Raw genomic sequence first — 72,089 nt, forward strand, 5'->3', positions numbered from 1 at the left:
ATCTGTTATGAATAAAAATCTATCCAACTTTGAGCATATAGGGTTCTTTTGGAGATTGGACCAAGTAAATAGACCATGTAGTAGAGGAACCTTTTTCAACTCAAAACTGTTTTTGAAGCTATTAAACCTTCTCATGCTAGTACTACCGCCTCTCCTCACCATATTAGTCTCCTTTGTGAATCTAATGGCATTGAGATCTCCTCCTAAACACCAAGGGCCTTCCCAAAGTTCTCTAATGTCTCCTAATTCCTCTAAAAGTTCACTTCTTTCTCTATAATCAGTTGGACCATACATATTAGTTAATACCCACTCAAATCCATCTACCTTGTGTCTTAACTTGATACAAACAATAATCTTCTCAATCAACTTCTCCACTCCATCAAAAACCTCTTCTTTCTACATTGTCACTAAACCTCCTAACCTTCCCCACGAAGGACAAAAAGCCCAATTGATGCCCCTTAATTTCCACACCGATCTAGCCCATCTCCTATCAAACTCCATAAGCTTAGACTCATGAATCAATAGCAAATATGGATCCTCTCTTCTTATGCTTCTTTTATTAAAGGCCTTTTCCTAGCCCCCCTAATCCCCAAACATTCTAACTGAGAGTCTTCATCACCACTTTCTAATAAAACCCTTACTTGTCCTCTTTTTAATTATCTCTGTTCTTCTGGCCTTTCTCTCATTGAACTCCTTGTCTTCTTCTACATCTTGCCATAGCCTTTTTGACTTACTCAACTTCCTATTTCTTGGTTTTCTCTCTACCTTTCCTTTTTTGAAAAATACCTTCAACTCATTTGGATCCTTTATTTTATAGCCCATTTGCTCAACAAATTGTGCAACCAAGTCCTCCTTATCAGTTTCATTTGGTCCTCCTCCCTCATCTTTTCCACTACTCACCTCTTTCTCTACCTCCCCTATCTACACGTTTCCAATTGCTATCTCATCCTCTAGAATCCTACCCCAACTTCTTGTTTCAACTTCTTTCATTTCCATTTCTTCCAAAAAAGTTTCTATCAACTTCCAAATTTTCTCTCCCACCTCCTCTTCTTCCTTTGAAGCTATTTTCCCTCCATTATTCACCCCTTTAATAGGATGCAACTGTGGCAATATAGCTAGCTCGGAGTTTAGGATAGAGACAAAAGACAAGGAGTTAGTACCAAAATGCAAAGTCACAACCATACCTTGGGTGGAAGCTAGGACTATTCATCCCCTCATATCATGAGTCATGACTAATAACCAAAATAGGAAGAGCTAGAGAAAAACACTTTATTGCATTGTGATTATTGCTCTCCCAATTGTGAAGTAAAAAAAAAAAAAGTATAAAGAAAACTATAACAAGCTTACCTAAATCCATTGTCATCTTGTTGACCACCAAGAAAAGCTTGTTATTGTTTTCTTTTCATTTTTTTTTGGAAAAAGTAAAAGCTTGTTACTGTTGCAAATTATCTAATGTTTTCCAGAGTACATTTGTTGGTTTATTGCTTGCATCCAACTAATACAAAATCTAGAAGACTAGAAGTCTAGAAGGTGAACATATTGTTGTTTTTTGCACCACGATTATCCATTGTATTTGGGCCACTAGCAGTTGCCAACACTGAGCACTCACTATGATCACTTGGCCACTTTTTTTTTTGTGAAAACTAGGAGGAGCTATACAAGACAAGGGGTAACTCTTCTCCACCCACACATCATCCCCACAAATAATAGCTAAAGCAAGGAGGAGGTTAAAGTTACAAATCAACAACTCTCAAACCTTCCAACATTCCTCCAAAATAGTCTTGAGTCTCCATGGTGTGGCGGTCTTCCTCTTGAGGCACGAAATGACAAGGAGAGAGTCCCCTTTTATAGTGATTAGATGAACCCTATAATTTAAAGCAATGTTATGGTCTTTCCACACAACCCAAGCCTTAGCCAAGTTTATCGAGGTAATTATAATAAAATAAGCTTTAACCTCTAACACTTTGTTATATGCATCTGTAGCTACACAAACAATTGTGCAAGCTCTCCTTAAATTCATCTTTAGCACAAAAAGATCAATATTGATACTTTTTAAATGATTGCAATCCCAAAAGATTATTGGCTTGGGGTTCTAGTTTTTTTTTTTTTTTTTTTTTTTTGACATGTCAAACAATTTTGATTTATCCAAAACCTTTGGCACCAAAGATTTATAATTTTTTGTTCAATTACTTCTATGGTTTTACCTTATTTGGATACTCTAATAAATTTGCAGCCTTAGATTTTGAATCTTTCAATAAGTTGGAGTCTACAACAACAAAATGACCATAAAAGCCCTACGAACAATCCCATTCTTTCTAAAAAAGGCTATATTGCATGCAAGTACATGGTAAGCAGAAAAACACACTACAAATTTTCCAATTTTGGACCCATTTCGTCTTTCTTGTTGAGTAATGGACCAACTAGTGATTTTGGCTAGTTGGTGAAGAGATTAGAATCTTGATTAGGTTCCACTTGAGATCTCCAACAGAGATACAAGTAGAGGCTTTTGAAGTGAGAAACCCACAAATTAATCATATTAAGGATACATATTTCCAAGTCTTCATAGGAATTGGCTTTGTTATCAAATATTCTTCAGTTTGTTCATAAGTAATTGTCTTCTAAAAGATTGCATTATACTTGACTATGATTCTAAAAAACAAGGAGAAACAAAATTGTAACCCACTTCACAATACCTTCTATTTCATTTTCTTTCTTTATTTTGGATTTTTTAGAAGGTAAATGGAATTGTATCGTTGATATTAGAAAGTATTATACATAAAAGATGTACAATAGTACACAAGGAAGTATTTATATAGCCCAATAACAAAAAACTACTAAAGATGTTGACCTTTTTTTTTTTGTACAAGAATGCCCTACCCACATGGTCACACCCAATCTAGCTAGGCTGACTACTATCGTTCAATGCAGGAAAACATACTTAAAAGAACATTTTTACATACTTTAACATTGAACTTGAAGAAAATTTTAATTTGATCATATGATAATCGGGTGGGACGGGTTTAACGGGTTTGGGACAAGACGAGGTTAGGAAATTGGGAGGAGAATTTAAACGGGTTTAACAAGTTTGGAATCATGGGTACCTAGGTGGGTTTGGGAATGGATAGGGCAATTTGCATGGGAACCTTACCCAATGCCATTCCTAGGGTCATGGCTATGGTTTTTTGCCCCTATTTGGGACCACTTATTTTAAGTACTTGTGGGGACCTGTGCATGCACGAATTTTGTTAAGCAAAAATGAACCATGATGCTCAACTCTAACAAGTAATCAACAAGAAGTAGATAAGGTTTATTTAGTGTTAAGAATTTCAATTTATGAGAATTGGACGGGACATAAAACCATTGTAAAGCTATTTTCCATCAAAATAAGTTTTAAATAATAAATAGGGAAATTTGCATATTAGTATCCTATACTTTGGCCCAAGTCTAACTTTGGTCCCTGAGCTTCAGAATGCCATTCCAATCTAGTACTTAAACTTTCAAAATGTGCCAACTTAGTACCTACTGTTAACTAACTGTTAGTTATGTGTATCATGTGACATCATGTGTGACTTAAAACTTTTGAAAATGTCAAAATTACACTTCAAAAGAAAACATCGTTCATCATCTTCTTTAGGAAGAAGATGAAACAGAAGTGTAAGTTTTGGGTATTGAGTTTTGCAAGGGAATGGTAATACTCGCATTCTACAACATTGCAGCCCCTACATATCTTGTAGTAGCCATTCTCTCCCCTTAGGAATTCTTTATGATCTAGTACGGCTTGTCTTTCATGCAGAGGGGACAATAACCTTCAAAACCATATCCCACTAGAAGTACTCCATGTATAATTGCAAGAAAATTGCATTGATACCCACTACAAGAGGACCGCTTTTCACTAAATTTGCAGCAATTTAATCATGTCGGTCCAAAAATAGACCCATGCTAGTCAAAGAACTCAATTCAAAGGCCTTCATGGTTGTCGGTGATGGTAATGACCATGTCGAGCTCGGCATGAAATGTAGTAGAGAAGTTGCCATTGCCATTCATGGTGCCATTATCCTTGCAGAGTTGTCGGTGATTCCAGTCAGGAAGAGTTACTGGGGGAACAAGATTGGGAAGCCTCACACTATGATGTGCAACGTTACTGGTAAGTGTTGTTCTATTACAATGCAGATGGTGCCAACTCCTCGTGGTGCTAGAATCATTGCTGCTAGGGTTCCAAAGAAAGTTCTACAGTTTGCTGGAATTGAAGATGTCTTTGCATCATTTCACGAATCCATGAAAACACTAGGCAATTTCATTAAGGCAACATTTGAATGTCTCCTAAAGTCCTATGAGTTCCTAACACCTGATTTCTAGAGGAAGAGACTCGCTTCACAAAATCCCCATTCCAGGAGTACATAGATCTATAGGACAATCCTACAAAGATCCTCATTGTTGAGGTCACTAGTAGGTTAGGTTAGTTAAAATTTTAGCAAGAGGAGTTAGGTATTTTTTTAGTCTTGGTAGGTATTCTAGACATGAAATATCTATTTTGAAAGAACAAACAAATAGGTTTTAAGAGTGTAAACACCCAATTTTTGCTCGATCCCTTTACCATACTTTTTCGTACCCTCCTTTTAGACCCCAAAACTTGGAATCACAACTAGATCAAATTAAGACTTTACAAAGCCAAAAAACTCCCTCTTTTGACAATCCATAGGACAAATGAAAACCTCAAAACCAACACCGACGTCTAATCAAATATGGCCTACAAATTTAAGAAACTATAAATTAGTCACACATCTACCATTCATCAAGCCAACTTCCTTTCTAATGGCTCTGATCCAATACATACATTGCCTCAAGATCATTAGGATACAATCAACTAATGAATCCCACTATAAGTATACAATGATCAACCTCAAAAGTGTCCAAATTCCATTCTAACGATCATGCACAACTAAATTTAGAAAACCTAGAATAACCTTTTCTTTCTCAGATTAAAACCATCCACTTGACTTCTCACCATAACCTGTGCATATCCACCAAATTTTAGCTCAAAATTTTCCTATTTGACCCACTATCAAACCTATATCCTATTTCAGTAAATCTTATTAATTAGAACTTATCATCCATCTTTCCAACTTCATTTGACCAATCACACATAATCATTGTGTTTGGAAACCCAAAAAGCCCTAGCACATCAAATTTCATAACCAAATTCATCCATTTGATTGTTAAAAAAGTAAGATTCCATTTTAGACTGTCATGTTAATTGATAAACCATTGACCCAAACCAAATCTATCAATCCACACCTCTGATCAAAGATTCATCACCTTCATCAGATTTAGGATGTTCAAAAATGCCTATCCACCAATTTTCATCCCAAAATTCCCACATTTGACCCTTCACCAAGCAAAGATTCGATTTCAACAAATCACGTTGATCCAAAAACCCTAGCACATAAAATTTCATGACTTGATCTGCCCGTTTGACCAATATACTATGAAAGTGTCATTTCGACGCACAAGATTGAATTGCCACCTCATCTGTCCTAATATGAAACCTCAAAAGTGTGATGGCTAGTGTTAAATCCATTCTTGACCTATTCAAACAATTGGACCTGTGAAGTTGAGCCTAATAGACCCAAAAATCCCCAAAACCTAAAGATACCCCCATTTAAAACTAAGAAAAGATAAAAACCACTTTTAAAAGTTCATTGAATTTACATTTTCTTGCCATTGTCAGGCTCAAATACGGGACTGCAACATTCAACATGCCCCAAGCTCCCATTGGATGCACAAAACTCGTGAAAACCACCCCCAAAATGAAGAAAACCTTTCACCAAAAAAGAAAGCTTGACTGGACACCATTTCCTTTAAAAAATCTTTACCCATTTTATGAAAATGTTGTCTTTAAGTCCAAGCTTTATGATTGGGTGAATTTCAAAACTCTTCCCCTCTTCTTCTCTATAAATACAAACCTAACTTGAACTAGAGAAAAAAAACTAAGGGGGAATTTCAAAAGAACTTTGGGTGGGGATCTGAAGAGGAGAGATTTTAGAAGCACTCACAACCTTCATAAAACTTCTATTCACGAGAAACCCCAGATATCTGAATTGTAAACTTCAAAATTGTAGAGAACACTGATGTTGGCCCCATTGTAGTGATCCCCACTGTGTTCATAGGACAACATGTGTAGTTATTTGTTCCAGTTATAATAGTGTCAGTTTGAGTCAATTTGTTAATTCAGTTGTTATTTATTTCAGCTTTTATTTATTTTATTTATTATGTAAGTACTAAGGGCAGATGTGTCCTTTCTATTATGTACTAAACATAACCTATAAATAATAAGAAAGTTGAGGCGGCAAATCAGTAAGAATCTGTCCTTCCTTTCAACCACTTGTGTTCTCCTGTTTCTCTTCTATTCTCTCTCCTTTTCTCTCATTTTCTTCTGTTTTGTAAACCTAAAACCTATTAGGATTCAAGACTGATTACAGTCTTGATCTTCTACTTGGTATCAGAGTCTATCTAGGGCATCTCATGTGTGTCTAGTCTAGTCGACCACATGAGGACTAGCTAGGGCTGGAAGCTTTGAAAAAGTATTCGGTGGATGAATCTTGGAGATTACTAGGAGAGGTTCGCAACAGTTGAAGACTTGCCGCAGCTTGCAGAAAGTTGGTAGTCAGGAAGAAGCAGCGAAGGTAGCCCTAGAAGACAATAAACCGAGGTACATAAATAAGTTTTTTTATTGAGTTTCAGAGACTGCAATTAGTCGAGATAGGTTGGACCTATCTAGAAGTAGGGGTCGAACTGTGTTCAAGTTTGTTTCTAGGGTTTGACTTGGCAAACTGTGTTTAAGTCTGTTTCTAGGGTTTGACTGTTGGGCCGAACCCCTTCCCTCTCAAAGGTGATTAGTTTTTAGGGTTTCATATTGCCCTATGACAAGTCCCACTTGTGCGGACTGCTTGGAGAGTGCAGCTGAGCACTTATTTCAGACCCACAGTTGAAACCCTAATTTTGCTCTCGCAGTAGTGGGCCCCATAGTAGTGATTTTAGAAAATAACATATCAGATTGACAGGCTGCCTGGTACTGTGCATGCTGATTGATTTCAGATCAGATTTGAGTTGATTCCTTGCCTATATTGTGATAGGCGATTGATTTTTGATTAGATTTGGGTTGGTTTCAGATCAGATTTGGGATCAGATCAGATTTTAGATTAGATCATATTTGTGTTGGTTTCGGATCAGTTTTCAGACCTGCTTGTTTGACTCTGTTTTTTGGTATAATGACTCTAACAATTTGTAGCCACTGAATCTTGATCAAAGATGGAGTTTAAGGGTTAGGGAGAAAGTAGTTTTGGAAACCACAGTTATGGTAGTGTATCTGAAACCGGGTTTCAGATTACAACTATGAGATTTGATGGGTCAAATTATTTGGAGTGGGCTCAATCAGCCATGATGGTTATTGCAGGAAGGGGAAAACTAGGTTACCTCTTGGGAGATGTGAAAGAACCTTCCAAGGAAGATCCAACATACACCAAGTTGGTTCAAGAGAACTATTTGGTTATGGCGTGGCTGTGTAATTCTATGCAGCCACATATCAACCGAAATTACTTGTGGACAAAGACAGCCAAAGAGATATGGGATTTTGTGAAAGAAACCTATTCTCGACCCCTTAATGTTGCCAGAGCCTATGAACTGAAATGTGAGGTGAACAACCTTAAACAAGGAGAGAAGCTAGTCTTTGTCTACTTCTCTACCTTGAAATTCTTGTGGCATGAGATTGACCATCTAGAGATCCTTGAGTGGGAGAGTCCCAAAGATGCACAAACTCACATAAAGCAAGTTGAGACGAATAGGGTATTTGAGTTTCTGGTTGGTTTGAATCCAGAATATGACATTGTGCGACAACAGATATTGACAAGAGATAATGTGACCCTTTCTCAAGCATACTCCCTAATACATAGTGAAGAGACCAGGAGGAAAGTCATGATGCAGCCTTAGCCCTCTTTCCCAACCTTGACAGCTATTAAACCTAAGCCAGAGGGTGACTCAGAAAGGGATCAAAAGAATGAAGATAAACGGGATCTGGTATGTGAACATTGCAAGAAACCCAAGCACACAAAAGATACTTGTTGGAAGCTACATCCTCACTTGGTCCTAGCAAAACTAAGAAATAAGAAGGGTAATGCTCATGTGGCCATGAACACTGATTCAACATCTTCATCAGGCACATCCCTGACCGATGTGTTTTTTCAGGATTTGGAGACGAGGAAGGTGATTGGGACTGGCTGTGAGATGAATGGGATCTATCTGCTTGGAGAGAGTTCTCGTTGGAAGGAGTCAATGGATAAGAAGCCTTTTGTTTCCCAGTCTGTGAATTCGGTTATGCTTTGGCAAAACTGATTAGGTCATTTGTCTTTTAAGTCTTTGAAGAGTCAGTTTCCTGCTTTATTTGAGTCTGTTGAGTTATCAAAGTTGAGGTGTGAGAGTTGTGAGTTTGCCAAACATTGTAGAACCTCTTATTCTTTAAGTAATAAAAATAGTAATTCCTCTTTTGATATTGTGCATACTGATGTTTGGGGGCCATATCATATCTCTTCTATGGGTGGGTACATATATTTTCTACTATTTGTTGATGACCATACCCATTTTTCTTGGGTCTATTTTATGCGTTCTCGGGATGAGGTTCTTGCTCTGACCCAAAACTTTCATCAGATGGTTCTCACTCAGTTTGGGACCAAAATCAAAGTCCTTAAATCTGATAATGCAAAGGAATACTTTGCTCAACCATTAACCTCCTACCTTCTTAGCCATGGAGTTATTCACCAGAGCACTTGCCCTTATACACCACAGCAGAACGATGTTGCCGAAAGGAAGAATATGCATATCTTGGAGGTGGTTAGAAGCATTATGTTTACCTCTAATGTACCTATTCGCTTCTGAGGTGATGCTATCCTCACGGCAGTTTATCTCATTAATCGAATTCCTTCCCAGGTTCTTGATATGAGAACCCCCTTTTCCCTTCTATACCTAGACGAGGAGTTGTTCATTGTTCCCCTTAAAACCTTTGGTTGTACCTATTTCGTTCAGCTTCTCGAGCCTCATCATTTCAAGTTTGAACCTAAGGCCTCCAAATGCATTTTTCTTGGTTATGCACAAACTCAAAAGGGTTATTGTTGCTATGATATGGTTTTAGGAAAATGGTTTGTCTCCATGGATGCCACCTTCTTTGAGGAGACACCCTATTATCCTAGGGTTTCTCCTTAGGGGGAGAGTAGTGAGAGTGGGGCTGTTTTGAGTTTCTTTCCTTAGGGGGAGAGCAGTGAGAGCGGAAGTGGGGCTGTTTTGAGTGGGACTGTTCCTTTACCTATTCCACTGGATAATGAAGGTTGTAGTGGTGAGGGCGGTCAGAGGGAGCCGGAGTTGAGAGTCTATCATAGGCGATGCAGGCAGGTTGATCCTAGTCATCGGCAGTCCCGGTCAACTCCAGTTCCTTCCGCGGCTCCAGATCCAGAGCCTACTGAGATACCTCTTACTGTTGCCACTTCCCCTCTTGTGGATGACCTTGATCTCCCTATTGCCATTCGCAAAGGAAAACGACATTGCACCACCTCTACAGCTCACAACATCTCACAGTTTTTATCCTATGATCGTTTATCTCCATCTTACCGGTCCTATCTCACTTCCATTGTCGATGTCCCTATTCCGAGAACAGTGCAAGAAGCCTTATCAGTTCCAGAATGGAAAGATGCAATGCAAGTCAAAATGGATGCCCTGTTGAAGAATAATACTTGGGCACTGGTTGACCCACCAAAAGGAAAGAAAACCAGTGGGATGCAGATGGGTGTTCACTGTGAAGCATAATGCTGATGGCTCTATTGAAAGGCACAAAGCCTAGCTGGTTGCAAAGGGGTTCACTCAGAGTTATGGTATAGACTACTTGGAGACCTTTGCCCCAGTAGCCAAGATGACCACCATTCAAGTTCTGTTATCCCTTGCAGCAAATCATTCTTGGCCCCTGTTTCAGATGGATGTTAAAAATGCATTTTCTGAATGGAGACTTACAGGAAGAGGTTTACATGCAGTTGCCTCCTGGATTCTATGATACAAAGATAGGTAAGAAGGTTTGCCGACTGAACAAGGCATTGTATGGTTTGAAACAATCACCTAGAGCCTGGTTTGATAGGTTCAGATTAGCCCTTAGAAAGTTTGGTTATGTACAGGCCCAGTCATATCATACACTATTCATCAAAAAGGTAGAGTCCTCTCTGACACTACTTGCAATATATGTTGATGATTTTGTAGTGACAGGAAATGGCAGTCATGAGATTGAGTCCCTCAAACAGCTCCTTCATCAAGAGTTTGAGGTGAAAGATCTTGGTGCACTATGGTACTTTTCAGGTATTGAGGTTGCTAGATCCAAGCAGGGGATTTTTATCTCTCAGAGAAAATATGTTCTAGATCTGTTGGCGGGAACTGGAAAGTTGGGTGTTAAGCCGGCTGATACACCCATCGAACAAAATCACAAGATTAGTGCAGAGGGCGGGGAGCTTCTTGAAGACAAAGTTATGTTCCAATGGTTGGTTGGGAAGCTCCTATATCTTTACCTCACTCGGCCAGATATAATCACATGAGGGTGGAAGTTTATACAGATGCCGATTGGGCTGGGAGTGTTGATGACAGAAGGTCTACCTCCGGATATTGTGCCCTTGTGAGTGGTAACCTTGTCTCTTGTTGGAGTAAGAAGCAGAGTGTTGTTTCCTGCTCTAGTGCTGAAGCGGAATACAAGTCAATGGCTAATGGAGTGGCTGAAATCTTGTGGCTGAGGCACTATTTGAAGAGTTGGGTATTGACTATGAAAAGCCCTTAATGTTGTATTGTGATAATCAGGCAGCTATTAATATAGCCCACAACCCAGTGTAGCATGACAGAACTAAACATATCGAAGTTGATCGACATTTTGTGCGAGAAAGGGTCACATCACAAGAATGTGTCTTCCGTACATCACATCTAATATGCAGCTCGCGGATATCCTCACCAAGGCTGTACCAAGGAAGAAGTTAGAGACAGACCTATCCAAGTTGGGAATGATAGATATCTACTCCCAACTTGAGGGGGTGTAGAGAATACTGATGTGGGCCCCACTATGTTCGTAGGACAACATGTGTAATTATTTGTTCCAGTTATAGTAGTGTCAATTTGTTAATTCAGTTGTTATTTATTTCAGCTTTTATTTACTTTATTTATTATGTAAGTACTAAGGGCAGATGTGTCATTTCCATTATGTACTAAACAGAACCTATAAATAATAAGAAAGTGGTGGCGGCAGATCAATAAGAATCTGTCATTCCTTTTAACCACTTGTGTTCTCCTGTTTCTCTTCTATTCTCTCTCCTTTTCTCTCATTTTCTTCTGTTTTGTAAACCTAAAACCTATTAGGATTCAAGACTGATTACAGTCTTGATCTTTTACTAAAACCACCATCTATGTTTTAGATCTGAAATTTTCTCGAAATCTCTAATCATTCATCCATATCAAACATCTATTAAGCCCGTTCAACTACTCTTTTGATCAGTTTGATTGCTAGAATATTGTTATCAAGGTTACATACGAGAGTTAAGCCTCTCACCTTATCCATAGCTCGAGTTTGTGCTTTTTGTGTTGCTTGAAGTTCTGAAACATTGGAGAATCATTGTTCTTGACTTCTTCAAAACTGAGAATAGAGGTGGAGAGGCAGGGGTCTTAAGGAAGTCAGTACTTAAGAATTGATAACATCACCTCAAAATCAGTCTTAGGAGAAGTTAAGAGCATGTTTCTCTAAATTTCAGAAATTTCAATAACCATTTCTGTTGTATTTCACATGAAATAGAGCCTAGAAAATTCCTGTATTGGGCTGATACAACACCTTAGAGAGAGGGGTGCCTAACGCCTTCCCTCTCCCAATCCCTCCGGATTTAGAATCTCTTAGTTGTGTATCTTTTTTTGTAGAGAATGGAGTCACTATCAAAGCCATTAAATCAAATTTTTGAATCTAGAATGATGGCCCATTTCCTCTAAAAAATGGGTGGTGACTCCATTCCTTTGAGCCAACCATGAGCTTTTCGGAGCTCACAAAGAGTTTATTAAGTTGAAAAGTATTTTTTCTTTCTTCTGTTTAAAAATGTTGAATTGACATTTACCATCATGATCTACATGGTTGTATTGAAAGAGCAAACAAATAGGCGTTAAGAGTTTATTAAGTTGAGAAGTACTTTTTTCTTTTGTTTAAGAATTTTGAATCGACATTTACCATCATAATCTACATGGTTGTATTTGTTTCATATTTTCAATCAAGTGCTCAATGGACCTAGAACCTATGTTGGAGCATGTTAAAAGTAGTCAAATACATGTTAAAAGTACTACAACCTTGAACCTATTTCAAAAAAACACATCCCATAACCAACTTTTAAAGAATTAGGAGAGATGTAATAGTGCATGTATTGATCCTCAATCAAGTGATCAATGGACCTTGAAATGGAGGGCTGATGGGAAGTTTTTGGTTAAATCCTTCGCAAATGGTTTAAGAATTAGAAGAGATTCAGGTTTTCCATCTAATCAATTTAAATGTCTTGAAATGTTGATCCATTGTATTGTTGCTTGGTTAGCTTATTGGTTATCCATCCTGCCTGAGTATAGTAATTAGAACATATTAATCTTTTGTGTTTGGACATGTGTTGCATTAATTTCTGAGTCTTCATTTTACTATGTTTTGTTTTATTTAGAATCATGGAGTAGAGTCAAGGCAAGTGTTGGAATCAGTGGTGTGCTTTCTTATGCTGTAACTTATTATTATTAGCATTAGATTTGAGATATTTCTACTACTCTTTTACATGTCTATGTTTGCATGATTTTGTCCTTGAAATTTCTTCTTGAATATATTAAGTTTTGTATAAGATATATTACTTATTGGCTATGATTCTCAACAAGCTGTAATGAATTATCTACTTTTGTTCTCTAATTTTTTTTTTCTATTGAGATTTTAGGAATAAGTAGTACCTTGTACCACTACATCAACTGGAGATTTTACCATTGAACTAAGCAATGGCCCCTAAAAGCTATCCAATGAACATATTTACAAAATACTGTGTCTGAGTACTGATCATATGCAAAACAACTCAAAAGTCAAATTTTAAACATGAATTTTTCATTTGATGCAAGTTTTATGGACATGATTTCTAATATGAGGGGTCATCTAGGAAGCTTTCCTATCTGGATATGCTTTCTAACCAATAATATATTTAATGTGTTTTGTCTAAGAAAAATGTTTTTCAATCATTTTATGGGCTTGATTTTCTTGAAATAATAACAAAAAAAAAAAAACTCATATTGAAGAACACCTCCTTAATATAATCTTCTTCAACTATTATTCTAATCCTCTTGAAAAGTCATACAAATTTTTCTAGGTTTTCCACATGAGTAAAGAACAAAACCCAACCATAGTTTTGGATGAGCCACACTAAGTTTGCCACAGGACCCATACTAAGTTTCATCCAAAGGTGGTAAGCATCATGAATTAGAGGTGGCATTGAAATTGGCATCTCTCCTAATTCTTTATAAGTTGGTTATGGGATGTGTTTTTCTGAAATAGGTTCAAGGTTGTAGTACTTTAAACATGTATTTGACTATTTTTAACATGCTCCAACATAGGCCTTTGATTTCTTGTTTTGTTAAGAATTCTCATTCAACTAAAGCAAAGACTAAGAATGGCAACGAGGTGGGTTTAGGGCAGAGCACCCCCTCCCCGTCCTAGTGGCAGGATGGGTTCAGAGTGGGGAACACTCCCCCTCAAGGACAGGGAATCCCCAAATTTTCCCTACCCCAAGGCAATCACCTAATCTAATTTATAAATATTTTACAAATAAGATTATGACAATTTGAGGGTATTTTAAGAATTGGATTGTGACAATTTGGCATATTTATAAATGCACATATGAGAACCTAGGATTTTAAGAATTTAGGAAAACTAAGAAATATTTTAAAAAATCAATATTAAATCTATAGATAGTTTACTAATTTACTATTGGGTTTGGGGAATTATATGCAAACTCTGTCCCCACCTTGTCTCCAATTCGAGGCAAAAATATTTTCCCTACCCTTGCCCCATCCCCGTTTACGATTAGGGAAATACTTTTGTATAAAAAATGTGTTTGTTCTCATATTCTACATCAACACATGCAAAAGGAGGGTAGCCACTATACTCTCCTTCCATATAAATGCAATTGATATTTAAGGCATGTTCAATGTGTTTTTGAAAATCAGTCGATTAAAGAAGTGCCTTGTTATGGAATTCACAAATTTTGCAACCGGTAGAAGACACTATGGATCAATAGTGTTGTTGTGATGCTTTCCCTCGACATCCTTAGCCCCTTGGATGACAACTAAAAGTAACCTTGCTCCACTCAAGGCTTCATCTTCACAAACCATCTTAGACAAGGCTAATCTGACTAATCTAGTTGATGGTCTAGAGGATTGAAGGATATAAGAATGCAGCAATTTGGACTTGTCCAAACAACCCTTAATTTTCCAGCTTAGAGCTAGATTATCTAAACAATAGACTTGAGTAAGTATTGTGGTTCTAGAGTAATGATGACATGTAATTTCTTCATGCCTTGTACATGCATGTTCTCTTGTAGGGTGGTTTGATGGGTTGATGATGTTGATATCAAATTATGCAATTTGTTCTTGGAATGTCCTTTTAGCAAATTGACAAAAAATAGTGGTTTTCCTTTGCTAGATGGAGATATCATATAAGATTTAGTTTGGGGTTTTTTCTAGTACTAAGGACAACCAATAAGGTCTTATTTGGATGTTGTTGGAGTATATTCTATATGCTCTCTTATCATTGTTAAAATCAATCGTAAATCCAAAGTCTAATGTAGCTCAAAAATTGATGAAAATTTGTTCTATTAGCCTAAATTTTTTATATGGGTAGTCATTAATTAGCACCCAATAGACTGCTAGGCCTTCTTATGTCTCCTCAAGATCCTGACTCTAGCTGGCAGCATGCCCCATGGATTGGTTGGAACTCACTTTGGACTTAGCTCAAGTCAAGTTGACAGGCTTCCTGATCCAAATCCAATTAGAAATTTGGCTTTAGTACAAGTAAAACCTCAAATCAAAAGATGACAACCCATGTTTCAGTCACCTATGGGTTAAGCTTGGTCTATTTTTATCTTCATGAAGAAACAAGCCTCTCATATCATGTCTATAAGATAGTTCAATGTTCAAATGCTATTAGGTTAATAAAAATTTGTAAATGGATCTTTGTTTGCAAAATATACGTACTAACTGAACTATTAGTAATCATAGAGGCTAAACAACCTTGCATTCATAGAATAAATCTCCATCCATTTTGGATGCCAACTTTCTATCCTGAAACAAATTAGCTCATTTGTCAGCTAATGATTGGGATGATGTTGCCCTTTTGGTCGGATGCAGAGCTCGGATCATCTCTTCTACTACTGGTGCTTGCCAACTCATGCTCTACTTAATTAAGGAATTTGAACATTCTCTTTTGAGCTAAGAAACTCATAATTTAGTAAGATATTGTTGTATTGTTGGAAGACCTATTGTCCACCCAAAAGGAACCATATTATCATACTAATAGATTATATACTCACTTTTGCCTAGATTAGATTCCAAATGAAATGAATAATATGAATAGGAGTAAATCTGTTACCATGAGATACCAGCTTCTAACAATCAAAGGATTGATCACGGATAAGAGAAACTGGGAAAAAAATAAAATTAAATGCAAGGACTTTAAACAGATAGAAATGCCCCTATGGGAAAATTTTTAGCTTAACCTGACAATAGGTTGTTTACTAAGTCATTCGAGAAGTGATTAGATCTTTTGAAACAAATGGGTAAAAATTATATTGTTCCAGACCATCTATCATTCTGAACATAGAAAAGATGAAAAGAATGCTTACTACATGATATTGAATAAAGGAATTCGACTTAGTTATGTAATTAGATGAGCTTTAAGCTATTACTCCCCATGTAGTGTAGGAGGAAAATTCCTCTAAGCTATTCCTCTGGCAACCCCTCCAATCAAAGGAATTATTTATGTTTTTCAACAAAATAAAAGAAATTAAAATGAGTTGCCTCCTTGTCATAACTCATAAGTGTTTCATACTTCATTCAAGTGCAGTAAACTTGTTTATTATCTTCTTATATATAACTTTTACATCAGTATATGGAAGTCATGGAGGACATTCATATACTTCTTCAAGAGGCTTGGTCTATTTCTTATACACATCATTCAAAACTATCTGTACTTACCTAACAAATACAATGGGTTAACAATCGCTGGAGACTTCTCTTTCATGTTTCTTGTTCATTTATGATTTCAATGATAATATTCTTGCATTTGATTACTATTTTATGAGAACCTTATTGGTAATCTTGTCATCATTTATGCATCCATTTGATGAAATAGCTTGCAAACCAATTTCCACAAATATTTTTTTCTCTCCTTTAGAAAATGTTCTTGAAAAAGAACTTAAACAAACATTTAAAACAATTGACCATATGTATTTCAGGTTGCAGTTATGACTCCACCTATTGAGACTCCAAACAAGGCAACTAGATCAACCCAACAGCTGCATCCTCCTCTCAACGAAAGGATACTCTCATCCATGTCTAGGAGGGCAGTTACTACACACCCCTGGCATGATCTTGAGATAGGTACATGATTTAAATGCTACATGACATCATTTGATAATTGTTCAATCAATCTTTATTTGTTAAATTCTATTTTAAGCATGGTATTCAAAATCAAACATGGAATTCTTAGTGCTTAATATTTCAATTATCTGTGCCAATATAATGAGATCACAACTTATTGTATTGTATCTTTGGATTCAGGACCTGGAGCACCAAAAATTTTTAACTGTGTAAGGATACCATACTTGATTGATTGGTATTTGAAACTTGGGTTTCATGATGACATGTGATTAATATCCATGTATTGCAATTCCTATAATAAAGGCTATCTTCCCTTGTAAAAAATGTTAAACAATGCAATCTTCTTATATGTATTGATATAAAAGGTTTTAATTTTCTATTAAGTTTTCACCGAGGGGTCAAAATTTTGAGTTTTATGGTGGATGAGGTTCATTTTGCTTATTGGATTTTACTAAAGAAACTTCCAACTCTTCTAGGTGGTTAAAATAGGAAAAGGGAGTAAGGTGAAATATGAACTAGACAAAAAAACTAGCATGATCAAGGTAACCAAGGAACCCATAATCTATCATATTTATTAGTTGACATCCCCTTCATATTCATAAAGGGTTTCATTTGCAGGTCGATCGTATACTTTATTCATCAATTTTATATTCCCATAACTATGGTTTCATCCCACGTACACTCTATGAGGACAATTATCCAATGGATGTTTTGATCCTCATGCAGGTATATGCAAGTGTCTATATTGAAACCCTACTTACAATAGTATATTTGAATGATAGTAATGCAATAAGATTTGAAAGTTGAATTCTTGCACAAGTATGTAGGAAATGCTTGATATCAAGTTTTCTAAGTTTTGAAAACTCAAGAAATGTTAAAACTTCTTCTTGAGCAATAAAATTTGGATTTGTATCTCAATTCAACTCGATTAAGCATTTTCTGGATTGCATGGAGCCAGCTACATGAATCTTGTTTTTTTTTTCTTTGATAAATTATACATGAATCTTGTTTTACCATTCACCCTCAATGCCATATCCATCGAAGATTTGGATCTTGTTTTCAGGGAGCCTAACACCTAAATGTGAGAGAGGGAGGGGGAGAACCATGGTCCGGAACATGATTTAGACCCATGGTCCAAACCCATGGTTCAAAACTATGGGCCAGATCCATGGTTCAAAACTATGGTCCAGACCCATGGTTCAGACCCATGTAATGTTTAATTTTAGACAATTGATCCAATACATCCAAACAATAATCTTTCACCAATAGACCCATGGATGTCATATGATGCATTTGAAGATTTTACTAACCAGTTTTGTCCCATTAAGCACAAAACAATTTAATTTTTCTGATCGATACACAAAACAATTTAATTAGGTATATTTCTTTTGTTATGTTTTTTTTTTTCCTTTAACAAAAAAAACAATAGTTCACAAATATGGCAAAGTGGGATCCTTGGGAAAGTTGCATGCATATCAAAATTAATGTTGAAAAAGGTCCTACAAAAGAAGGAAATTCAATTTGATCAAAAGTTAATGTTGTTAAATCTTCTTCATAACACTAATGTTAATCTGAGCTAAACAATCTATCAATTAGGCTATTAATGACCAAAAATAACTAAAGAATAAAATAAGCTCATTTATAGTTTTGTGGTTAAAACATAGAATTAAATCAAGAAAATACAATCAAGTCCCTTTCTGGTTCAACACCTAATACAATTTTCAAAATATTGCTTCTGCATGCGCATAGAGTGTCTTCATATCTTAACTCTTAAGTTAGCTATTTGGAGATAAGGCAACAACCAAATGGCTACAAAAAGATAACCATGTTTTATAAAAAGACAACAAAATGCATTTAAAGGTCCTCACTTGCCATAAAATGTTGACTAGTGAAGTGCAGTCCAACAATTCACATCATGGAAATTGATACTAATAACACCTGCAACTACTGTTGGTGCTATGACCCAATCATAACCAAGAGCAGTTGCTAAATGCAACACACCTTGCCCTTCCTTATCTAATACACTAGGACAGTTTTCATCTTCAATTACGTTGTAAAGAAGGCATGCATGCAACTTCTTTTTCAGTAACTTTAACAAACTAATTTTATTGCTTATATGAGTTTTCTCACCAACATTGCTGGTGAGAATAGTTGGGTGACTGGAACATCCCATAAATCAACTTGGGTTTTAGCTTGCCCAGTTTTTAGCACTTGCTTTGTGAGATCAAAAGGAAAAAATTCCTACTGAAGTGTACTTGATGCTAAAGAAGGGGAATTAAGATCTGAAATTTTGAATTAGGGAACAAAGCACACAACTTTAAAACTAAGACAAACCTGCTAGGACACTCAAATATAGAATCTAATTCTCAATGCAACTCTAAATACCTAATAATAATCCTATTAAATCTAAACAAATTCCAAAATAATCTAAAAAAGACTTAAGTCCACTCAAACCACTCTAACATTGTAATCCAGTTTTACAATGAGAACCTATACGTAGTTACCACTTTAAGTTCTCATGGTTGTTCTCTGTACTCAACATGGGATATATATTTTACTGTACTTCTTCCTTTTATTCTAATTAATTTGTTTTCAATGTACCATTTAGGTTGAGTCTGGGAAGAGTACAAATACAAATTTGTATGGTGCAAAACCTTTTTTGTTTTATATACTCTTTAGCTGAAGCAAGTCCATCTGTCCATGCTCCCTTGCAGCCTATAAATTCTTAAATGGTTGTTCTCTAGGAGATATTTTCTTTCTTTAATTTCTATCATAGGGATAAAACTCAAAATCATGCTTCAAATTTCATGAACAAGACCCCATACTAAGACAGAGGAACATAGCAAACCCAAAAATGATGACATTTCTGGAAACCTAGTTTACGTATGTTCCAACTCAAAATGTTTTGGGTATATAATACAAGGAACTGCAATTGCCCCTTAAAATGATGACATTTACATGGTGCCATGAAATAATAAGAAATAAAGAACTCCAATTCTACATGAACTATTATTTTTGAAATCTGGAAATCACCTCAAATTTAACACTTGGAAAAAATAAAACTGTAAAAGAAGATCATTGTTAGGGTTGTGATTCAAATTCACTAAACCTATTACATCATTAAATGTGATTACTACCAATGTATGTTTTATACCTACTATTGGCTTAACTGTCATAAAAAAATTCAAATAGATTAACTAGAAAGAATCAATATAAACAAAAGTTAAGAAATCATTAACATTCAGCTAAATAAGTTTCAAAACCATCTACAATGAACATAGAAAGGGAAAGAGAGAGTCTCACATGTTAATGTCAATATCTGGTTGTCTATTTGGTGCTGATAAAGCGAAGATCGAGATCACCCTTTGGTTACCGTTCAGTTCTGAGAAAATCCAGACCAAGGTCATTCTCTGGTTGTGAGAAAGTCGAGATTGAGATCACTCTCTGGTTTCTGTTCAGTTGTGAGAAAATCCAACTGAGGTTATTCTCTGGTTGTGAGAAAGTCAAGAGAGAGAGAGAGAGCGAGACAGAGAGGATGAGACACAGAGAGCGGGAGAAAAATGAAAGAGTGAGCGAATGAGTGAGACAAAGAGAGCGATAAAAAAATGAGAGAGAGTGTGTGTGTGTGTGTGTGTGTGTGCAAGCGGGCGAGCGAGCAAGACAGAGAGGGTGAGAGATAAAGAAAGTGAGAGAAATCAATGCTTAGGGATTTATGTGGGGAAGGAGAAGAGGAAATTTGGTGCTACCTCTTAAACAGTGGCAATCGACAATGTTTTTAGGCGATAATTTTAAACGTATGCCGCTATATATTAGTATTATTAGCGGTAACTGTCCTATAGCCACTTCTTGAATTGCCGCTAAAAGTGTAATTTTTTGTAGTGTGATGAGTGTTTGTGGTTGAATATCTCTTTAGAGGATTCCAACAACCACCCTCATATCTCTTTAAGGTGGTATTTGGTGTTGCAATTTTCTATGTAAGTCTAGCATTTTTTGTATCTAGCATCTACTAAATAATATTTCCTATTTAAAGTGATAATTGTTAACAAAAAAATTAGTTATAATGATAAAATCAGTTGCTAAAGTATCAAAATAGATTAAATAACAATATAAGTTACCTTTTGGGATATGAAGTTTACATTCTCTTCATAGAGAATCTTAGAGGATTGTGACATCTATGGTGGAATCATTCCATTCAGCCAGTACATACTTGAATTTTAAATCAAAAGTGATTGTAACCATTACATTTTGAGTTGTTTTTCCCTTTATACCACGAAACTTGCCTTATTCTTCAACAAACACTTTGCATGGCATATAAGTGTCATCAATTTCACCTATGTAGTCTTACATTTAACTAAATTGTGTCACATATTTTGCCCATAGGGGGTTTGTGGAAATATAATAATTACTAAATTATCAAAACATTCCTTAAAATATAGTATAACTTTAAGGGCCCTTTCTAATCTCAATGGGTACTCATATGGTTGTACAACTAATAAAGGGTATAATTTAAGTACACCATGTAAGGCTTTGTGAAAATATTGACTTACCGTTTCTTGTGAATGCACGAAGGTAATATGTATAACATTATTTCTTTCATTATGCCCTATAGTGTGCAAAAACATTGCAATTTGTTTTTTAACAAACAAATTAATGGTTGACTAAAATCCATAATGCGATAAGCAAGTGACACAATGAATTAAAGCATAGCTTTTTCATTCAAACTTGCAAGAGATGAAATGTCTCACTATTAAATATGTTGTTACGAAAAATTTCCTTCCCCGAGATCTTAACGTCTTGTACCTTTTGACTTATAGATAATGTATAGTATCTGGCCATAACAACCATTGCAACAAAATCCATCATGGCACTAATGGCCCCATTGATTCATCTATGCTTGGCCACAATTTCGTGTAGTACCATCATGTTTGGTGGACAAAACAAAATTATGTCATGAAACAAGTTCCATTATAAGATAATACAAAAAAATTATTGGAAACATTTAACGGTTCCTTTTATCTATGTTTGACTAGGAACATCAGGTCATAGAAGCAAAGTCCCATCTAAAATAAAAGTTGAATTTCATAGTGGGACTAAGGACATTATTGTTACCTTTTTTATTCCAAAAAATATACATACTAATTCATAACAACAAAATTATATGTCTTTGATTAATTTGAACTTGTGGATTAAAGATCCAAACACATTAGACTTAGTTAAGGTACCTTGAATTAATAGGATGAGAGTGGGTCCAACTACAATAAAGAACCATTCTAGTTGGTCCCATCTATTAAAAGCAAGGAGAAGTTCTTTAAGTTGATGATACAAGGAAGAAGTTGACTAGCTTATTGAAAAAGGGGATATACTTGGTTTTGACACATTAAATCTATTTATAATATGTGCAATTTTGAAGAGTACACTGACAATGGTGTTGATGAGCCATTTAATAATAATCCTTTTTAGGGTTCACTATTGATAGAAGAACTTAATTTTGGAGGTCTTAGTGGGCATTGGACTTTCTTTTGTTATCATCCACAAGATGCTTCATGAGTAGTAAGGGACAACAGTGGGTAGTAGCCCTTCTATCCTCCTAACACTAAGTAGAAAGGGTGTTGACCCTTTCTAGCCTCTTAACACCAAGTGAGAAGGTAGTGGCCCTTTCTAGCCTTTTAAACTTTCATTAACATGGAATTTGGCCTAAATTTCTTTATTTTGCTTTTACTGGAACTTCCTAACATCATATACCCCAATTCCATAAAAACCTATCTACCTTTGGTTTCATTGAGTACTTCTTAGAGACAACTAGTATTTTATACTTTTTTTTTTTTGCTTCAAAGACCTATATTCTCTTTAGTTAAGTTTAACTTGTGCAATAATTCTTAGTTTTTTTTATGTACCTTGCACTTTATATGGAGAAATATTTTAACATCTAAAAGAAGGCACACATACTCAAATAAATATAAAAGAATTACTCCTTATTGGGTGTTATTTACCCAAAATGATTTTATCTTCATAATTTTAGTAATGGTATCTCAAACTAAATCGTCTACTTAACAAACAAAAAAGTTATTAAAATGCTATACTCTTTGTATTTATTGTTATGATGACCCTTTAGTAGTGTGGACTTTCTTCTTTTACATTTCCATTTATTTTTTTCCATTGAAGTGGGGTGAAAGACAAAAGGCAAACTGTAATTGTTAAGTTATTACTTATAAAAAATTTGCTATTTCAAGGTATGTGCAAAAGATATGTTAAGAATAAACTCCACATTTGTGATTACCCTACATAGGCAACACAATCTATAAGCTTCTGAACTTAGAAATAAACATTCCATAATTCTAACACATGTGGCAAGTATATAGCCCCTACCCCACTGAACACAACAATTCAAATTGATTGTTCACCACCGCATTTAATTAAATAAATAAATAATTAATTAAAGAAGTAAACATTTCCTCGTTTTAAAATGTTTAAATGATATCTCCTATTAGGTGTACTATGAAATGAGACATTTTGAAACAACAAACTTATAATAATAAGAAAACATAAACATAAACTATTCTAGATACTAATTAACATGGGTTTCAACAAGTTTAATAGGGATTTGTCAAAAAAAAAGTTTAATAGGGGATTCAACTTCTTTAATTGAGGATTCAACAAGTTTATAAGAGGTTTCAACTAGTTTAACAAGGGATTCCACAAGTTTAACAGGGGATTCAATGAGTTTAACAATGAATTTCAACAAGTTTAATAAGGGATTCAACTAACTTAACATTGGATTCAACAAGTTTACCATGGAATTTCAACAAACTTATATTAACCAAAGAAAATTTTATTTTACAAGAGATGCATATCTTCTTGTAATAAGAAAACATTATAGGAAATTAAGTTTTCTCTATAATAAGCAAACACGATAGTAAATTAAGTTTTCTCTGTAATAGGGAACATTATAGGAATTTCAACAAGTTTATGTTAACCAAATAAATTTTTTAAGGGGATTCCATCTATTCTCTTCCTATGAAGAATGACGAGTACCATATATTATAAGGAATTAATTAAGTATGAAATCATAAAAAAATAACAAATAAACAAAGAAATTCAGGACAAATATAGACTTACTCAAATATTGAAGACAAATGATTAAGTTGGAAGCTTATCTAACCTAAGAAAAAAAAATTATATGAATTTATCTTCACATCCGTTATTCAATCCTTAAAATGGATAGGAACAACCAATCTAGTACTCAGATTTATAAATGAACATTGTCAGTTTGGACAAACACATTCAATTTGAGTTCTAGATTGAAAAAAAGGTGACAAACAAGTTCAATCCTTAAAACACATTGAATTTGAACTCTAATGACGTTCTCATTTTTTTTAATTTGTTTTTCTCAATGTTTTAGGACTATAATCTTCTTGAGAAGAATATAAGTTTTGGTTGTTTATTGACATTTGGCCTTTTGGTGTCATTAATTGAATATAGTCTTGAACCCTATTTTACATTATCGATAGGGGTGTTCATAAAAAAACCGGAAAACTGAATTGGATCGAAAAAACCAAACCAAAAAATGCGATTAACCGAACTGATTGGTTCGATATTTCTGAAAAAAAATGAAGGACCAGTTCGATTTTCAGATAACCTAGGAAAACCAATGATTAACCGAATTAACCGGTATATATATATTTATATGTATATTATATATTGTTAATATATGTGACATTATATATATATATATGTATATATAAATATATACACATATTATATTTATTTTATAATATATGTTATAAATAAAAAAACAAAAAGTCGAAATAAAAAACCAAAACCAATCAATTGGTTATCCAGTAGTACCAATTTGACTTCGATTAAGAGAAATGCAAAAAGCGATAAGACCATTTTGGTTTCAAAAAATTGCCCATGGTAAGGGTGTCAATGAACTAGACCCCATCTAGTCTAAAATCAATTTGAACAGATTGGACGAACCAACAAGGCATATTGGATTGAACATGATTCATCTGTAAAAAAATTATATTAGACTGGGTTGGATTAAACTAATATCTAGTCCATTGATATAAAATAAATATATAGGTGTCAACGGACTGGTTTGGATTTTGGTTGAAACTAGTATAAATTAAAACAAATTTGAACAGATTGGATGGTCCACACATTGAATTAGACAGGTCCAAAATTCATTAGATTGGATTGAATCTGGTCAATTTGTAATAGACTCACATTGAACTGGATCGAATTGGACCAAATCCGGTCCAATTGACATCCTTGGGCCATGGTTCGATTAATCGAGCTGTGAGCACTGAGCACCCGTAGACTTATCGATGTAGAACTTCTAGTCTAGATCGAGACCCGACAAAATAGGCAGATTGGTCTTTGGATATGGGTTTGTCGGCGACCCGATTAGTGAAATATCGCCAGGGATGTGGTACGTGCCGATAACCCTGTAGCTGAGATGTTGACTCGGTGTACCTCTTAACATGGAAGCGAGAGATCAAACCTGCGTAACTGCAGATTCTGCATGATAAGGTCAGTAGACTTCGCGTTTATTGTGCCTTTTTAAATCTCTTTTTATTTTTTTTAATATTTATATCTTGAGGTTGAAAAATCCAGTGAGAGTGATTTGCAGTCTCTTAATCTTAACTCGAGTCTTCATCAGTTCTTCTTGCCTCCAAAGCTCCACTAATCATAAACTAATCAAATTAATTGAATCAGTTAATCAAAACTATCAAAAACAAAACCCTCCAGGATCTCTCTCTCTCTCTCTCTCTCTCTCTCTCTCCTTTGGTCCCTTGTATCACTCTCTCGCTCTGATGAACAGATGGCAACGGAGGAGTTTGCTTCAAATTTAGGGCAAGTAGACGGAAATGGAGATTAAAGGGGAGATAGCTGGGTGTCAATGGGGAAAGTTGAAGAAGAGCAAGCTCTGCATTCGACTGTAATCGTAGGAATTCCAGATGAAAATGCGGGGAATCGATGTGAGATCAGCAAATTTGTTCGATTCAGATGTGTTATCGTGCTCCTGTTTGGTGTAGCGGTGTTGTTATCGGGGATATTTTCGTTGCCGCCGTTCTTCCGATACGGGAAACAAGGGGATCTGGATCTAGACGCGCAAATTAGAGGTAAACTTCGATGCTTTTCTCGGTTTTATCTTTTGGGTGCTCAGAGGTGGTTTTTGGGACGTCTTCGTTGTGGCATTGTTTGCAATATGGGGATCTTCAGGTTATTTTGGTGGGTTGTTGCGGGTTTTGTTGATTTTAGGGTTTGTGGATTAATGGATGATTTATTATGCCGCAAATTTGAGTTTTGGTTTGATGGGATCTTAGTTCTTGCTAGATGGTTAAATTTTGTTTGGCTATAATTTGTGCATTTCTAATTTTGGGTGGTTTCTGAGGATATATTAAGGGGTCTCTTGACCTGCATTTTGAGAATGTTTGGTATATCCAAATTTGTGGTTGTTGTGGTTGAAGTTTGAAGTGTCAATAATCTTTTAGCAGCAACATTTGGGGAATAGACAATTTTCCCTACCTGCTTTTATCTTATTTTTCATGATTATTTATTTACACACATTTGGTGGATGACTGGGGGCGCCAGTTTCTTAAATTTTTCCATATCTGCCTATATTCTAGTAAAGATGTTAAACTTCAATGCATTATTTCTATCTTGAGAATTTTTAAGTATTTGTTTTGCGGCCCTAAATAATTATTGTTTCTATTTTGATGCCTTTTATTTCGACCAAATAAAGTAATTTTAGGGTATACTTTGCTGAACATGATAATTGAAAAGTGGAGTTTGAAAGCCTGTGGCATGCACCTAGTTAAAAAAGGGTTACCTTAAGATTAGTGAAATCTTTGATTTTGGCCAGTGTTATTTTCACTTTTATTGAAATGGTTTCATTTAAGATCCATTTTTTTTTTTATCAGTGAAAATGATTTTATTAAAAAAGAGAATATTAGTACAGAGAATGGGTAGCCTCGGCTACCCCACTGTCCAAAGATATTCCACCTAAAATTTGCTTTGTAGACTTACAACAGAGCCCAAAAACAATGTTCTCTGTTAGCCCCTTGCTTTGCTAGCTGGTCCGCAAACTCATTTGCTGCTCTTGGAGTCCACTGAAATAAAACCTGCATATCCTTTGTGGAGTGATTAATTTTCTTAATTTCATTTCTGAATACCCATGGAGCCTTTCCGTCCTGCTTCAGCCAGCTTATCACCACTTTGGAGTCAGTCGCCTTCTACAACTAACTCCCTTACAGCTATTTCCGAGGCCTTTTGTATACCGGAAACCAGAGCTTTTAGTTCAGCCGTAATGGGGTCTCCCCACCCAATAGGGCTGGAAAACAGCCCCACTACATTCCCCCTATCATCTCTAATGACCCCACCAATACCGGCCATGCCTGGGTTGCCAAAACTGCTCCCATCAAAGTTTAATTTGAGGAATCCCACTTCAGGAGGATTCCGGTTTCTTACTACCTTCTTTTTAGCAGATGACGGGGAAGCTACAGTCCTCCAGTTCCTGATTATATCATTCACAGTAAAGTCTGAGAATGACTCCATCGATTTTACCCATGAAGTCACTTTTAACATAATCCCCTCTATCAGTAATTCCTTACACCTTTTCTTCCCTTAAAAAATCCTCAGATTTCTTTCCTCCCATAACATCCAAAGTACTGCTGCCCGTGTGCATCTCCATAAGGTTTTCCCCCTTCTCTTTGGCCACCTGAAAGTGGAGGCTTCAAACAAACTCCCTAGGCTCACCGGGGTATCCCACCTACAACCAAAGAGAGAAAAGAACCACTCTGATATGCTGCTAGCTACAGGACAGGAAACAAAAATATGAAGAACAGTTTCACCATTAGATTCACACAAACAACACCAATTAGGTGAAGGGCACTAACCAGGCCTCCTCCTCTAAATCAGATCACAGGTGTTAATTGCACCATGGTAAACTTCCCAACAAAAGGCACCCACTTTAGGGGGAATAGGGCGACACCAGACTTCACGGAATGGAAAATGGACCCCAGGTTGAAAAGAAGTCAAAGCTTTGAAGAAGGACGCACAACTGAACTCACCAAGGGGGTTCGGAATCCAAATTCTAGTGTCTTGCTTGGTAGAATCTATACAAATCCCATCAAGCAACTGAATAATAGCAGACACCAAATCCAACTCCGAGTCATGCACATTTCTGCGGAGACCCAGGTTCCAAGCATACCCAGATTGTGAGGGAGAGGGGGACAGGAAATCAGCAACCGGTTTTCCTTTAAAGCGGGACAGAGAAAAATCCTTTCTTCCCAGGACCCTGGATTGCTGGGACCAACTTTGAGTAATGACCCTTATATTGAAGTTCTCTTTGTTCCTTTATTTCCAGTGCTGTATGTGGTGACAACTGTGTTTTCAAACCCAAAGACATGAATTGAGCTTCTATGACCTTCAGATGGATTATGGCATATACCTTGAGCTTGTGATTTAAGCATTCTATACCCAAGTACCTTTTGAAAAAAAAAAACATAATAATTACAGAATGGAACAATATATTTAACTCAGTAAAGCTGGTATTTGTTTCTTCAAGAACTAGGGTTAGTATGCTTATCATGGAATCTCAAACTGTGGAGGTGGAAGGGAATTTCAGATGGATTATGGCATATTACCTTGAGCTTGTGGTTCAAGCATTCTATACCCATGTACCTTTTGAAAAAAAAACATAATAATTACGGAGTGGAACAATATATTTAACTCAGTAAAGCTGGTATTTGTTTCTTCAAGAACTAGGATTAGTATGCTTATCATGGAATCTCAAACTGTGGAGGTGGAAGGGAATTTCCAGGTGGTGATAGGATGAATGAATAAAGGGGAAAAGACATGCTCTTGTGGAAATGCTAGATTCCTAGCTAATAGACTAAATGCCTTTCAGATGGATTTTTGTTTGGGTGAATTTCAGATGGGTAAGAAGATGATACATTAGCGGATGCTCTTGTCAGGGAAGGTGTAAATAGGGGGAATCTGTATCAGGAGCCTGCCAACTGAGGATAGTAAAGTGATGGTGTAAGTTTGTGGTGGTGACGTGGTGTGCAAAAGGTCTCTTTTGTAGTCATTAAGGGAGAGCCAGGTATCTATATATTAAAACAGAATGTGCCGAGCTGACACTTCCTGTTTTCTGGTTGATTTTGAAAGGTACTTATCTTTTTTTTCCTTTTTTTTGAAATTTTCTAATTTTAAAATTGAACAAAAAACTCAACTAGCCAATCACCTTTAAGACTTTTATCTCTCTTCATTAACTCACCATTAACTCTCTCTCTCCTCTTTCTCAATAACTCCATTAAACTCATTAACTTTATCTATATCTATATCCATTTTAATTTAACTATAATTTTAGATATTTATATTAAATTATAATAATTTATAAAAAGTAATTATATTAAAATGGAAATATTTAATGATTAATTATATTATTAGGCCAAATAATCTACTTTTGTTTAAACAATAGTTAATTTTTAAATTAATTAATCAAGTAATTTGCTTTTTAGAATAAATATTATTTACTTCACTTAACAAATAAAACCAATGTTTTAAAAGCTGGCTTAGAGGCTGAATGGTTTTTGCGTCTAGGTAACAAGTCAACGGTTCAATTGTGCGAGTTGAATGAATCAAACCGTGACATGCTATCCATCTCTCTTTCTCTCTATATACTTATATTTATATATAATGTAATATAATTATATTTTATGTGTGTGTATAACATTCTAATTACATTTTTTTTTTCAGTATAGTGGGGTTGCAAAGATTTGTATGTTGTAACCTCTGACCCAGTGGGTCAAAAGGGTCAGTGGTTCAATTGTCCAAGTCAGTGACGAGTTGAAAAGATTGAATAAAACATCATAAAAATTATAATCCATTTATGTTCCATATGAAAATTATAAAAATTAATCAACCATAGTAAAAATAATTTAGTAAATTCCTTAAATAAAATAAAAATAATTATTAATTGTTACTATTGACAAAAACATTTTTATAATATAATAAAAATAATTTAATTACTAAAAAGTAACAAGATAAATTAAAAACTAATATCCATTTAAAATTAATATAAAACTAATACAAAATTATCTAACAATTGTTAGTTTATAACTAATTTCTACCAATTTAAAACCAACATAAATTCCAAAGAAAAAGAAAAATCTTAATATAATTAATTATAGTTAGTAAGGATTGATAAAAACAAAAATTAATAAAATTTTATTAATTTTAGATATAGTTTAATCAATTTAAATTCCATTTAAATATAGGGAAATTTATAAAAAACTCCTTGGATTTTCTAACAATCTTATGAACCTCCCTATTTTTTGACCTTAACAAAAACCTCCCCTATTGTTTTTAAAAAGGTGCAAATACCTTTCATCAGTGTTCCAAATGGAAAATGCTGATGTAATGCATTATTTTTTTAAATATCAAATTTATCCTTAACCAACTTCATTCAAATGTAAATTTACTACAATACCTTGAAAAAAAAGGGTTTGCTTTTTTTACTTCACTTCTACCTTTTAACCTTACTTCATCCAAGAAGAGTAGAGAATATTACTCTTTGAAAGTTTTAGTGAAGGGTGGAGTTGAAACTTTAAATTGTGTATGATAACACCTTAACAACGATAAAGGTATTTTGCTAACTTCAACATCTTTGTTATTGAAAAGCATTGATTAAATAAAAACTTTGTTATTTAAAAGCTAACGGAAAGGAGGTATTTGCACTTTCTTTTTCAAAACTATAGGGTAGGTTTTTGTTAGGATCAGAACACAAGGGTGGTTTATAGAATTGTTATAAGAGGAGGGTTTTTTTTTTTTGAAGAAGGTGAAGTATTGTATTAGATTAAAAAGAAGAACCCATGTGCAATGAGGACCTGTACAATGGGGCGTCCTTAAAGAATCTCAATCGAAAAAAGGTCCAATACAAAAAAGAGGTCAGTTGGAAGTCCTTAAATAGATCACGTACACCCAGCCAGTAACCATGTAAACCTATAAGATTATTTTCAGCCTTCTCAATGCTTGAAACTTTAAGGTAAAAAATTTGACGATTTCTTTCCTTCCAAATTAGCCAAAAGATAGCAGCTGGGAGGGTGTTCCACAAAAGTTTACCCCTCCTGTTCGGACCTCTAGCTGCCCAGCCTTGCAAAAGTTGAATAATAGATTCTGGGGAGAAAAAAGGAATACCAAAACAGGAGAGTACCATTGTCTACAGTTACTGAGAAAAGCTGCAATGGAGGAAGAGGTGGTTTATGGATTCTGGAGCAGCATTGCAAAGGGAGCAAAGAGAGCTCGAAGGGCATTTGTCATTTCAATAACCTGTCCAAGGTTAGGCATCTTCCTTGAGCTGCTACCCAAACCAGAAAAGCCGCCTTTGAGTAGGGGTGTCCATGAAAAATCGAAAAACTGAACCGAACCGGAAAATGCGGTTAACTGAACCGATCGGTTCAGTTTGGTTTTCGGTTAACCTACAAAAAGACTGGCGGTTAACCAAACCGACTGGTATATATTTATATGTATATTTTATATATATTTTTAATATATGTCACATATTTTCTATATATTATATATAAATATATGTTCATTATATATATATATATATATAAATATACACATATATTATATTTATAATAATCTATTTATAAAATTATTATATATTTTTATAATATTTATAATATATTATTTATCATTTATTATTTATAATATAATATTATACATATATTTATATAACATATATTATAGATATAAAAAACAGAAAAACCGAACCGGTCAAAAACCGAAACTGGCGGACCAGTTAACCGGTGGTACCAATTTGGTTTTGGTTTGGAGAAATGGAAAAACTGGTGGTACCAGTTCGGTTTGCAAAAATTGCCCATGGTTTGGTTAACTGAACCGTGGACACCCCTACCTTTGAGGGGATGTGGGGAGCCCAAATTTTATCCCAAGGTATATTAGGGACCTGACTATCTTCTTGTAGTAGGGAGAGAGAGAGAGAGCCGAAGAAAAAGCTGACTAAGAATTCACCAGAAGCAAAGGACCAGATTCTTTCATCTTCCAAAAGGGGTTAAGTTTGAATTTCTCAAGATGGTTCATCAAATCAGCCAGAGGGCCCACGTCTCAAGTCATTTATATTCCTTCTAAAGGTTGGATCCCAACTAAACTCCTCATTAACTTGATCGTAGCAATCTTCCGCCACAACATCTTTATCAAGGGCAATATCAACAAGGGAAGGGATTCTTTTTCTCAGAGTGAGGTCTCCACACCAAGCATCTTTCCAAAACCGGATCTGGTTTCCTCTGCCTAACCTGTAGCTAATTCCTTTCAAATAATCAGGGAGAATTTTGAGGATGTTGCTTACTTGCTTCAGACTATGCACCCCAGGGGAGAAAGGCCAGGGGTGGAATCCCACCCAAGGGATGAAAGCCCACATTTTCCAGCTACAACTCTTTTCCATAGACTTTCTCTTTCCTTATTAAACCTCCAGCACCATTTACCAAGGAGAGATCTGTTGGCTTGCATGAGGTTTCTGATACCTAGACCACCCAAAAAGTAGTACAAAAAGAATAACAAACCAATAAAACTTAAAAATTATTAAAAAATAGCATTAAGATACAAGAATAATACAAATTTATCTAGAGCATAGGAAATTGGCCACTCTCACTAAAGCACAACTTGGATTGTGATTGGAAAATTAGATGCAAAAAATAATGCTTGAACTGGACCTAGATGGCCACTGCTTCATTAGAAATGTGATAGAGTTCCTTCCTCAATTTTTCTTCATAAAACCTGTGCATCGCATGGGTCCTGACTAGTTAAGTTTTAACAAAATTTTTTCTGATTTATTGATGTAGGACTGGGGTGACCAAGCATGTGTCTAGGAGAGTAATGATGGGTTAGGAAGAGTTTAAGGATGGTTTTAACAGAGATCTGTTATAACTGCAAGACTTATGTCTCAAGATGGTGAAAACATAGAGATCAGGAAAACAGGTGTATGATAGGAGGTTTTCAACGGAATTTTGTAGGTAAGATTTTGAATGAATAGTTGCAGAGGGCAACCAAGTTTGGTAAAGCTTGGAGTATGTCTTGCACAAAAGGATGAAAATATTGTCTTTCCCGTAAGCTATGGAACTTAAGGTTGCCTCTAGGTGAAATGCTGAGGTGAGATTAGAGGGATGAAAGGTTGTTAAGGTCTACGGGAGCAATCAGAGAAGGTTTGACATAAAAAGATGAAAATTGTTGGAAAAGGAAAATTTTGAGGTTTGATGAAAAACAGGAAGGTTACATAGATTAGTTCTAATCCTTTTAGAATGTTGAACGAGTGCCTTTTGATGAAGAATTTAATTGCTGTCACTTTCATCCAAACTCATTCACAGTTGCATGTGACCACTGACTTGTTACTAATCTCCCACTTATATCTCTCCCCTTCCCTAATCTTTATCACATGTCTCATGTAAAGCTCCCCGAAGGGCAGTTATTCTTCTCCAAACCTCCTTTAACACCTATATGTCCACTCACAGCAATCGGAATTCCTTTAATACCCTAGTCAAGAGCCATCTCATCTTCTTCTACTTTCCACAATGTTTTTTCATCTTCGTCTGCAACCCCACTTTCTTCTTCTTCTTCAGAATTTGATCTCTCACAAGTAATGAGGATGATCTCTAATAAAATCACTTCCACAAACAATTCTGCCGTCCCCCACAACTGCAAGGTCCTCTCTCCTTTGATCGTCACCTTAATTTCAGACAATTCACTGGCAAAACTTAAATCAATGAACGAGGTAACTGAAGGGCTAACAGCTTCAATAATAATTCTCACAACCTTGTTGAATTTCTATAAAATGATCATAAGCATCTCCAGTAGCATGGAATGTCTGAATACACCAAACATGTAGTTCAATCCCTGCTACATATATCTACAACAGTTTCTTTGGCATCAACTGATTACAAGAACCAAACAAAGGATTCCAATGATCCAATCTCAAATCTGGACTGCGATGATGATGGATTTCCCACTGCAATATGCTGTCAGCGTCCTCTTTACTTGAATTGCCACTATCATTGGAAACTCAAATTACACGTAAAGTACTTAGCTAATGACTATGAAAATATAGAAACAACTAAACCATGACTAGACAAATTAAACTATTAGACCACATACCCTATAGGCAATATATGAAATGGCTGAAATGCCTTTACTGTCAAAAATATAGAAGTACATAAGAAATTTAAAATACTTCAACTTTGACTTATTTGCTCCTGCATTATCTATTTAATGATCAATATATCTTTTAAGTAATTTAGCGTGTTCACTCAACTCAACTTAGGGGCTGTTTGGTAACAGCTGAAGTTGCTGAACTGAATGACTTATTGATTTGTTTTTTAGTGGATAAAATAATTCAATAATAAAATATTCAAGGTATAGTAATCAGTTCAACTTCATCTTCAGCCATTAAGGAGCCTAGAACCTTCTTAAGAAAACTTATCCACTAAAAGACAAAGCAATAATCTGTTCAGTTCAGTCACTTCAGCTGTTTTCAAACAGCCCCTCAGCCTTGTCTCAACTATATAAGGTGAGCTACATGAATCCTTATCTGTCATTCCACTCTGTTTGGTGCCATATCTATTGTTAAATTATGGACCCCTAAAATCAAGGAAATTGGAGTTTTTTTTTTTTTTTTTTGGAAAAGGTAAAGTAATTTTATTCAACTCAAAAACATACAAGCTGGGATCAGACCCAGAAGGACAATCTGAATACCACAGCAGTTACACTTTCCTCCAGAATTCAGAACAATAAAAAGAAGACAAATTCAGACTTTTAAATTCCTCAGATACAGATATCCAAGAAATCAGTTTGCCCACAGCTCTCTGAACAAGGAAATTGGAGTATGATTGTTATGCATTATATATCAGCCTTGCGCCTTTTAATAAAATTTACTTCTCAATTTTTTTTTCTTTTAATTTTTAAATAGACAATATTATTTGCACTCTTCTCTACCATCAGGAGAGAAAAGATGGTTGGTTCGTAAGGTGATTTTAAACTCTATGGACTGCGGTATGAGAAACCAGATTCAGTCAGCGCAATGCCCGTTCGAACAGCCTTTATAGCCTTGCATTGGGAATATCTTCCCATGAAATAAATCACGTAAATACGAAGATATTCCCAATGCAAGGCTGTAAAGGCTGTTTGAATGGTGTTCGAATGTGTCTTGCACTGACTAAAGCCGACCTCTGGTATGAGACCTTTCTCTGAGCTTTTTGTCCATGGGGTGCTCTATTTGACACTGATCCCTCTGTGTGCAGTGTGCTGCAAACTCTTTTTACTCATGTTTTCTGTGCACTTATCTGATTAAAAAAATAAGATTATCTTGCTATCAAATAATGAAAAGTGACAATTATCTTGAAAAACACTGGAAATGCAATGTTCATGTGGGAGTTGGGGGGCACTGGGAGACTGTCTATGGTTCAACATCAGCATTGTCAATCGGCCCTTGTGTTTCTTTCTTGCTATCTATTTCACTTTATTTGGTTAGTTCAATGATGCTTTCTTGTTTAATATGAAGCTGAGATGCCACTGAGCTGTGGCAAGTTGCTGTGTGAAAAATTTTAATACATTTAATTTTTTCTTATTTATTTTTATATTTTAGGCAATTTTAAATTCTGAAACTATAATTGCCAGGCATCAAATAGGTGGCATAATGCTTTCATATTTGCAATTGATGTTTTCTAATTTTTTAATCAGTTTATACTTTGACCTCACAAAGTCCATTTTCCAGCGTATGATGTAGTTGCAGCATTTAAATTGCAAAAGCCAGTTTCTCTGCTAAAGGCAAATATTTTGGAGCTTGAGTCGAACATTGTTGATGAGATAGGTGTTGCCAACTCTACGGTAGACAACCTTCCTCTTTTCCTTCTATAATTCTGTTTGTGTATTTCTTCTACTAATATGGTGATCAAAACAGGTGGTGGTTATATCTCTGGAACCCTCAGCTTGGCCAAATTCAACGGATGTGGTGTTTGCAGTAGTGCCATACTCAAAAATATTGAATATATCTTCAACTGCTCTCAGTTTACTTAGATCCGGTTTTGAAGCATTGGTTATTCAGCAAACATATCTCCATTTGAACTCATCACTGTTTGGTGATCCATTCTTCTTTGAAGTGCTAAAATTTCGAGGTGGAATTACAATTGCCCCTCCACAGAGTGCATTTCTACTGATGAAAGCTGAGATATTTTTCAATTTCACCTTGAACTTCTCTATTTATCAAATACAAGAAAATTTCATTGAATTAAAGAACCAGCTGAAGTCAGGGTTGCATCTAACTTCACATGAGGTTTGGCTGTTATCCATTTTCATGTTATATTTTTTCTTGCACTTATATTTTCCTACATGGGACCCTTTTTTTGTTTGGATAGGGGGTATTAGTGTTAGAATATTAGTTCTAATTACTTTCTTGTTCTTATATTCATTTTCTGAAGTGTACACCAACATTCTCTCTTATAGCTAGTAAACTGCCACCATCCTTTGTTTTCTCTTATAGGCGCAGAAACACAAAAAATCCTGCTGATAAACTGAGATTTTTTTTTGAAGAGTAAAAGGAAAATTTTCATTATCAATAAAATATGGAAATACAATCCAAGAGATGACAAGGTGGCACCTCACCAATACAAGACAGCTACAGACTAAATAACAGATACTTGTTCAGCATTACAAAGTTGTATTTCAAGGACATTCCAACAATTTCCCCCCATATCTGATATACTAATTTGATCAAATTCTGGAAGCACCAATACCCAGTCCACCACCATATCCCCAACCAGGGCCACAAGCACCTCAATATCTTTAGACTTAGCTTTGAACATTCTTCTGCTTCTTTCATTCCAAAGAACCCAGCATATAGAAAAAGGGATGCAGCTCCAAACTATCCTTTCTTTCCTGCTGCCATTGATCCTTGGCCATTAGGAGAACAAATATGCTGTTGATCTTGGCTGAAATACCCTGACCCCAAATAGGAAGGAATGGAATTCCAAATGAAATTTGCAATCTTACAAGAGTAGAACTGGTGTTAGAATGAAATACCCTGACTCTTCATCTGAACAGCATAAAACACAGTAACTTGCCAAGTTGAAACATCTATATTTAAATGAATTTTTCGATCAATCTATTTTTTTCTTAATTATCTGGAGTTAGAATGATGTCCAAATCCACTAACGATGCAAAGGCTTCCACTCTAGGAGGAACAGGATTCCCCCAAACTCCTTCTGCCTTCCACTTGGTCTGAATCCAGATGATTCTTAACCAAAGCCAGATAGAAAGATTTTACAGTAACCTTCCCATTCCTACTTTGAGTGCTTTCTTTCCACCACAGCCCATCTTTTGAAGAAGTTGTAACCTTTGATTGCTGAAGCTTTTCCAGCAATGATATGCACTCTTCTAATTCCTGATCCATCAAGGTTCTTCTAAATTAGGACACCACACAACATTATCACCCCCAGCTCAAAATATTGATCAACCTTGACTTGGTGCTCAGTCAACCTGTATAGCTTCGGGCATATCTCACACAACTTCCCTACTCCACACTACTCATCCTCCCAAAATCTTACCCTTGATCCGTCTCCCAAGTCCCATCTTGAAACTAACTAAAGCTTTGAAGTCTTGGTTGAATTGCATTATCCCTTTCCAGACACTCACCCCATTAGAGTTTGACACCTCCCTCAACTCCCACCCAAACCTCACCACTCCATACTTCTCAACTACCATCCTCCTCCAAAGAGAATCCTTCTCCCTCTCCAGCCCAAACCTCCACAATCATTAACCCAAAAGAGCCTTGTTGAAAATTCTAAGCCTTCTAATTCCCAATTAACCTCTTCCTTTTGATCTACCCACTTTGTCCCACTTTACTAGATGAAATTTCTTAGTTCCTCTCACCCCTTCCCACAGGACATCCCTTTGTAACTTCTCAATCCTTTCAGCCACCTTTGCTGGAATCTTCAACAGTAAAAGGTAATATGTTGGTAGACTTGAGAGGGCACTCCTAATCAGTGTAATTCTGCCCCCCAGAGATAATTTGCTTTCCACTTCTCCAACCTCTTTTCCACCCCTCAACTATCGACTTCAGACTTCCATATCCTTACTGCAGATGTTTTAGTTCCCACTGGGAGACCCAAGTAAAGAGAAGATAACTCCTCAATTTGGCATTCTAAAAACCACAAAAAATTGCTCCAACTCCTCCTCCCTACTTCCCTCACACCAATTAACTGGCTCTTTGCTAGGTTAACTTGCAACCCTGTGAGCATTTCGAAGTTAGCTAATATTGCCCTTAAACTCAGCATCTGATTCACTGAAGCATCCAAGAATATTAGAGTATTGTCAGCATACTGTAGATGAGAAATAGAAGGACCCTTTGATCCCACTTTAAAGCCTTCGGTTCAACCCAATTGAGCACCATTCTCCACGAGCAAATTCAGCACTTACATAACTAAAACAAACAACAATGGGGAGATTGGTTCCCCTTTCCGAAGTTCTCTGGATGCTTGGAAAAACTCCATTAAGAAATAAGGAGAAGGAAACAGATGAGAGACAAGCATACACCTAGCTTCTCCACTTCTCCCCAAATCTCATCAGTCTTTGCATCTCCTTCAGGAAACCCCACTCTACATGGTCATAAGCCATCTCAATATCAATCTTGCACACCAGCCCTAGTCTCCCACTCCTTAGTCTTGAATCAATACACTCACTAACCACCAACACCCCATCCAAAATCTGCCTACATTCCACAAATGCCATATGTGTTTCTCCCAGTAATTTAAAAGGCGTGCCTAGGCGCACAAGCGAGGCACATTTTAGGGTATGCGCCTTGCCTAGGTCCTAGGTGTAGCTCTTTCAAAAGGCGTCTCAGCCTAGGTGTGTCTAGCGGCTGGGCTAGGCGTGTGTCGAAGCTTCAAGAACCCCCTATTTGGTAGTGTTGTTCATTCATTCATCCTAATAAATTATCTTCTTAAAAAGCAATTGAAACCATAAAATCATTGTTTTTTTGTGTGAGAACTAAGAATTTAAGACCTTATGTAGACTTGTTTGGGCTTGCCTCGAGGGGTGTGGCACAAAAGCGGCTCGTAGAATCAGGAATGTAATATGTTTTACATCACATTAGCTACTTGAAGTAATGCAATTTAGACAAAAAGAGATTGTGGGTTTTATATGCTTGAAAATGTTTTATATATTTGATTTTATTTTTAGATTCTCATTTGAATATGCTTTACATGTTATATTTATGTATTTTAATTTTAGATAATAGGTTTTTTAAAACATTTATTTTAAAATTTTAAGTTTATATTTTTATTAATATCATGTTCAATGTTTTTTTTTTATTTTGACATTTTTTTTATTTTTAGCTTTTTTTTTTTTACGCCTTGCTTAAAAAGGTGCACTCCTTGCCTTGCGCCTTGCGCTTTTAAAACACTGGTTTCTCCCACCACCTCTTGAATCAATACACTCACTAACCACCAATACCCATCCAAAATCTGCCTACATTCCACAAGTGCCATCTGTGTTTCTCCCACCACCTCATGAATTACTCCTCTCAACCTCTCTTGCTGGCAGTTTCTGGTTTAGTTGTTCAGTGTTTAGTTCTTCAAGACCATGACCATGACTTCTTCATGACATCATTGTTGTAGGCTTAGTACAAATTAAGTAACATTAAGGCAAGTAGTGAAAGAGGGTGCCAATAAAAAAAGTAGTGACTTGAGAGGGATTCCTTGGTTACTTAGGGAACTCCTACTAAAAAAGTGGTAATGAAAAGGAGAAGGAATCTTCTTCACCATATTCCCCATTTGTGTTCATTGAGGAATCTCCATCAGTTTAAAGTACACTGATGGAGTTGTACACCCGATCAGTTTAAAGTTATGGACCGTTGTAAACTGGAAGTGTGATTATTGATGTAAATATTTACATCGTTTTTGTTGAAGTTGTACTGGCCTCCTACAGATAAGTGAAGATAAAAGAGCGAGATTTATTAATGTCATCAGCTCAACTAGTTTAACCACCTACAAGATTACCATGTTGTCTTTTCCGATTTGGCCCTTGGGGGGCTATTCATGGAAAGACTTTGTACTTATTATTTTGTGTTTGACTATGCTTGTGAAATGCAGAACTTGTATCTGAGCTTGACAAATATGCAAGGCTCAACAGTTGATCCCCCCACTACTGTTAAGGCATCTGTCCTGCCAGCAGTTGGGAATCTTCCACTGCCAAGGTCAAGGTTGAAGCAACTGGCACAAACTATCACAGGTTCTCCTGCAAGAAACCTTGGTCTCAATAATACTGTATTTGGTCGAGTTAAGCAGGTTCGTCTCTCATCAATTCTGGAACACTCCCTCAATGGTACTGGTGGCAATAATGGCATGTCTTCATCACCTAGTCCCTCTCCTCTACCTCATACTCACCACCACCACCACCACCACCACCACCACCACCACCACCATCATCATCACCATCACCATCATGCTCAGACTCAGAATCATCATCAAGATATCCATCAGGCTCCTACACCTGCAGCTGCACCCGGTAATGGGCACCAGGTGAAGCCCCCCTCTGGTTGCCAAGGATCTATTACCAGGGCCAAAAGGCAGTCACATTTAGTTCCTACTACTGCACCGATGATTCCTCCCGGTTCTGCTTCGCCACCAGATTTGCATGTAGGCTCTCCTGCACCAACCTTGCATCAGCTTCGTGGATCTTCTCCTTTGCCAACTGTGGTTTTTGCACATATTCATCCTCCAAGCAAGAGCATAGTAGATGTAGAGCCGCCTGATATAACCCCATCTATTTCATCATTGCCACCTTCGTGTGAGTCATCTATTATGTTCTTTATTTAGTGCATTCTTTACATTTAACTGTATTATCTGTAAGGCAAGTTGTTTTCTGAATTTCACTTCATGTACCATGGTTAGCATGTTTTTTATCCGTTACGTATCTGTTTTCTGAAATTAGATGATGCTGTGCATTGAGGTTACATATCCGTTACATACATTGGTTAATTGGATGATGCTGTGCATTGAGATTAATGGATTTAGACAGTTTTTCCCCCTCTATATATTGTTCTATTTATTGTTTATGTATGATACACCTTTTGCATGTTCTGTCTTGATCATGTGGCTTGACCGGTAACAGACATTAGTTAGAATGGCCAAATGGTGTTTAGTTGTTTCATGGCTAACTTTTAGGGCATCAAACATTCTTTCGGCCCAACTTTCATACATCATGTTATTTCAGTAGCATTGCTTTATAATGCTACTGAAATTGTAGAACATGGATCAATTTAGCATCATGATATCTCATTTTGAAATGGTTGTATAGTCATGTTTCTCGCTGTCTCAAAAGCATGTTAGAAATAATTACCTTATTGGTGTTTCTATTTGTGAATGAATGAATCCCAAGATCTACAAGCATTGCTTTATAATGCTATATTTTTGTGTTACTTTAGCTTCTGCAGGTCTTCTTCCTCCTGTCGAATTAGCAATCCTACTGCTGTTATTGGTAGTATGTCTTTTCTGACAGAGAAAGGGAAATGTGTTCTTTTTTTTCCTCGGCAAAGTCGTCTCTAGTTTTCGATGGACAAAAATGGTTCGTCGGACCTGGGCATTTCAAGTGGAAAAGAAGCTGGAGGAGCTCCGCAAGTAGGAGCTGCGTGAAGAGTGTGCCCAGACATTGGAGTCAATGGAGTGAGTATATTTTGTTTTCTGTGTAAATAGTGATATAATCAAGTCAGCAGATGTGTTTCAGGTCAAAGCCACAGAGGTGGCAGGCCCTTGGTAACATGTATCACTGCTGGTCTGCTGTATGTGTATGACTGTTCACAAAATCCAAGGAAAAGAAGTGATCTTTTGCCACGAGAAACCAAACCATGGTTATCCTTTCATTTTCCTGATAGCTGTCTCTCTTTTCTGTTTACTGTTACCTTCTATGGCTCCATACACAATGGCAGCTGATACGTTTTGGTTTTTAAGTATTAAAATGGCATGTTTAGGTGTTATTCCCCAATCCCCAGTACCGCTTTGTGTCTGACTGATGCATCGATGCATGCACTGATACCTAAAAACCAAGGTGGCCAAGGTGACGATACAAGCAATATTATATCTGGATTTCACTCAACTTTCCCTCTCCAATTCTAACTCTTTTTTTGGCTCCATTTCTAACTCTTCAATTATTTGTATTTCTGTAATCAACTCTCTTTCTCAGCAATTTCTCAGTCACAAATGACATTCCAATCAATGGTATGACAATTTAATGACCAATCAACCTGTATCATCCAACCAACTGGTAATCAATCGATCGGTATTTCATCAAATTCACGTGGGTCTTCTGGTTATGCTACCTTTTCAGTATACAGAGATTGCCCTACTGCTAGGGTGGTATTTGGTAAAACTGAGCTTTTATGCAAGGTCCAAAATATCACAAAAACACCAAGTTCTGATTTAAGCTGTTTAATAAGTATAAGTTTAAACATTAATGTTTATCTTCATATATGCATTTTTTAATTTGTCAAATTTATTTGTTTGTACAATCGGAACAGTGAAAGTGGGAGAATGAACCAAAATTCAAGGGGAGGTAGTGAATCATAGGTGGAATTGTTGATAAAAAAAACAACAAAGATTTTTGAGGTGGACAGAACCATAAATTTCTCTAAAAAAACTAAAGAGTATTGATTGTTAGGCTTACTTAGGAAAAGCGCAAATGCAAATATGTAATACAAATGAGATGGTGTTGGTGAACATTCTGAAACCAGATTCAGTCGATGCAAGGCCTGTTTGAACAGCTTTCATAGCCTTGGATGGGCAATATCTTCCCATGAAATAAAGCACAGAAGTATAGAGATATTCTCAATGTAAGGCTGTAAAGGCTGTTCGAACGGGTCTTGTACTGATTGAAGCCGATCTGAACACTCTCGAGTTGGGCTTCAGTCAATGCAAGCCCATGCTCATACTGTTCGAACAACCTCTTGCAACGTTGTATTGAAAATATCTCCCTATGAAATAAAACGCAAGTTGTTGCATTGGGAATATCTCCCCATGAAATAAAACATATAAGTATGGAGATATTCCCAATATAATTCTGTTCGAATGGACCAACTCAACGCTCTCTGTTAAACTAAATCTTCTCCGGCAAACTTGATCCTACTTTTCCAGCGGAATATTGATATGGAGGGTTTCAGCGACAAATGGAAGAAAGAGATGATAGTGAAGAGGAAAAGGTTTTTGTTTGAAAAAACAGGCGGAGGTAAACAATATTTGCATTTACTAAAACGAGTTGAAAAGATGAGCTGACCTAGAAGGGAAGAAATTCACAATGGATGGTATGTCTTCCAAGGGAAGAATAAAAAAAAAGGGGTTGTTTATTGAGTTGAAATGAGTCGTTTGGGAAGGGTTGGCAACAGATGGTATGTCAAAAGGGAGAGAAAGACAGTGTTGGGTGAAAGTTCCAGAAACCTTAGACAAAGAAGGTGGTTGGTGGCAAGGTTAAAAATATGGATACGTATTGGGAGACTGGATCTGCTCCTCACACATGGCGCTTCACACTGACTCACAGGCACATTCCACTGTGCATTGGAAACATTTCTCATATTTATGTGTTATTATTTACTTATGATGTTCCCAATGCACAGAGGGATGTGCCTGTGAGGTCATTGTGAGGTGCCCTGTGTGAGGAGCATATCCCAATTCACATATTGCGGTATTGGGCCATACACATATCTCTTGATATGTCATTATAGTGGGTGTTTTAAGGTCTAACCTGGTTCAAGGAGTAGACGGGTCTTAAATTGACCCCTCTGAACCTGTTTTAAAAAAGTAAAAAAAGGACATATTGGCCCATATCGATATTTTGAACCCTAGCTAGTAGAAAAGATGATTAAGGGGCTGTTTGGAAAGTCTTTTTTGAAAGTTATTCTGGAAGTTCTAACAGTCAAAAGATGAGTTTTTTTTTTTTTTTTTTTTTGCATTAAGATCTTGATAGACTGAAAACCGTTTGGTTAAGGTGTGCCTTTCCGTGCATCTTTCTGCGTGAAGACAAGTTGAAAAAAAAAAAACCTGGGAAGCTTCTCGAAAATCATCCAAAATGTGCTTTGCGCATCTTTTTGGTGCAACATCTTTTGGTGGCTAAATGTTTTACCAACAAAATGAGAAAAAAACAAAAACACGAGCTGTTGGGCTTCTAAAAAGCCGACAGCTCGCATGCAAAGACACACCAAACAGGGCCTTATCAGTAGAAGATGGAGGATTGGGTAGTGTTCTACAAGAAAAACAGTCAAAGTTGGCAGATGAAGGACCGCCGCCTCAGATCTAAGGCAGCGATCGTGAGTCCACCCCCTAAACCACTGCTGGCCTAGGTTAAGATAGTCGTCTTTGAGGATCGGTCCAACGTGGTTAAATCATTCCTAAACTGGCGGTATAACAGAATTGTCGGCTCAGAGTTAATAAAGGCAGTGATCTTGACCGCCAGCTTAGATATATTTGGGCCACCGCCTTAGGTCCGTCAAAATGTTGCTTCAGTTTTTAGGTGGCGGTCTGGAGCGCCGGCTTAGATCTCTTTGGACCGCCACCTTAGGTCTCTTTTATGTATAAGGCGACGGTCATATGACTGCCAGCTTTATTTTTTAATTTTTTATTATTTATATAAATTTGATTTCAACATTTTTTGGTACCTGTTTAATACAAATCTTGTGGAAAATAATGCACAAAAATCAATTTAAATAAAAAATGCAAATTAAAAATAAAAAACTTTTAATTAAATTATTAATTATTATAATATACAAAACAAATTGCTTAAATACAATATCCAATTAATATAAAAAAAATACAATGCATTTAAAAAAAAATCTTCTTTAATAATGTAACGCATCTTTCAATGCAAATTCACTTCTTAACATAATGGTTTAACCTTCTCGGGCTCTGCTTGGCTGGCCATTGAAATGTTCCACTTTTGCACCAAAGAAGCAGTTGTGCAGGAGAACTCATCAATGGGTTCAATGAAGCTCCATATATAGTTGGGTCTCCGGGACGGGAATTGGGTGGAGGGGTTGCGGGCGAAAGACCAAGATTATTGCTTTATTCGAGATGGTCATGTGGTCTAAGAGCCATGAAAATTGCAGCATATTGTCGAAGTCATCGATCATCGCCATTTTCTTGTGGCTGAACCACCAATCTTCTAGTCCTCACCATGTATTGGCGCCAAGAAAGCTGATGTTCACGGCTGCCCATGTCCGCCAATTTGATGAATAATACCTTGTCGTCCCTTTAAGCTTGTCATTAGCAAACTTGTAACGGAAATGATCGGTAATATATCAGAGGAGATGGGCGTCTAGACCAAATGCTTCTGTTCCCTCTACATAGATCATTCCGATTTCGATTCCAAAGAATTTTGATTCTGATTCTAATTCCGACTGTGAATCAAAAGGACCTTCAAATGGGTCTTATCCTTCATAGTTGAGAGTTGGGATCAAGTTATTAGTCGTCTAACGAAGTGGGATTAGTTGATTAATAAAGAAAAATATTCCCACTTGCAACTAGTAGTTGACTAACAATCGACTACCAAAAATGAAAATTTGACATTTTAAAGGCTAAATGGCTAGTTTCTTGTTTTGATATGCCTTGTATACGTTGTTGGGGCTAAGTTCTGAGCATTGCCAAGAATGGCTACAAGCCAACCTAATGGCTCTCTAATACTCATAAGGTCTCAACATCTATAAAATGACGTTTGGGGATAGATGAAGAACATGAAACTGGATTAGAGAGTCAAAGATTCTTTGACTGATTCAAAAAGGTAACTCAAACTCATTTGCACAATCCAACTTGCCATTCTCGTTGATGGAGGGTTGAAATATTAAGTGAGCTATCGTAGCCTTCCTGAATAGATGAACATGTAAAAGCCACAAAGAGAAATTGTACATGCGACATCTCCTCTTCTATCACTATGAAAATTCAATAGAAAAAACTAAACACAAACAATCGTATTCATACATTTTTTCTAATTGATCCTGCAACTAATTAAGCCTACTTGGGTTTTCTTTAACACAAATTGAAGAGATGGAGAGAAGATCGATATACCTGCATTTTCTCTAACACAAACAAAGAGATGATTAAAACAAGAAAAAACATAGGCTATTCTGAGTTGACATTGGTGCCCCAAAGCACATCCCAGCTATGCATTAGAAACATCTCCCAATAACAAGTACAGGGTACAGATGTGAACTCGAATATAGTGTTGAAAACAGAAAGTGATTATAGTTTAGCAAAATTTGAAAAGTTAAAAATGAAAAATATGGAAAACTAAGGTTTCCACCGAGAAGCCAGGATGTGGCTAATGCATTTGATTCATAGTGTGGGGGAATTATGTGGTAATCTATATATATTCACTAAAGTAAAATGATGCCACGTCATGGCTTGCCCCAGTTGAGAACTCTCAACCCCTCTCATTTTAGCCTTCCTTGCTCCCTCATGAAGCTACCTCATCACTCCCTTCTCCCTCTCTCATAATCACACCTCATCATGCCTGGCCCACCCTTCTTTCCTCTATGTTTATCCCTTTCGATATCCCTTCCTAAAACTATTTCTGAAATCTCTCTCTACCAAAATCTAATCTAATATAGCCAAGTGGCACCACTATCCCCTACTACTTTCTCCTAAATTATTTATAATTCCTATTTATCTCCTAAATTATCTCTAATTTATTAGACATTCTCTCATAAATTATCTTTAATTCCTATTTATCCTTTCCCCCACTTTTCATCTTTATCTATCAAAAAATAGTTTGAATTAAAAAATTTAAGAATCATATAAACATTATAATAAAATTATGTAATAACTTTAAAATATTTATTAAAACACAAAAAATATCATAAATTTACTAATATTCATATTATTAATAATTTTACACTTTTATGAAATTCATAAGGAAATTGTGTACTAACAATATACATTATAATTTTATGAATTATTCAATTTAAATATCATTCAAATAAAAAATATTTATAATTCAAAAAAAATATTATTTAAAAACTTCAATAACTAAATATTATAAATAAAAAATATTAAAAATATTATATAGCAAAATATTTAACATTATGTACTAACTTTAAAATAAATAAAATTTAAATAAAGAAATTATTTAATAAATTTTAAAAAGTTATAATAACTAAATCTTAATAGTTAAAATAAATAAATAACTAAATAACAAAATTTTAAATAGTTAAAATAACGAAATTATGCAATAAACTTAAAAATTTTATTAAAATTAGAAAACCGTTGTAATACATTTCATAATATTTGAAATAATAATAATTTTATATTTTAAAAAATTAATATCAAAATTATGTAATAATAGTATAACTTAGAATTTTATGGATTATTAAATACAATAAAAAAGTAATATTGAAATAACTAAATAGTGATGTTATTGAAGTATATGAATAATATTGTAAATAACTAATTTCAAATATTTTAGATATTAAAAAATTAATAACTAAATCATATTTTAAATATTATTTAAAAATAAAATAGATTAAATAAATAAGTTATGTAATAACCTTAAAAACTTTATCAAAAACACAAAAATAATTATAATAGGATTAATAATATTTTATAATAATACAAAATATAAAAAAATTAATTTTTTAAATATTATTAAAATAATGAATAATAGATTAAATAATTTAAAGGTATTAAAGCTTTCAAATAACAAAACTAGATAGTAACTTTAAAAAAGTTTTCAATAGATATTAAAAAAATTGAATAATAATTTTAATTATTAATGTACTAATAATAAAAACATTATTTAACTTATATCATATAATAATTCTAGAAAATAACTTCCCAAAATTGATATTTATCAATAATAATATTAAAAATCTTAATCTATATTTATTATATATTTATATATAACAAAATTTATATTTATTGTATTTTTAGTAATTATTTTTTGTATTTTGAGATGAATATATTTTCAATATTTATGTGTAAATCTATTTTTGTTTTGTTATTTAATAAAAAAATTTCAATACACACACGCACACACACACACACACACACACACACACACACACACAAAAGTAGAAACATGTCACTACCACGTCATGGTTTGAGCTTTCTCCCTTACCCTAACCAAGAACTCTCAAACACACTTCATTTTAGCCTTCCGTGCTTCGTCATGAAGTCATCTCATTACTCCCTTCTCCTTCTCTCATATTGAATTATTTAATTAATTTAATTAATTATCAGTATTAATTAACATTTTTATGATATTTCTTTAATTATTTAATTTATTTAATCAATTAATAGTATTAGCAATACATTATTTAACAATATTTATTAATTAATTACAGAATTTATTTAATTAAATACCAAGATTAATAAAAATGTTGTTACAAAATATACATCTAGTATTGTCAAATAATTAGATTAATACCATAATTAATAAAATATTGTTAACTAATGAATTACTAATTAATTATATCAAAATACCATTAATTAATTAATAGTATTTTCATAAATACTGTTTATTAATTAAATAAATTAAATAATTAAATAAATATTGAAATTAATAACAAAAATATCGTTAAGAAAAATACTATATTAATTATGGTATTTATTTTAGATATTTTGGTAAGCTTGGGGGTATTTTAGTTAATTCGGGTCTAAGGAGGCCAAAACAAAATTCTAATACAATGGTGGGTATTTTGAGTATATATAGTGGTTTTGCGCGTAAGGGCAAATGAGATTGAGCAAAATGGAATCTTTTATAAAGAGGGCAAACAAGGGTATTTTTGGATGAAATTTTACAGGGTGTGGTTTTTAGGCATTTTGAATCGATTAGTGGGGTCAGATTGGCCTAAATAGGCTAGGATTAGGTAGATCTAGAGGGGTAGTGATTCAGTTAATTTATAATTTTGAAATAGAATCTTGGTGTAATTGAGGGGAAAATAAGGGAATTTTTTGTTGAAAATGAGAGAATTTTTTGTTGAATCTTGATAGGGTATTGTTTTTTTTTTTTGGTCAAAATTTGGTAAGGTCAGATTGGCTCAATTATGTCAAGATTGGACAGATTCGGAAAGGACTTAATCCAGTCAATGCAAAGTTTTGAAACAAAATCTTGGTGTAATGGAAGGGCAAACAAAGGTATTTTGGACTAATTTGTGTGGTATAGTTTTTAGGGTGTCTAGGATCTTATGGAAACATCTGATTGATTTTGAAGGGCCAAAATCACGAAAATTTGGATCGACGAGAGCATTCAAAATGAAATATTTGTTTAATGATGGGGAAAATGGGCAAATTTTAGGTTGAAAATTTATGGGTAGATGTTTTTAGTGTGTCTAGGGTTCAATTGTATGGTCTAATTGATTTAGAGGTCTTAGGATCAAAGAGATTTGGGTTATGGGTGCTTCAGGCTAACGAGAGGGTTCGAAAGGGAATCTTGGTTTGATAAAAGAATAAACGGAGAGGAATATGGGGTTATAATTTCAGGGATAGATATTTTAGGAAGTCCTAGGTTTGATGACAGTGTTTGGGGATTTTTAGGTACTTCGGAAGGATCGGAACAGTCTAATCTGGTGTTTGGGGTAAATTGGGTGTTGACAATGGGTTTTCTAGAGGTATTGGTCTCTTTGATCATTTGGTGGGGTTTGATTGGTCCATAAATGGTATGATCAAGGGCGCTTAAGAAATGAATATCTTAGCCAATGAGATAGCCCAAATTAAAATCATAGTGTGATGAAGAGTTAAATGGGGGATATCTATGATGAAATTTTGTGGTAAGTTGTTTATAAGTATCTTTGGAAGCCCATTAACTCTAATTTGCAATTTGGTTAAAAAATCATGTACATCACATCGGTTCTGACTAGTGTTAATTTAAGATACCGTGACAATAGGAGATTAAGAGAGGCCACTAAACGCGTGCCTTTGCATATGTTTACATGAGAGACGAATCATCTCCAATCAATTTGGTTTATTGCTAAGAACCTAAAGTCAAATCCATTTTATTAGAAGAACTCTTTTTTTAACTGATTTATTTAAAAAAAAATAAAAAAAATTGAGAAGATGAGTTGGGGTGGAAAAGGGAGAAATATGGTTTGTTCAATGTGCCCAATTATGTGGCTTTAAAAAAATAAGAATATTAAAAAAACATGAGAAATTATTGAGGGATTTTGTAGCAAATTTTGAAGGAGAGCAAGGGTGAAATGTGGGCTGTTGTATATATAATTATTAAATTAATTAATTAATAAATACTATAAATGTTTTAATTACTATTTGTAAGATGATGGATTTACTAAAGTACATTGGCCTAGTTTGCCCGATCTAAACCCGGGTCAAACCAGATCATTTTTAGGCTAATTATTGAATTAACGGATTTTTTGTATTTATTATGTGCCAGAACCATTCCATAATAATAATTAAGGTTACGTTTGGTTTGAAGGAAAAAGTAGGGAAAGGAAAGGAAATGTAGGAAACCTTTACAAACTTTGTAAGATTTCCCTACCTTCCCTTCCTTTTCCTTCAAACCAAACAAGCCATAAAGGCATGTGCATTAACTAAGTGTTCAGAATATTTCAGAATAAGGGTAAAATCTAAAAAGGATTAAAATAAGAAAATTCTACAATATGGAAGACCCAATTGGTTACAAATAGGGGCTTTTAACCCATTATTCATCAGTCAGTTTCTCTCTCTCCTCTCCTCTTGCGGTCACCAACGCCTGGATTTCCCTTTTCCTTTTAGACTTTTGGAGCATGAAAAACAACTTGTCTTATTGTTGAAAAAGACCAAAAATGAAAATTATTTTAGCATTTTAGTAACATTCCATGAATTTGAATTGAATATGTTACACATGTAATGGTGTGCAAATTTTTACAAAAATCCTCCAAACATTGGATAATTGCTCTATAAAAAAAACTAAAAAAATGAAAATTTAGATTCATACTCAAAAATAATGGAAAGGGGACATTGGCACATGCATAGATTAATTAATTTAATTAATTACATTATTTTTTATTATAAATCATTAATACATAGATAATGTATGAGTCAAAATGGCACATGTAAGCTAAGTATAGAATTTTGAATTAATATAAATAATTACCTTAATTTTAAAATTTAAAACTAATTAAAACACAAAGGGTTGGTTTGAAAGTTAAAATCAAATGAGATTAATCATGGACAGATTAATTGTCTCAAATGAGAATCAGGATTGTGGAGTACATAGGCAACATATGAACTAGATTGAACCAATTAGTTTGGTTTTGGTTTGATATTTTTTGAAAATCGAAGGACCAATTTGGTTTTTGATTAATTTAGAAAAAATCCATAATTAATCAAATCGGTTGGTATATATATTTTTATGTATATATTTATATATACATATATATGCATTATGTACAATATATATATATATATATATATATTATAATATTTACATATTATATGTTATTTATGATATACATTATAAATATAAAAAAATCAAAAACCAAAGAACCGAAAACCATTAACCAATTAACCAGTGGTATTCGCTCGATTTCGGTTCAGGGAATTGCAAAAATGGGTGGTACGTACTGCTTCGGTTTCAAAAAAGATCCTATGAATAGCCCATCTTCTTCACCCGTGTTTGTAGTTCATTATGAAGTGATTAAAAAATGGCTCAAATCTGGCTATATAACCAAAGAGGTGATGTTGCAATGAGGTTGTTCGTCTTATTCTTTAAAGCTTGTCATCAAATTGTTCATTAGCTCATTGTAGGATTGCTATTGCATAAGACTCCTAACAAATATTGATCAGAAACAGGCGATAGAAGACAACTCTTTTTAGTTTACTGATATAATATAGATTGGGAATAGTTTTGGTTAGGGAAAGCAAAACAAAGATTGGGAATGATTTTGGCTGTAGAAGAAAAAAAGATCATTAGAAACAAACTCTTCTCAGTATCCAAATATGGCATGCACATTTTCTGTTTTGGCTCAGCTTGAAAGGAGTACAAATACAAATATGTAGAGTGCAAATTCATGTATTTTGTATTATTTTGTACATATTTGCATTTGTACTCCTTCCAAACTAAGCCGTTAGAAACATAATTTCCAATGAGAAGGGGGAATGTGGAGACGGAGAGATATAATTTCCAATGAGAAGGTGCCTTTGAGTATCGCCATTCAATTTGCCAACTCCATCGTATATGCTTCCATGCGGTTGACTAACCCTTCATATCTGATGTTGGCGCTAGTAGCCTCATTCCTAGATTGATGGAGATGGTGGTGAGTTTCATTGGTTTCGGCTTCCAACATTTGATTCTCTTGAAGTGCCTTTGCTAATTTCTCCATTTTTTCAAGATGGCTTGCTTGGGCTTCACTACTATTTTTTCTTGGATTTTCCAAATTTTCTTTTAATTCCATAATTTCCTTCGTTAAATCTGACTCTTCTATTTCCATTTGCCATTTTTGCTTGATGTGCTCTCTTATTTGATTCCTTATATTGTGCCTCCTGATCCTTACTTCTTGTTCATCATTTACCCTGTTTTGCTCATGAAGTTCTAGTGTTGCTTTCAAATATAGATCATCTAAAGGTCGTTTAAGATATTCCTTTGATATAGTACCTTTGGATGGATACTTAATCGGGGTGGGGAATTCAGGCAGTGGCCCTGGAGGTGATAGGAAACTTTGACTACACACCCATTCCCTATATGTATGATCATACGTTGGCTTGGAGGTTGGCAACAAGGTTGAGAATTCCCTTTTGATGGAAGCCTGATGCTCTTTAAACTTTATTTCCATGTTCTCGCAATATTTGATAAAATCAACCATGTCTCCTTTAATGTCATCAATGGTTGATATGAACTATAAGAAGCCCAGTTGCCTTAGGACTCGTACTAGGACATATGGTGCCAATCCATATAAACCTTCTAGAACCATGCTTTGTCTTCCTTCTGTGGCTAAACGGGGTTGATTACACCCTTCTTGGATGGACAATCCAATGTTCCAATTGATCTTTCCTTCTGTGGCCCTTTACAATAATGCCAAGTTTTGTTTATTTGTCAAGGTTGTTGCCTGTGGATTAGTGATCAATATTTCTTTTACCTTGTATGTGGGTTGAGATAAAAATTTCACGGTGTGGATGACCAAATGCGGCAGATGTTATATCAACCAAAGCTATAAGATTTGGAGGAAGTCTTGAAACCATGCTCTACATGTGTGCAACATGGTTAAGCCCCACAAAATTTCTACTAAGATCATGGGGACCAAGGTGACTGGTGGTGCTTCTTTGATTTGACACAACACTGTCACTATTCTCACGTGAATCCTTTTACTATCAAGTGGAAAGAGGAGATGACCCATTGCAGTCATGAACAAGGCATTTTTCTATCATTCTCTATCCTTCTTTGGTTTATCTGACTTGAAGACTTAGGTGTTGCAGTTTAGGAGAAACTGAACTGTGATGAATTCTTCATATACAATTTGTAGTTGGGGCTTTTTTCATGCTAAGAATTGCATAGGTCTGCTTTGTATCACTACTTAGCGATTGGGAAGGCAATCTCAACTTCGATGGGCATTCGTAAGAGATAAGCTACATTTTCTAATGTTGGACACATCTCAATTTCCCTAGTAGAGTCTCCAACTATGAGATCTAGGAAGCTCATGGCCGGCTCAACGAAATGGAGTCACCACCCATTTTTAGAGGAAATGGGCCCTCATTTCAGATTTGAAAATTCGATTACTAGCTTTGATAGTGACTCCATTCTCCCTAGAAAAAGCGCACAACCTAGAGATTCTAAATCTAGAAGAATTGGGAAAGGGAAGGTGTTAGCCACCCCTCTCTCCAAGTTGTTGTTGCTGTCCAAAATGAGAGTAGTTCAGGCTCAATTTATAATAAAACACCAATGAAAAGGGTTGCTCAGAACTCCACAAATAAGGTGAAAACACTTCCAACTTTACTCAGAATTGATTTGAGGTGATGTTATCGGGTCTTATGTACTGATTTCCCTAAGACTCTCGCCTCTCTGTCTCTTTTACTCAATCTAGATAAAATCGGGAATGCAAGTTTCCCACGGTTTTGGGACCTCAAGCAACCTAGAACACTGAATACAAAGATTTTTGAATTTAAACTTAGAAAAATAGATGGCGGAATGTGAAACTTACCTCTCATGTGCGATCTTGAGGGAGGTTTTCCAGCAACTAAAAAATCTTTAAATGAAGCTTGGGCGAGCTATCGAGTTGGGATGAGTGTTTTTAGCTTTAAATCTTTAGTTTGGAAAACAAAGAACCTTCCTTCTTTGTGTAACATTTTTCCTTGGATTTCGACGGGTCGTCTAGTGAAAGCTTAGGGGCGTAGTAGACATTGTAGTCCCGTATTTGGGCTGACAGTAGACTTGTTAATGGGCTAGGCTTCAGGCCCAACTTTACATTGTCTTGGGCTCGGCCTTCGGGTTGAGCCCATTAGAATTTTGACAAAAGCTAAGCCTGAGCCTGGCCCATGAATAGGTCTAGCTGGTAGTGGAAAAAACGTAAATTTGATGAACTTTTGAATGTGATTTTGTTCTTTCTTAGCTCTAAGTGCGGGCACCTTTGGGTTTTGGGTTTTTTTGGGTCTATTAGGCTCAAATTCATTGGTCTAGGAGTTTTAATGAGGTCAAATAAGGAGCTAACATCAATACCCACCCTCTTGAGATCCTAGGTTGGGACAACTGATGTGGCAATTCAATCTGATGCTTTGAAATGGTATGATTTTAGTTTAATGGTTAAATGGGTGAATTAGGACATGAAATTTGACGTGTTGGGAGTTTTTTGGGTTTTTGAACATGTTGGTGGGGCATGATGGTCGAATAAGGCTTGGATGATGGAGATCTATGACAGGAAAGCTTTTTATCAATAAGATTCATCAAAACAGAATCAAGGTTTGATGATGGGTCAAACAAGGGAATTTTGAGATGAAATTTGGTGGATATGTATGGATTGAGATTACGAAGCTGTTGGGAGGTTTTGATTGTGTCGGGTATGTATAGATCATAGGTTTTAGGCTCAAGAAGTGTCATAGTGTTAGACGCATTGAAATAGAATCTCTAATGGATGATAGGCTAAATCAAGGAATTTAGGGCTGAAACTTTGTCTGGTTGGTTGTTTAAGGATTTTGTTTCACGTTATGGAATTTGATTGGGGATTAGTATGGTGATGTGGCACAATCAAGATCATCAAAAAGGAATCATGTAGATTTAACGATAGATTTATGGGCATTTGAGCTAAAATTTGGTTTGTTAGGGTTTTAACATGTTTTAAAGAGATTGCTTTGATCCGATCGGGCATCCAAAATGTAGAAGATGGGTTAAAGAAGGGATCGAGCAAAAATTGGGTGCTGACAATTGCCCCTCTTTGTAAGAGCTAGCAAGCTACTGAATCAACAAAGAAAAAGAAGCACCTAGAGGTTTTTGTGAGTGACAAGAGGTTGGGGGAGGAACTTTTGTTGTTGGAATTTCGGTCGAGGTCGAAGTTAATGTAGTGTAATACCTTTGCCTGGAAGGTGTAGTATCATCCTAGGTCTTAATAGGCAAATGCAACTATCACACAAACAATAAAGCGATACCATTCCAGAAGAAGTCATTGATTCTTTTGTTTCTCTTTTTTTTTCATGTTTCTTTCTTTCTTTGTTTTTTTTTTTTGACAACTTTGATCACTTGATTTGATTTCAGTATCAACCTCATCTTGAGCTTTCTAATGCTAGATTACATTTTACAAAAGCACTTTAATGAAAGTACTTTTATAAAAAAAAACTTTTACAAAAGCACTTTTACGGAAGTACTTTTATAAAAGAACTTCCACGAAAGTACTTCTGTAAAAGTACTTTTATGAAAGAATTCTTACAAAAGTATTGTTACAAAAGCACTTTTGTGAAATAACTTTTATAAAGTACTTATACGGAAATACTTTTATAAAAGAACTTCTGCAGAAGTACACTTTTGTGAAAGTGCTTTTTCAATGCCAAAAGGGTATATTTTTGTAATTTTTATATTTTCTTCTTTTTAATATATTTTTTTAATTTTTTATATATTCTATTTTTTTATATTTCATTCAGTTTGGATTGGATGCAATCCAGTCCATTTACGTTTTAATGGATTGGATTGGATTGGGTCATGTCCATTTGCAAGTGGACTCACATTGGACTAGATCGGGTTGGACTAAATCGAATCCAATTAACACCTCTACTACTATCAAGGGTAGAGCCAGGGGGACCCCCCCTTATGGTTCAGAAATTCCTACTTGTGATTTTAAATTTCCCCCTCCCTCTACTCCCCACTCCAATAGTTCACCCCCATGGCCATCCATATTTATTTATCCCTCCCCTCTCAATCCATTTTAGGTTTTGGCCCCCCTTATGAAAAATTTTTGGCTCCATCCTTAATGAGGGGGCCAAGACTTCTGGATGGGCTTGGGTGAGAAGTGAGGGAAGGGAGGAAACTTACATTGAAAGATGTATTAAGTGTGGGGATTTCTGGACCATAGGGGGGCCATGGCTCCCCTGTGTTCCCCTAGCTCTGCCCCTACTTGCTATAATAACACAAATAGCTTACGGGTTCTATCTAAGCCTTTTCCATGTTGAATCCTTAAACACTTCACAACACTTTAGCTAGAATCCCTCTAGCAACTTGAGAGTAACAACTCTCTTGCAAATACGATACAAATAAGAGATAAAAATAGTAATACTTTTTCCTCTACAATGTGAATTTAATAATGCAACATAAACTATTCAGATGGCAAGAAAGCTCAATAAAACTAGGGCTAAAAAGATTTTTGGATTTGATGTATTCTTTCACTCAAAGTGATGATGCATGATCTGTTCACTCCCTTGTGTTAGTGACTGGGCCCGAACTAGGTTATGATCTGGCAGTGCCGAGTTGTACTACCGAGCTAGAATTAGTACGCCTGAGCTGGAAGAGCTATGAAGAAAGAAAGATTATAGTGCCTGGGTAGGTTTTACCTAGGAGAACACTCCGATGCTTAAGTCAGAATAGGGGTTTTTGTGAGAATATTTAAGAGAGTTCAAGAGCTTTTGTGCGCATACCTCTTAGGATGAGAGTTCAAGAGCTTTTGTGCGCATACCTCTTAGGATGGATTTGGAGTCTTTTTATAGCTGTCTAAGGTTTAGGTGCCATCAGGCAACGTCTTTGAGTCTTCTACGGAGTTGTTTTCGTAGTTTGAGGCATGCTGGAGTGTCAGTTGCTAGATTCGCACAACAGTTACAGGTCACCCGCGGGTCTTATGGCGTACGGTTCAGTGAGTTGTTCCTATGGTTGTGGTAATGGTACTCGTGTGGGTGCGGCGCGCAGAACAGTTTTAGATGAGCTTGAGTCATTGGCGGGCCGAACTCGGTCCAACTTGTCCGCACACCTGATATTGGTTGCCATGTATTGACTTGTCAAGCTATCTTGCTGACTTGGATGTTGTGTCATCAATAGTGTCCACGTGTCGGTAGTTGTGTGGGGTGACCAAAATGCCCCTCATCAATTGTCCCCCACTCTCGAGCCGATGCTCAATGGGTGAAGAGAGTAGGAACTTTTGAGGCATTTTGGGTTTGCTCGCCTTTGTTGATGGTTCAACTCACCTTTGGTGGCGGTTCTGTTCGAGCCGCTTCTTCTAGAATCTTTTGGAGTAGGTAGTTTCACATGCACAGCATCCGTGGCGGTAATTTGAATTAAAATGTGCACCTAAATTCAAACTGAACGTGCATGTTGGGTTTTAAGTTTCAGAATTGGCGCACTTGAAGGGATAGGATATCCATCACATGGACGCCCAAAGATTGCGGAATAAGGGGGCGAATTTCAAGAACTTTTTCTCTCCCTTCAACTGGGAATCGCATTCCCTATTTAGAAAATCACATTTTCAAGGACCATTCTTGAACCATAAACTGAACCAGATCTGAACCAAAAGGAGTAGGGAAGGATTATACCTAATACGAAGAAGCAGTATCTCCCAACGGAGGTGTTCACGCCCAAGGAAGGATCCAAAATCTGCTCCCACTGAAGATGGCGCATTGTAGGGTGGAGCAGAATCAGCAGTGTTCTTCCAAAAGAACTTGACCATTCGCAAGAATCAACTAGATGGCTTGTGAATACAACTCCCACCAATCTTTTCTCCAAAAGATTGGTATCAAGATCAAATCTTGATTTCTCCCAAGAACTGGAGATCGAACTACTGGAGGCAGCAGTTGTAGGAAGGAGGCGGCAAGAGAGTATTTGTAGGGTGCAGAATTCTCTCTTCTAATAATCTCAGCTCTGAAGACAAGGATCTCTAGATTGCATTGCATGTCTAAAGGCTGCCTCTCCCTCATCCTTTTATAATCTCAAAGGGATCAGTTCCTAATCCCATTAGGAGTTGCTAACCCAAATCATATTTGGATTAGAAGTCCCTTTAAGTGATAAGGGATAACCCTTATCTTATCTGTGGATTAGATCAACCATCTCCTAATCTTAATTAGGAGGTTTACAGATCTAAATCTTATTTAGATTTTGGACTCTCTAAGTGGATAGGGTCTGGGCCCAATCCCATCAGCTGATCCATCTCAGAATTCGCCCCTTAAGTGACTAATCAAATTAGCCCAGTTCGAAATGGGCTTAAGGCTCATTTAAGGTTATGTATTCATTTAGCCTTCCAAACTGCTGCCCAGTTGGGCTTCCTTGTATGGCGTGGGACCCAAACATTGATCTACACATTAGCCACATGGGTTCGGCCCAGCCTTTGTTACAAGGCCTGGCCATATACACTGTTATGGACAGTGCACCCCCTAAACCCCATTAGATGGGCTCTATGGGCCCAACACTTACCCTAAGTGGTCCCTAGGCCAAGCCACCTTGTAACACCTAGGGACTGTGGGCAGATGCAAGATTAGCCCATCAGGTGTTATCCTCAATGGTCTTACACTTAACCTCTCAGCCCGTAATGATCATACACTACCCAACAAGAGAGGACCTCTCCCTCGGCTGCAAGGAACAATGTTGCACTCTCTCTTGTATGGATCCTGGGAATTAAAACCTTTTGCAAATCAAAAACCATAATATATATACTTTTATATCTCATATAAAATATATTTTGCAAAACAAATCTCAACAATTGAAATCGGCTGCCGACAGTCTTGGTTTCCATTAGTGAGAGTGCATCCCCGATCATTACCTTTGTCCGACAAAGGGGCTAATCCTGTCACTATGATCACCCACTCAGATGAATTCTTAGACTGTCCCAACATACCCAGGTTTTGACCCCCGCTAAGGATCTCACTGATTGGTATATCAAAGACAGCCCAATTCGACACCTAGTGCAATATCATAATCAAGTCTAGGGGTCGGGTGTAACTTTTCAAGGGTTCGCTAGAAGAAGTTCTGGACATTGCGAGTTGTTATTGTGACTAGGGGTTCGACTTCTACCCACTTGGTGAAGTAATTTACTACCACCACCAGGAATTTTTCCTATCCTTTAGCTGGTGGGAAGGGACCCAGCAAGTCTATGCCCCATTGTGCAAATGGCCACAGGCTAGTTAAGTATCTTAGGTCGGTGGTGGGCCAATGTTGGATATTTGCATGTCGTTAACACTTGTCGCATCGCCGGGGCCAGTTTGGTTGCATTTGTTTGCATGGTGGGCCAGTAATATCCTTATCGTAAAGCCTTCTATGCGAGGGCCCTGCCCCCCATGTGTCCTCCGCAGAGACCTTCATGGATTTTGTGCAGGATTTGTTCCACTTCAGCTCGCTGTAGGCACCACAAATATGGTAGTGTAAAGGATCTCCTATAGAGCAACTTGCCTACTATCACGTAGAGGGCTTCCTGTCGTTCTATTCACCAGGCTGCATTTCCCTCTGTCAGTAGTGTTCCGTGTTTTAAGTAGTTGTAGATTGGGTCGATCCAACTCGACTATGCGTTAGTTATATTGGCAACCTCCTCACCCCCTTTTTCTATCGAGGGGCGAGGTAGTTCCTCTATGTAGACAGTTCACTATGTCGAGTCAATCGTGCTCGCAAGTCTAGAAAGGGCATTGGCCTCTATGTTTTTCGATCTTGAAATTTGTTGGAAGTACCAACAGTCAAAACTAGGACGGAGTTCTCTTACTTTGGCCAGGTAGGCTGCCATGGAGGGTTCTCGGGCTTCATAGTTTCCATTTACCTGGTTCACAATGAGCTGCGAGCCATTGCAGACTACTAGGTGTTTAGCTACTACCTCCTTTGCTAGCGCCAAGCCAGCCAACAGTGCCTCCTATTCGGCCCGATTATTTGAAGCTCGGAGTTAGAACTGGAGCGCATACTCCAACTTTACATTGTTAGGTCCGTAGAGCATTAACCCGACTCCACTTCCACCCTAGAGACAAGCCATCCACATGAAGTATGTAGGGCTCCTCATCCCAGCTTGCTATCTCGTGACCTGGAGGAGGTGTTGCGCTGGATGAAGTTTTTACGTCTAGCTTTGTCGGTTCAGGGGATGGCAAGCTAAAGGTATACTCGACAATGAAGTCTACCCGGACCTTTGCATTTATTGTTGTGCGCGGCTCATACCGGATATCATATTCATTGAGCTCGATTGCCCATTTGGTAAGTCTTCCTGAGACCTTAGGTTTCTGGAGAACTTGCTTCAGAGGTCAATCGATCAGTACTATAATGGTGTGGGCCTGAAAATAGGGCCTTAGCTTTCGGGTAGCTAGCACCAATGCAAAGGCGAGCTTCTCTATGTTGGGGCACCTTGTCTCGGCAGCGTGGAGAACTTTGTTTACATAGTAAATCGGTCATTATATTTTACCTATTTCTCTTATTAGGACTGAGCAAACTACCTCGTCACTCGCAGAGAGGTAAAGTTTGAGGTCGTCCCCAATCTAAGGCTTGGTCAGCAGGGGCGGCAAGCTAATGTACTATTTCAACTCATTGAAGGCGAGCTAGCACTCTTCAGTCCATTCGATGGCTTGACTTCTCTTTATAGCCTTGAAGAAGGGCAGGCACTTCCCAACCGATTTAGACATAAATCGGTCCAAAGCTACTACCCATCCGATTAGTCTTTGGGTTTCCTTAACTAAGCCAGGTGGTTTCATGTCTAGGATAGCCTGGATCTTCTCGGGATTGGCCTCTATGCCATGCTGGCTAACAATGTAACCCAGGAACTTAGCTGAGGTCACACTGAAAGCACACTTGCTTGGGTTTAATTTTAAATTGTGCTTTCTCAAAACATTGAACACAAGGTTTAAATTGGAAATCAAATTCTTTGAAAAAAGTGCCTCTACAACCATGTCGTCTACGTAACATTCTACTTTATCACCAATTAAATTGGAAAAAAATAGAATAGACTAGACACTGGAAGGTCACCCCAACATTTTTTTAACCAAAAGGCATGACCTTGTAGCAGTATAGGCTTGTTTTAGTAATAAAAGCGGTATTCTCTTTGTCTTCTGGATCCATTAGGATCTGGTTGCCTGAGTAGGCATCCATGAAGCTGAGTAGCTCGAATCCCGAGGTTGCATCCACTAGGCGATCTATGCTAGGTAGGGGAAAGATGTCTTTTGGACAAGCTCGGTTCAGATCTATAAAGTCTATGCACATTTGCCACTTATCGTTCGCCTTCTTTACCAGAATTAGATTTGCTATCCAGCTCGGGTATTGGACTTCTTTCATGAAGTCAGCTGCTAGCAACTTTCCCACTTCCTTGTCCACTATGTGCCACCCTTCTGGGGTGAGGTTTCTCTTCCTCTGTCGGACGGGTCTAATTGTAGGGTCAACTTTGAGATTATGAGTTATCAATGTTAGACAATTTTGTATGCCCTTAGCTTCAATCAGAATGATGTACTTTATGAGTTTATTATAAATGAATAAAAGTGCATTTTGATTCATGTTCCCTTGGTATGTTTCTGTGTAATAACCTTAAACTGGACACTTAATGAGACTCATGTTAGTTTAGAATATTCACAACTAGTGGGTCGGTCTGGGGAGACCTATCCTGACAAGGCTGACACTGTGGTGCCACCAAGTCGGTTGGGGTGGCCTGTCTCACCTGCCAGGGTGAGACCCTAGGCACATATAGTGTAGGATTGTCTCCACATATCACCTTGCATTAAAATTCCCAATGAACACAAGTGTAGAAGTGATGCGAGGAGGCCAACTGGAATCCAGGAAGTGTTATGTAGCATCTCTAAAGGCCAAGGCAAAATTGCTGCCGATATCGATCTGGAGCCACCACTAGAAAATACAAAAGAAAGAGCTCGCCCAACTGAAGAAATTATTGCGATACCAATCTCTAGAATATAGCCTAAAAAAATGCTCCAAATCGGAGCTCGCCTGGTGGAACCCCTGCGATCTGAATTGGTAAGCTTCTTGCTAAATAACTTTGATATTTTTGCCTGGTCAACAACTGAAATGCCTAGCATAGACCCTAGTTTGATTGAAGGGATAGGATATCCATCACATGGATGCCCAAATCTTGCGGAATGGACTGGCGAATTTCAAAAATTTCTCCCATCTTTGCAAGAAATCGAATTCCTTATTTTAGAAAAACATATTTTTCAAGGATCAATCTTGAACCATTAACCAAACCAGATCTAAACCAAAAGAAGTAGGAGGGAGGATGTGCCTGATACGGAGAAATAATATCTCTCAATGGAGGTGTTCACGCCCAAGGATCCAAAGACTGCTCTCACTGAAGATGGCGTAGTGTAGGATGGAGCAAAATCAACAATGTTTTTCAAAAGAACTTGACCCTTCGCAAGAATCAATTGGATGGCTTGTGAGTACAACTTGAATCAATCTTTTCCCAAAAGATTGATATCAAGATCAGATCTTGATTTCTCCCAAGAACTGGAGATCGAACTGGAGATAATGGGGGCGGTAGGAAGGAGGTAGCAAGAGAGATTTCGTAGGGTGCATAATTCTCTCTTCTTGTGATTTCAACTCTGAAGACAAGAGTTTTTGGGTTGCATATCAAAAGGCTGCCGCTCCCTCCTCCTTTTATAGATTTAAAGGGATCAGCTCCTAATCCTATTAGGAGCTGCTGATCCAAATTATATTTGGATTAGAAGTCCCTTTAAGTGATAAAGAAGAACCCTTATCTTACCTACAGATCAGATCAATCATCTCCTAATCTAATTAGGAGGTTTCCAGATCTAAATCTCATTTAGATCTTGGACTCTCTTAGTAGATAGGGTCTAGGCTCAATCCTATGAGCTGATCCACCTCAGAATTCACCCATTTTAATTGACTGATCAAATCAGCCCAGTTTGAAATGTGCTTAAGGCCCAATTAAGGTTATGTACTCACTTAGTCTTCCAAACTGCTGCCCAGTTGGGTTTCCTTGTATGGCGTGAGACCCAAACATTAATCTACACATCAGCCACATGGATTCAAACTAGCCTTTGTTACAAGGCCTGGCCGAATACACTGTTATGGACAATGCACCCCCTGAAACCCATCTTATGGGCTCTATGGGCCCAACAATTAACCTAAGTGGTCCCTGGGCCAAACCACCTTGTAACACCCAGGGACTGTGGACAGATGCAAGATTAGCCCATCAGATATTATCCTTAATGGTCTTACACTTAACCTCTCAGCCCATAATGATCATACACTGCCTGACAAGAGAGGACATCTCCCTCGGTTGCAAGGAACAATGTTGCACTATCTCTTGTATGGATCCCGGGAATTAGAACCTTTTGCAAATCATTTCAAAACCATAGCAATATATATATATATATATTTGCAAAACAAAATCTCAACAGTTGAAATCGGCTGCCGGCAATCTTGGTTTCCATCAGAGAGAGTGCATCCCCGATCATTACCTTTGTCCGACAAAGGGGCTGATCCTGTCACTATGATCACCCACTTAGATGAATTCTCAGAGTGTCCCAATATACCTAGGTTTTGGCCCCACTAAGGATCCCATTGATTGGTATATCAAAGACAACCCAATCCGACACCTAGTGCAGTATCATAATCGAGTCTAGGGGTCGGGTGTAAATTTCCAGTTTTGCCCATCAATCTCCAAGGTCCAGGGCAATACTGGAAATCTGGTCCAGTTCAATTGGTCGTCCTAAGATCGCATTATACGGCGACAAGATGGAAACCACCAGAAAATCATGTTCAAAGCGCACTGTGCGTGGTGGCGAACCTGCCTCAACTAGCACTCTTACCTTGCCAATCGGGTAAACTACGTGACCACTAAATCCCACTAGCGATATATCAATGGCCTATAGGTCGGCTTTGCTAAGCTCCACCCTCTTGAAGGCTTCTGCAAACAAAATATCTGTCGAGCTGCCAGAGTCCACTAAAATCCTCTTCACTTTGAAGTCATTTATCAATAGCTTTACGACCAGGGCATTGTCGTGTGGGTATACCCACTAGATCCCATGCATATCATCCTTTGTAAAATAAATTACCTCATCCTTCCATGGGCATTTGGACGGATGACAATCTTCTTGCTCCAGCTCCCTAACCGCATTTCTTCCTGCTGATGAGGTGCACCCAACAACTATAGATCCTTCTATAATTACATTAATAGTCCCTCAGACCGGTCGTTCCTGGGTGAGCTACTGGTTGTGGGGAGCTGGGTCCTGCTGTCTACTAGTCTGAGGTGCTTGTCCACTGGTGTCTTCTTCAGGTCATTGTTCATCTTTGATGAAGTGCCTCAGGTAGCCCCTCTTTATAAGATCTTCGATTTCATTCTTCAAATTCCATCAATTTCTGTGTCATGCCCTACATCTTTGTGAAAATGGCAGCACTTGTTTGAGTTTCAAGTGGTGGGGTCTCCCCTCATCTTAGGTGGCCACTTCATGTAGTTGTTGGACTTGATTTGCATCAGAATTTCTTTCCTCTTGGTGTTCAGTGGTGTGAATGTTCTAGTATATGCTAGAGGCGTGGCAGATCGCCTGCTCGATCTCTTAGCTGGCGATTTGCTTCTTCGGCACGGCGAGCTGCTGCACCTACTTCTTGGTGACTTGCTCCTCCGCTTGGTTCTTCTTGTACTTGCCTCTTCTTCAGTTTGCTTCCTCTTTCTGTTCTGGTCAAACTCTGATCCCACTGCCTCCTCTGCTTTGATGAATCAATGGGCACATCCAGAAATGCCTCCATGGTAGCTGGTGGGTATAGATCAAGTTCCCATTCAGCTTGTAATGTTTCACTCCTTTCTTTGCTGCTATAAGCTGTACAGTGGGATCCAGGTCCAAAATCTATAATCGCTCCATGTTGAACCTCCTGATATATTCCCTGAGTGTTTCGTTTGATTTCTATACGACATTGAACAAGCAAGTTGCTAATTTAGAGTGTCTCTTACTAGTAGCGAATGGCGAACTGGTCCCAATTTTTTTTGGAGCCAAGAGTCAAACTAGAGTAGCAGAGCCAGGCCTCTTCTTTCAGTGTTATGGGGAATGCTATACACATGTTGGCATCGTTTGCTCCATGGAGGAGCATGAGGGCTTGGAAGTTGTTCACATGCTCAACTGGGTCTGTCTTACTCATGTAGAACTTCAAGTTCGGAGCCCACAAGATCTTTAGATGCGAGGCTTTTTGGATTTCAGGGGCCAGTGGGATCTCGCGTGTTAGGCAAGGTGGTTTTTAAAGAGAAATTATTCTGCTGGTTGCAATGTTGTTTTCCCTGTATTGAGCCTTGCTACTTGCGCGGGCGAGCTGAACCTTTCTTCCAACGTGGTGTGTGCGCTTCTTGTGCTTTTTCTTGGTGCATTCGATACAACTGGTGACATCAGTCCCAACTGGAACCTCATCTCAGCTCTTTGCTGGGACCTAGTCATTTTGAGCTGAAACATCGGCATGATCCTGGTCATCAACCCTGTCAGGGACATGAACCTGTCTACGTACCCATGGGCGAGGTGGGCCTTCGCAGTTTGAGTCGTTTGTTCTGAGGCTGTTGTTGCTGGTTGTTCCTGGGTGCTTTCTGATTGTTGTGTGGTATTTTTTGATCATTGGCCGACACTCGCTAGCTATAAGTGGTTGCTGCTAACTGTCGCACGATACATGTTGACCATCCTGCGGTATTTTCTGGCTATTCTGTGACACTTGAGGAATTGGTACTTGAGGGTGTTGTTGTTGCTAATATTGCTATTGTTGGTACTATAGTCCATAAGTGGAGGCAAACTTGTTCTCCCAGGACCTAAGTTGCTCAGTCATGGTCTGCACACATCTTACTAAGTCGTTGAATTGCTGTACATCGACTGTCGTGGGGGCTGCTATAGGGTCAATAGGCGGGGGCGGTGCATTCATGTTGCCTTGAGCTTTAATTGGGGCCAAAGGGACATCAATTTGGCCCATCATGATAGTGGGAATCTGGCCTTTGATGTTGTTATTAGTAGAAGGGTTGTTCGAAGATTCCGTTAAGGAAATTTTGAGAAAGACGAAAAGAAAGAAACACAAGCTTTTTGTTGTGTTCCCACAGACGACGCCAATTGATGATGCGCGATCTGCTTACTCCCTCGTGTCAGTGACCGGGCCCAAACTAGGTTCTAATCTGGCAGTGTCGAGTTGTACTACCAAGCTGGAAGAGCTATGAAGAAAGAAAGATTAGAGTGCCTGGGTAGGTTTTACCCAGGAGAACACTCTGATGCTTAAGTCAGAATAGGGGTTTCTTTGAGAACATGTGAGAGAGTTCAAGAGCTTTTCTGTGCATACCTCTTAGGATGGATTTGGAGTCTTTTTATGGTTGTCTAAGGTTCAGGTGCCACCAGGCAACGTCTTTGAGTCTTCTATAGAGCTGTTTCCGCAGTTTGAGGCGTGTTGGAGTGTTAGTTGCTAGATTTGCGTAGTGATTACAAATCACCCATGGGTCATGTGGGGTACGGTTCGACAAGCTGTTTCTATGGTCATATGGGCGTGGCTCACATAACAATTTTAGATGAGTTTGATTCATTGGTGGGCCGAGCTCGCTCCCAGCTCGACCACACACTTGACGTTGATTACCACATGTTGACTTGTCGAGCTATCTTGCTGACTTGGATGTTGTGTCATCAATAGCGTCCACGTGTCAGTAGCTGTGCGGGGTAACCAAAATGCCCCTCATCACAAAGCTTGCACACTCTTAAAGTTTTTTTGTTTTTCACTCTTGTTTTTTCTCTTGGGAAGCTATCTTGATTTTTCTTTCTTTTCTTCCTTATTCTTCTTTCTATTTTCTTGTTTATTTTTCCATTTTTTCCAAGAACTTATATCACAGATTTAAAGGCTAAGCAATATGACCATCTGAATGAAATGTACCACTAAATTTCTTCAATTGGATAGATTTAGAGATGATTTCCAAGAGATTTTGAAGCATTCCCAAAGAGGAAATAGTTGTTTGAGGCTTGAAGACTGTTTTAAAATTTTTGTTAGTGTTGAGTGCATCGGGGAGTTGATTGGTTGGCACAACAAGTTAATTACTTAGCTATTAGAATTAAAAGCTTTCGACTAAGTTGGGTGTCAACTTCTTAGCTTAAGAAGTCAACTCCTAGACTTTTGTCACTAAGGTTGTGTTTGGTTGCAATGCAAATAAATTTGTATTGATGCAAAACTATGGCAGTGCAAATGATTTGAACGTAAATTCTGACCTATTTTTGTTTCAAACTTTAGCTTATTTTATTTGATTGCAATACAAATGAAGTAAATTAAGATATAAAGCAAAATAAAGTAAAATTCAAAACGAAATTAAACAAGAATTTGTATTTTTTTTCATGGGTAAAATACAAAAACCTCCCCAAGTTTTACAACAATCATAAAAACCTCTCCTGTAGTTTCACTTTAATAAAAACCTCCCTTATACTTTTTAGAAAATACGCAACTACCTCCCTTTCTAGACAAAAAAACTGACCAAATGTATTTGTTTTTTTAAATGCCTATTTTGCCCTTATACCTATGTATTTAGATGTAGATTTATTAAAATACCATCCAAAGCATTGTTCATTTTCTTTCGATAACTGGGAACTAGAGCCACCAGCCTTCTCTATCTCTTAAGTTTGAGCCACTGTCTTTAGTTTGCCATGTCCATGGCCTTTCTCCTAAACAAAATCAATTTTAGAGGCTCCTCAACGCATCTTGAAAATGTCTCAAAGGATTGGCAACGATACAGAATCCACCATTGTAGTAGACGGAAGAGTCTAAGAAAAACTTTTGGAGATCAAATGATCTGTAAACAAGGATCTTCTATGCTTTTGGTTGGCAATAATGAAAAATCTAAAACCCCTTTGTGCTCCAAGCATCTTTTCTACATTTCAAGCAATCCACCTACCTTATAAATCTCATCAAAAAGACAACTGTTTCATCAAATTTTAGAACACCATAATGAAATTAAATAAGTCCAAACCTACTTAATTGAGAGCATAAGACAACCACGAGCTTTAACACCAAGCTTCAGAAGATGGTATTAACGGTTGCAGCGTCCATCAACATAAGCGCTTGTTGTTGTATAGCTGGACCAACCTTCTTCATTGCAGCCACGTGGATGGAAGACATCTCTTTAATGGAGGTGCACTTAATCAGTTTGTCATAAGCATACATCTCCAATGGAGGGCAAAAGAAAGGACGAGGACCAAGAATACATACCATACGATAAGAGATCTCACGGGGTGATGAGGAGGGGTATGCTTTTGAGTCCATGTGTGGGGGAAGCATTGTTGAGGAAGGACAGCTGGTCTTGGAGCTAAAGTTCATCAATCAGATCGATACCACCATCATAGAAAGGAAAAGCCAAAATAGTAGCTAAGAAAGATGATGTGGGTGGAGGAGAACCCACGGCCATGTTGTTGATGCCATTTATTCCCGCCGAGTAGGAGGCAGAGGAGCTGGAACCAGGACTTACAAGGTCGGTGGTCTTGGATGGGGATATCTGAGAAGGCAGAAGTTGTCTAAGGCGACAATAGTGAGGGCGATGTTTTTCCAAAGAGGGAATCTATCACCATGCATCCGCAAAGAAGGATCCTGTCTAAAATTGGAGGAGTTGGAGCTGCTACAAAGAACGAGAAGGAGACAAAGGGTGTGGATGGTGTCGACAGTATTTCAATATATAAGGGCAAAATAGGTATTTTAAAAATCAAATACATTAAGTTGGCTTTTCTGTTTAAAAAGGGAGGTAGTTGTATATTTAAAAAAAATAGGGGAGGTTTTTGTTAAAGTGAAACTACAAGGGGGGTTTTTATGATTGTTAAAAAATTCAAGGGATGTTTTTTTTGGTATTTTACCCTTTTTTTCATTTGCATTCTCATGCATTTGTACTAATGCAAATACAATTGCGCTGCAACCAAACACAACCTAAGGCTTAGTTTGGATGGAGTACAAATACAAGTATGTAGAGTGCAAAACCTTATATTTTGTATTCTTTTGTATGTATTTGTACTGTACATATTTGAATTTGCACTCTTTCCAAATTGAGCTTAAGGAGTCCATTGCTTATCACAAGAATCAGCTTAGCAAGCCGCAAGGAGTCAACTCCTTGTCACAAGGAGGCGATTCATTATGTTCCTAGAACCCTGAATTCACAAGGAGTTAACTCCTAGTCTCGGGGAGTCGACTCCTTAAGCTATTGAATGTATAACATTGATTTTTAATTGAATTTTTTAACCAAAAACATGGTCTGGGAAATTGCCTAGGGGTTTTACTAAGCTAGTCATTGGTCTCTATGGTATTTGTTTGACCGAGAAAAGTTTGAGATGTGCCCTAGATAAGATTTTGCAACTAATTACATCAATTTCTTAAATAATATAACTTTTGAACTTCATTCAACTTATTTTCTTCTTTCAATAGAGAAGAGATCCAGGCCCCCCATTTGGTTCGTGGGAATAGGGGTCTGGAATCAGAATGGCCTTTTCAATTCCAACAGTTTGATTGAGCGGAATCGGAATCCCATTCCCATTCCTACTGGAATGACATTCTACCATTTGAGGGAATGGTCATTCCCTACCCCTCCCTTGGGAATGAAATCCCCTTCCTGCTGATTCTAATTTCTATTCCCATTCCTGTCTGAACCAAACAAACTATGGGAATATACCCAAGGATTAAAGTATTGGTATTGAGTATCGTATTGAACAATTTGGATATGGATATGGATACGGATACGGATACACTTTAGAAACGCATAGATATGGACGAAAAATATGGATGCACTAGGGAAGCACGTAAAAATTTCATAATACATTAATAATATTAAATTTAAGGTCAAATAACCACAAATAATGTATAAATACAAAGAAAATATATATTTTAATGGTGTATATGAAAAAAATATATTACAATTAATATAATATGATGCATAAATATCATACAATTTTATTGATAATGTATCAATCAAGAGTCCAAAATGCAAAACATATTTTCCTATTATATTTTAATTATTATATCAATTTTTTTTTTATTTTACTAATTTTACTTTTTTACATTAACAAAGAGGTCAACTAAATATTAATTTTTCTATGTAAATTAAAATATCCATTAATAATTTTTAAAATGTATAATCTCAACTTAAAATATATCAAATCTATTAAAATTTCTAAGATGCATATCATATGCAAATTTATAATTTTTTAACTTTTAAAATGATTATTCCATAATTATATTTTTATTCCTATAATTTTCTAATTAAAACTATTTTTTTTGGTATAAATGTAGATTACTAGATCTGTTTTGTTCAATTTAAAATTATATTCTTGAATATTTTGTAAACACTGTTTTTATTTTTTAAATAATAAATATGGTTTTATCTAATGTAAATTAATATATATAAATTATAAGTAGTAAAATAATTATTCTCTTATTAATATTATATTTTTATAATTTTTCTGAGACTCAAATAATATTTTGATATAAATGTGGATTTGATATATTATTTATTTCTATTACTTTATAAAATACTAATTTTAAGTATTACCTTTTTAATTTTTAGTTAGAATTAACCATAAAATGTATTATTTATTTGAATTACATTTAATTAATAAAGAAATATGGTGTGTAATCATTTACTCATTCATTGTGATAGATGATGCCAGCTTCACTTTGGATTGAACAAATTTGCGAGGGCATTTTAAGAGCCGTTGATTCTAAATCATCGTTGCCTTAGTTAGAAAAGAGGATTCATCTTGTCTCCTCTGGAATATAGCTAGATCAACATTTCAACTACTACTCCCCAAACAAGTCATGCTCCATGACAGGTGAGGTTGATAGCTAGTGTTGGAAAATGGGGTCACTGTAACTTTGGAGGAGAAGCTTTGAGGCGCGTTTGAAGACACTGTCTTTAGAATGTTATTTAGCCCCACTCAGTTTCACTGAGTTTGCTTTTGGGTTACAGGCAAATCTGTTCCTAGGATATAACAGAGCCTTGGGCGAGAATCTGCAACCAGCAAAGTTGAACAATCTCCGAAGGTAGGTGCTGGTTCAGAGAAGGCACCTTGAACAGTCACAATTTCAAACATTGTGACTATTTAAAAAGTAGTTAATAGTTAATGTGGGACAAGTTCAAAACTGGGTGCGTGCGAAGTATGAGCAAAGTGCGCCTCTAAAGCGCCTCATTGCGTCGCACACACGCGCACACACGTGCACGCGCGTTGCATGGTATCAAACCCCCATACTCTCTTCTACTATTTCTAAGGAGTCTAAATCAGCTCTTATTAAAATATTGAAAACAAAACTTATAACTTTCCAATGTGGGACAAGTTCAAAACTGGGTTTTGTAAGAGAAAAGCTAATTTTTTCAATCAAGTGTGCAGGTGCAATTTCTCATGTAATTGACCAATCAAACCCATTGGATTTAATCTCTTATGAGATTAAAATCCAACAGCTAGGATGCCAGAGAACTAGCTAAACTCAACGTTGGTGATCACTAATTCCTCTCCTAGGTCAACATTTGAGAAGAAAGCCAGTTCTATATAGCAGGATTTTTGGAGAAATTTTTAGTTTTTGTTGTAGTGGAGGCAGGATTGTTTTTGCCATTTGTGGTGGCATCGCTAGTGACAACAATGGTGGGGATGGCAGCCACATGCTACACTGCAAACCCCCTAAATATTCTTAGGTGTTCAGACTTCAGATATACTATCAACCAACACTCCCAACATGTCCCAACTGGCCATGTCAGTCACACGCTGGGAATATCTTCCCATGAATGACAAAATGATAAGGGAGATGTTTCCAATGTATGGCTACAATTAGATATGCTCATGGGCTGGTATTTTTACACTGTGTCGGGTTCGGGCTTCGGGCTGGGCCCTTTCAAATTTTGGCAAAATCCCAGCCCATGAATAAATCTAGCTGCAATGGTTTGTTAGTATGGTATTGGGAGCATTTAGTTGGAGTATGTTTAATTATAAGAAACGTGTGGTTGTGTTTGAAGTTGCATCCTTTTGACTTCATTTGGACCGATGAGCATAACCCAAATG

At 36.6% G+C, this 72,089-nt stretch overlaps 1 protein-coding gene and 1 pseudogene across 1 annotated transcript; both read left to right on the plus strand.

Moving 5' to 3' along the window:
* The first annotated feature begins 3,914 nt into the window (after positions 1-3,914).
* On the plus strand, positions 3,915-4,409 carry LOC148871564 (small ribosomal subunit protein uS5y/uS5u/uS5v pseudogene; annotated as a pseudogene).
* Positions 4,410-25,222: 20,813 nt separating this feature from the next.
* Positions 25,223-41,627, plus strand: LOC148871565 (uncharacterized). The gene is made up of 5 exons (XM_088973944.1): positions 25,223-25,838; positions 35,504-35,616; positions 35,690-36,061; positions 39,876-40,572; positions 41,210-41,627. Exons 1-5 carry the CDS (start codon positions 25,616-25,618, stop codon positions 41,278-41,280), a joined length of 1,476 nt encoding a protein of 491 aa, XP_088830070.1. The 5' UTR covers positions 25,223-25,615; the 3' UTR covers positions 41,281-41,627.
* Positions 41,628-72,089: the final 30,462 nt, after the last annotated feature.

Source organism: Nelumbo lutea, chromosome 2, assembly GCF_056320005.1.
Source record: "Nelumbo lutea isolate HS-2025 chromosome 2, American lotus-T2T, whole genome shotgun sequence".
Taxonomy (NCBI): domain Eukaryota; kingdom Viridiplantae; phylum Streptophyta; class Magnoliopsida; order Proteales; family Nelumbonaceae; genus Nelumbo; species Nelumbo lutea.

Bases quoted from the DNA above. Each gene is read 5' to 3' on its own strand.
- LOC148871565 (XM_088973944.1), top strand. From the start codon at position 25,616: ATGGGGAAAGTTGAAGAAGAGCAAGCTCTGCATTCGACTGTAATCGTA. The intron at 35,617-35,689 runs GTAGACAACCTT...TGATCAAAACAG, and splicing joins TAGGTGTTGCCAACTCTACG to GTGGTGGTTATATCTCTGGA. The intron at 40,573-41,209 runs GTGAGTCATCTA...GTGTTACTTTAG, and splicing joins TTCATCATTGCCACCTTCGT to CTTCTGCAGGTCTTCTTCCT.